General features: G+C 40.3%; 3 protein-coding genes across 7 annotated transcripts; all 3 read right to left on the bottom strand.

The window, feature by feature from the left end:
• Nucleotides 1-30,417: 30,417 nt before the first annotated feature.
• LOC147459150 (uncharacterized) lies at nucleotides 30,418-32,259 on the bottom strand (the record flags this gene model as incomplete). Its single annotated transcript, XM_086511556.1, has 2 exons — nucleotides 30,418-31,922; nucleotides 32,013-32,259. Coding segments are annotated over 2 exons (1,140 nt in total), but the record flags the coding sequence as incomplete, so codon positions are not given.
• Nucleotides 32,246-34,081, bottom strand: LOC147459149 (uncharacterized). Its single transcript, XM_086510481.1, has 3 exons — nucleotides 33,877-34,081; nucleotides 32,703-33,770; nucleotides 32,246-32,596 (listed from the first exon to the last, which is right to left on the bottom strand). The coding sequence occupies exons 2-3, from the start codon at nucleotides 33,377-33,379 to the stop codon at nucleotides 32,494-32,496; spliced, it is 780 nt and encodes a 259-aa protein (XP_086366607.1). The 5' UTR covers nucleotides 33,380-33,770; nucleotides 33,877-34,081; the 3' UTR covers nucleotides 32,246-32,493.
• A 30,433-nt stretch (nucleotides 34,082-64,514) lies between these two features.
• On the bottom strand, nucleotides 64,515-68,302 carry LOC147459148 (uncharacterized). 5 transcript variants are annotated; one of them, XR_015187838.1, is made up of 3 exons: nucleotides 66,933-67,070; nucleotides 65,083-65,158; nucleotides 64,515-64,858 (listed from the first exon to the last, which is right to left on the bottom strand). XR_015187838.1 is itself a non-coding variant. In XM_086510482.1 (3 exons), exons 1-3 carry the CDS (start codon nucleotides 67,972-67,974, stop codon nucleotides 64,822-64,824), a joined length of 909 nt encoding a protein of 302 aa, XP_086366608.1. In that variant the 5' UTR covers nucleotides 67,975-68,302; the 3' UTR covers nucleotides 64,515-64,821. The 5 variants fall into 5 exon arrangements, 1 of the variants encoding a protein (XP_086366608.1); XM_086510482.1 differs by lacking the exon at nucleotides 65,083-65,158 and adding an exon at nucleotides 67,216-68,302 and having other exon boundaries at nucleotides 66,933-67,045; XR_015187837.1 differs by lacking the exons at nucleotides 64,515-64,858; nucleotides 65,083-65,158 and adding an exon at nucleotides 65,503-65,934.
• Nucleotides 68,303-72,089: the final 3,787 nt, after the last annotated feature.

Below are 72,089 nucleotides of genomic sequence, written 5' to 3'. Positions count from 1 at the left end.
ATTGGTGGTGTCAAAAGCCTCAAAATCTATCACCATTTTACATTTTGTGACTTTTCAAGTTCTAGTGATGACGTAAGCTGCATTGAATGCGCCGCACCTGCCTCCTGAAAAAGACGCTCACATTAAATAAAAAAGTGACCGTTTTCAAGGACGATTGGGAATATAAATCTACTTTTTAAAGTGTCTGGTTGTCCTTTTGGACGTACTCACAAGGTGCAAGTGCATTTTAAAAAACGTTTCTAGATAGAGAAATACAATTTCTTACAAGGCCCTCCAAATGACCTCCGAAATTTTCTAATGTGGTGGTCGGTTCGTAGGATAAACGGAGTCCCCAATAGGTAGTGCTTCCATGTATCTAGGGCATGTAGAACAGCTAAAAGCTCTTTCTCATAAATGCCCAAGACTCGTTCATCACTATTGAGCCTTCGGCTCTCATATGCTATGGCATGCCCTTCTTGAAGCAAAACCGCTCCAAGGCAATCACCACAAGCATCACATTGGACCTCAAATGGTTTTGAGAGATCCGGAAGCGCAAGGACTGGTTGGGAAGTAAGCTTCTCTTTGAGTTTTTCAAAAGCATTTTGCTCCTTAGCAGTCCATACAAACTTAACGTTCTTCTTTGTTAAGTCGTGTAGTGGTCTTGCTACTTGAGAGAATTTTGCTATGAAGCGTCTATAGTATGCACACATACCAATAAAGCTTCTTAGCTCATGTAGATTCCTTGGGTTAGGCCATGATTTTATTACCTCTAACTTTGATGGATCCATACGAATACCATCGTGAGAGATAATATGACCTAGATATTGAATCTCTTGAAGGAAGAATTCACTTTTCTTTTGGTTGAGAAAAAGTTTGTTTTCCCTCAAGGCTTGAAAAATCACTTGGAGATGTTGCTTATGTTCCTCTAAAGATTTGGAGTAGATGATGATATCATCAAAGAACACTCCAGTGAATTTACGATATGGTCTAAAAAATTTCTCCATGAGAGATTGAAAGTAGCTGGTGCATTAGTCAAGCCAAAAGGCATGACTAGATATTCATAAAGACCAAATGTTGTGCAAAACGTGGTCTTTAGGATATCTTCATCCACTATCCTTATTTGATGATAGCCACTCTTAAGGTCAATCCTATTGAAGTAGGTAGAGCCTTGTAGTTTATCAAACAAATCTTCTACCCGAGGCATGGGAAATCTGTTTTTGATAGTGATATGGTTTAGTGCTCGATAGTCCACACACATACGGTATGTACCATCTTTCTTTTGCACTAAAAGGACTGGAGAACAAAAGGGAGAGGAACTAGGCCTCACCATCCCTTTGTCTACCAATTCCTGTACTTGCCTCATAATCTCCTCTTGTTGAGCTTGTGAGACTCGATAAGGAGGTTTGTTAGGCGGTGAGCTTCCTGGAAGGAGCTCAATACGATGGTCATCATCCCCTCGTTTTGGAGGTAGGTCCATAGGGATATCATCGATGAACACATCTTGGAATCCTTTTAGAAAAGTAGACAGGTCTAACTCTTCTTGTTTCCTATCATTTTCATTTGATGAAACATTATTAGCTTTTAGAGACTCTTTGACATAAATCATGTACGCAGAAACTGAGCTCTTCATTGATTTATCAAAAGAAAGAGGATTTACAAGTGGAATAGTGCAACCACGCTCACTAGCATCTATATACATGTTCTTTCCCCTGTAGGTGAAGTAAATTCTCCTTTCGGGGAACTTCATGTTGGCAGCCATGCGATCAAACCATGGTGCCCCTAGGATAACATCCTGATGTTGGAGAGGAGAGATGAAGAAGTCTTCTTTGTCGACATAGCTTTGGACATGAAGCCTCAACTTCCCAATCAAGGGAGTAATGGAGGCTTGTTGTCCCTTGAAAGCTGCATCAGCTGTTACTATATCTCCCATCTCAAAAGCTTGAATGCCCAACTTGGTGGCCAACTCTATTGATATGAAGTTGAGAGTAGAGCTAGGGTCAAACAAGATGAAGGCATCATGCTCTCTTACCTTTCCCCAACCATAGGAGAGTGATGATCCTTTGCAATGAGCATCCTCTTTTGGAGCTTCGATGGTGGAAGCCCTAGGAGTCTCATTGCGAGTATTCTTCTTGGGGCAAGAACGATAGCCATGTCCTTGCTCCACACACTTGAAACATTTATGGTCCTTGCGAAAAGCTTCAAGCTCTTCAGGAGAGAGTTTGTTTTTATCTTTGTAAACTCCCTTCTCCTTGGACCGATTGTTGTTGTTATTGTTGTTGTTGGAAGTGCCTTGGGAATTATTTTGTGCATTGGATTTCCCCTTTGCATCATTTTTATCTTTGTTTTCCATGGGCTTGACATTACGTCTAGCCCCTTGATGGAAATTGATGCGTGAAGCAACCATGGTGTGATGGATTACTTCGGTAATAGTACCAGGCCGTTGAGAGTTGATGTATTCGGCCATATCTTCAGGTAATCCCGCACATAATTGCTATCTTTGCTCGGCAAAGTCTATCTTTTGAAAGACAGTAGCTTTGAGATGTAAATCCCAAAACTTGTCTACATACTTGTTGATAGACTCATGAGAGAGAAGCTTCAAGCCGCGCCATTCAGTAAGAACTTTATCTTTAGTATCGCTTGGAAGAAATTGCTTCATGATGGAAACTCGTAGAGTTTTCCATGTCTTTGGGGCTTCTCCATTGCCACGAAGGCTAGCCCACCATTGACGAGCTGATTTTTGGAAGTGCATAGCTACATGGCGTAGCTTGGAGGACTCTGTGAAGCCCTCGTCCCCAAAGGCCGCATCAAATTGCTGGATGAAGGCCAACACTTTGTCGGTAGCACCAAAGGTGCCATCGTAGGTGAGAAAAGAGATACTCTTTCCTCCCTCCTTGAACTTCTTTAGCTTTTGTGACCTTTGCCATGCAGGAAATGATTTGCGATGTCCTCCCCTCTTGTATTCTCTAGGAGAATAGCCATAACTTTCATCGGAAGAGGAGGATGGTGAAGAAGAAGGAGAAGAGGGTGACCTCTTCCTAGCCCTTTTCTTCCTTTGTTTCCTCTCTTGCCTTTCAGAGTGATGAGGAGAAGGACTATAGGTTTCTCTTTTCCTCTTGGGAGGAGTAGGCGATCGTCTAGACCGCCGTCTTCATGGAGCCACCTCTTCAAAAGAACTTAGACTTGCATTGCTTTCTTTCTCTTTGGATTCATCCTCTCGAATGGGAGAGGGTCTTCTTTTGGGGGTCTCTTCAAGAGGCCTCCTAAGCTCTCTCTCCTCTGGGAGAGGAAGGGAAATTCCATAAGCACGAAGTTGTTGAGTAACTTCGGCTTGCAAAGCAGGGTTGCCCATAGCTTGCTCCAACCTAGCGACGAGATAATTCACAAACATGGGAGCATCATCATTAGCACCTTCATGTGCAAAATCAAAGCTATCAATGTTCATTCTACTCTCTTGATTATTGTCAGCCATGTTAACAAAATTTATGTTTATACTTAGTGTATGCTTTGGCAGTTCAAAACCTTAGTTGCCACTCCTCTTAGCCTTTGAAAATCGGCTCTTAAGTATCTACACCCACGGCTCAAAGTAGTTAATTATAGAGAGTAGAGGAGTAGGTCTAACATAGCAGAGTTGCCAGGGGCTAGCTCCTTTCGGACTTCTTATGGCTCAATGATGGTAAAGTCGTAGGCAAGTCTAAAAAGACTCCATTATTAAGTCCAAAGCTCCCGAGGTGTGCACCATCCCCCACATAGTGGGCTTAACAAAACCGATATTAGATCCCAGTTCCACTTACTCTATTATAATTAACAACATCAACCATTTATAGGCTACTTAAGGACCTCTCTTCTTAAGCAAGAAAAGAGAAACCAAATGCTCTGATACCAATGTAATGGAATTTGCCTATTCAATTTGAGAGTAGCGGAATTTAATGAGAGTACTTTCAAGAAATGATTTTGTGAGCATAGCGGGTAGACATAATTGAAGATAGCAACATAATTATTGCAATTAGTTAACTTGTCATGGACAATACTTTTTCAAGAGAGAGAATTTAGACAACATGACAACAGTTGAGGACCGGATTTATGTGGAGCCGGTCCCCCCTCCAATAGGCATTTGTATTATAATTTCTCCCATAAAGAGAGACTTGTTACAATACATTCTTTGTGTTCCTTGTGACCTAGGTGAAGCAATGAAGATGGAAAGCTTCATGCATCACCATCATAGCATAACCTAAACTTGAAGAAAGCTTTAACTATACCAAGCCTCAGTCCCAAGACCTCAAACACCTTCGAAGGTGGAGAGAGCTAGCAAGGAATGAGGGTAGGGAAGAGGAAGAAGAAACATTTCATACGAGAAAGAGCTAGTTCCTCACTTATCATAACTCTTGTGCTAGCATACATAATAGCATAGTAATGAAGAAGAAATAGATGGAAAGCTCAAGCATTGAAGCATGGCTCTTGGATGGATTTGCACTCCATAGCCAAGAGTGTTGGTGTAGGCTCTCAACCTCTACTTAATTGGAGAAGGAGAGGGGGATCTTGCACTTTGCATAGTACACAATGAGAGTGTTTGTGAGTGTGTGTGGGTGAGTATACCCCCTAAGCACCCCCCTAGCTTGCTTGGGTCGACCCCCCCTTGTAGCTCATGCTTGAAGCTCATTGGACCCCTCCAGGCCTAGCCAATCACAAGCAGGAGCCATTACAAGCAACATGGGTAGCCTTGGGACAAGTGTCCCCCTTTCCCCTTTTAGAGAGAGGACTTGATAAATGAAAAATCAATTAATTAAATATCCTAAATTATCATTGGACCCCTTGGGTGGCCAACCAATAGGCTTCAGGCACACCATGAGGGCAACATGTGGAGGAACTTGACAAGTGTCCTTGTTGCCTCTTCAAGTTGAGGCTTCCCTTGTGTGTGTGTGTGTGTGTGTGTGTGTGTGTGTGTGTGTGTGTGTGTGTGTGTGTGTGTGTGTGTGTGTGTGTGTGTGTGTGTGTGTGTGTGTGTGTGTTCTCTCTCATCCCCCCCCCCCTTGTAGGCTCGCCCCCCTCCTTGTAGGGATATTTTTGACTTTGGATGAGCAAGCCCCTTAGTCATCAAGCATGACTAAGCACTTGAAGTAGGGGGTGTTCCCACAAGCATCTCAGGCAAGCTTCTCAAGGCACCTCAAGCGCCTTAATCATGCACCAAGTCAAGAACCTCAAGCATCTTAATCAAGCACCTCAAGCACGACAAGCACCTCGAGCTTGGGCCGGGTTCCCACCTCAAGCTCAGCCCTAGCTTACCTAAGGTCAAAGGACTTTTACACACATTATTGGAGGTCTTCAATGAAGCTAACCCTAAGGTCTTATGCTCCATTGGTTAGCCTTGCTCTTGATAGACCATCTCCCATTTGGGCCCCTTTACTATTGGCCCCGTGTTGAGATAGATCTATAAGCACATATCTATATCTTAACACTTGTTCCCATTTATTCTCCCACATTAAGTGATCAATTTAATATGAGAAAATCATTTGGGTTGGTTAGATATTAGATTTTATGACAAGAGTAAAAACATGTGTGTTCTTCGGCTATTCCCTTGAGTAAAAAGGGTACAAATGCTACAATCATGTCATAGGTAAAGTGAGGGTGAGAAAAGATGTTGTTTTTAATGAAATGGCAAGTTGGTATATGTGAGGGAAATGCCACGGACCACTGGCTGTACCATCTCCAAAAGGATACACAGAGATCATTGACATCTCTCCCACTTGAGGCTGACACCAAGACAAGACTCCTCCTGCTCTTCGAAGCCAACTGAAGGGGATGATAACTTTCACTTTTCTCGTACGAATTGCTTAACCCTGAAGCAGCTTTGCTTATTGGTCCAACTTTTCCACATCAAAGTCATCAAACTATATTGAACTCAACCTTCCAGGGTTAACTGGTGGGATTTCTCTAATTCACCCTTCGTTCAAGGCCACTGACGCTTTTTCCCTCGGTTATGAGCGAGCACAATCGTCAGTGCATTCCTCTAAGATGAGTGTATTTATTAATTACACAAATCTCTTGTCCCCAAGTTTGACCCGCACTCCATAGATCAAAATCCATTTTTGCATCCTTGGTTTAACTTACTTCGCATCATAAAATTGGCTTCAATTTTTCGGCCAACAAATTAACCCTCCAAAATCCACCCTTCCACCAAACCGTTTGGTAAATGCACCCTTTCAAGGTAGTACTATGATACTAGAAAACAAGATTTCAAACATGTCAAACAAAGAATACATTTCAAGCATTTGAAAACAGCATGCAAACGGCTACATACCCTTGCAAGTGTGCATTTATCAGGTCTTTACCACCTTTTTCCTTTATAGAATATTTTACTTCCTTTTTTCTTAAGTATTACTAAAGTTATCTAGTTATCTTTCAAGCAATCACATATACTTCTCTAAGCATATCTCTATCTTTGCCCTAGGACTTGGGTATCCTGTCTCCTCTGCCACGTGTGGAGGCGACACCTTTACACAATTTCCAATTCTTATTTTTCTTTATCTTGTTTGGGAAAGGCTTACAATTAATCTACCTTAAGTTCATTTTAGATAAATATTTCAAGAAGCAGAGCAAAGGTCCCCGGCTGATAAGGACAATTGCAAAAAAGCCCATTTAGGTTCCTAGCCTTTCCAAGGTTCCTTTCAGCAAACAATTAGAAGAGTTTCTTAATTAAATCACATCCACCTCCTTTATCTGATCCTTTCATGGATCCATTTTCCTTTCTTCTTTTCCCATTGGCATCAATCCTACCAGGACTATGCCAATTTCCAGACACATTCGCGTGTCTCATGACCCGGCTGGGACACACTCCCATCCAATCCCACTTCTAGGGCCTTGAATGAGCCTGAGCTCAAAATATAGACCAACGGTTATCAATCCTAGCCAAAAAGGGCCATTCTCTGTTGCATCCCACAGGTAAACACCTCTGCTGGCCTTTTTCCAAATATGCAAGATAAAGTTCATACTTAAATCTCGTATGTTATGCTAGGGCTATCCACGTCAAATCTTCTTGGTAAAGTTTTTAGTTCTAGTTAAAATTTAGAGTGAATTCCTTGAGTTATAATCACTTAGTTCCTATTTTCTTTTAATGTCTACTCAAACAAGATCCTAAGAAAACAACGAATCTCTTGGGAATTAAGGTTTTGTCTCGACGTAAGTTTCAAGTTAATCCCGTCTTGGACAATTTCCACTTGTTTCCTTTGTATCACTTGTCATCCATGGGACATCTCCATGGAAGCGATGGGAGTTTTATGTTCAAGAAACACGGTCATGACATCTGTGAATCTATCCCCTTACTCCCCCCCATATCGTAATTGCAAAACAAATTTGAAAGAATACAAACTTGAAAAGAACAATGCATATTCTCTTTATGATGATCTTTGCTTTAGTGTGGGCTGTGAATTGCAAACATAGACCTTTAGAGTGCACCAACTTGCAATCATTAACTTCTTTTGAGTGATTATGCAATACTCAACACTTGATTGTGTAAAAGTGGAACCATTCAATGAATGATAAAGTAGAAGTAAAATGCAAAGTTCCTAAGAGTGGGTATGCTAGTCTACTGAAAATGCTCAATGCAATTGAATCGGAATGGTTAACAAATCCTTCTTTGAGATTGGATTTACGCATACCTCGCTAATGTGAAGAGGATTAATTTCGTAGCTAGGAGTGGCTTAAAGATTTGGGATTTTCCAATTGATAAGAGGGGAGGGATGATAACCCTACTACTTGGAAGGGAAATTCTCTTTCAAAGAGAACTCCTTTAGCTATGATAAAATTTTCCTTCAAAAACTCAACTCTCTCTTGAGAGAATTAGATATTAACTTATGTCACTATAACTTTTACACACCTAATTTATGAAAAATCAAGAGCATTTATTTTGAAAAATAAGGTTAATTCCAAAAACAATTGCATTACATAGTTGCCTTTGATTTATGGCATTACCTTTATAAGAGTAATTTATGTAAGAGAATAAAAGTTAGCTTCAAAAATAAATAAAAAGGTTTATGTGAGAGATGAAGGGATAATTTAGGATATTAGTCACTATTCAATCATGCATACTATTTAGGTAATATGGTCTCCAATCACCTATTGTTAAAGAGAGTGCTTTCTACTTTGTCTATGCCATATTAGTCTGGTAATCTAAGAAACTTGAAATAATAGAAGTTGAAAATTACATCGTGGTTAGTTGTTAGAAACGTGGTTACTTATAATTAGTAATGAACCATAATTATCAGGAAACAACAAAACTTAAGAAGTCAACTTAAGAAGTTATGTCTTCTTCCTAAGGAAAAATGCTTGCTTTTGGAAATGTGAGAGCTTAAGCATGAATTTAAGTAAGCATAAAAGTAAATCACTTTCAACAAAGTGCAATAGCATAAAGAGAATAAGAAAACATTTTCTTAGTGTGTATATGGTAGAATTTTTTCCTGGATTTGGGAAAGTATTAAAGAGGTGTGTTGATGTAGTCCACTCTTTCCCTCTTTACTTCACTTGAAGACCACCAATTTGGCTACTTGGAATGAGAGAATGGCAAGAGGAAAAGATAATTCAAGCTATGGAAAGATTGAGAATTAGGAGAGAGGATAGGGAGAGGGTAATGTGAAGAAGAAGATCAAATTTTGACAAGCTTGATTAGGGTTTTGTCCATGGCTTCTCTTGGAGAGGATGTGTGTGTAGGAGGTGTGTGTGAAAGAGGCTTAGCTATGGCTTTCTCAAGCTTACTCTCAAGTTTGTATTTTGAAAAAAAGGAAGGAGAGTAGTGTAAAATGAGAAGAGAAGCCCTCTTTTTATGCACATTTTAGATAAGTGTCTTCTCTTATCTTGATAGCTTATCTTCCTTACAAATAAGTTCTTTTTACTTATCTTGATAACTTATCTTGCTTTTCAATACTTCTTCAACAAGCCCTTTCATCACCTCATCCTTATCCTTATCTTCTCTTTCTTTTTGTTTTTGTTTTTTCTTATACTAATTTTCTCAAAATGAAGAGCTAATTTTCCATGCATTGGTTATGTCCATGTTCCCATGGTGTAGACAAAAAGAGTCTTGAGACTAAAATAGGGTGCTTGGATTTAGCCCAAATATATTAGAACAGTTTTTTTCTTAAAAGTCAATGTCTTAGATGCGTCTGTCAAGAGTAAGGGCTAGGAGGAGGCCTTACAAACTTCCCAACAAAAATAAAGAGCTATCCTCAGCTCAAAACAAATAAGGAAGGTGGTAAATATTCATCGACAAGATACACCTATAACTTCTAGGTAACATTTATTTAGTCTTTACTAGATGGCTCATCTATATAAGATGCAATCTATCCTCATCTCTTACAGTATTCTTACCTCTATATTTCTCTCTTCTTACCATCTTCTTGCCAAGAGCTTATTTGGATTATCTCTTTTAACCCTTTCTGCTATCTCTTTACTCATTACCTTACTATATGGATCGGTGACAAGAGATGGTTTTATATGTGGCCATTCTTTACTTGTAGCAAGTAAGTGACTTTGTGAGGAGAGATTTTGTGAAGTGGTATGAGCACCTGCTCTTCCCTCACTTAGGAACTTCAGTACCTCCAACTAAATGGTAGACATTCCGAGGCATAACAAGGGTGATACTTTCGGGTCGGGATCACTTTTGCAACAATGTTTGTTTGGCTATGGTTATTGTAGCTATGGATTTGGGTGCTCGATATTACTGTGTGATAAGGTCAATCAATCAAGGATTTTTTGAACGAGTCTTTTTGCTTACACAATTCCTTCATCATCGAAAGATATATCTTTACCCTCACTTTGGTTTATCTCTTAGAAGGCCCTTTAACTTCTCACCTCATACTCGAGAGATCACTGCAGCAATTTCACAGCGAATTCTTCATATGGATGAAGGCCTAACATGTGCCCTGCTTGTGATAGTTGCTTTTGTGATCATGTGATGGAGGGTCTTATTGACTTGTAAAAAATCTATCTTCATCGCATCTTTTAACAAGTTCATCGTATATTAAGATCTTGGTTCTTGTCTTAAGCCCTTCTTTCTCTGGTTTTTCTTGATAGATACAATTAAATTCGTTCTTAGCTTTCTATGCCTGATATTTTGTAGAAGTCCTTGAGAGAAATACAAATTTAGTTAATTTTATTTATATATTTATCTTATAATTTTATACAATAATCTCGTTATACATTTTACAATAGTTAATTTTATTTCATACAGTTAATTTTATTTATATATTTATTTTATACTAATCTCATTATAATGTAGCAAAAACAGTCAAGTTCATTTCTTGGGTGACACAAAAAGGTAACAAAACGGAGCTTGTATTCATCAATTAATCAGCTAGGGAGGATTAATATGATCCCAAAGGAAAAAGCTCATTACAAAAGGTGAGGAAACTGAGAAACAAGATGTTCCTAGTCCTTGAGAAAGTACCTTCAGGGGGATAGTCCTCCTACTAGATCAAAACTTCCTACACCATTCTCTATGTAGTAGCTTTGGCTCCTTCATGTCAAAAAATTTCTCTAGCACCATCCTCATACTCGTCCTTCGTCTCGAGGATGGAGAATTGCCGATTCCAGTCACTAGCATTCAAGGCAGCATAAACGTTGATTTTTTCATCTATCTCATCCTTTATTGAGACAAAGTGTACTATTACTGATCTAGGTGGATTGACGATTGGCCCTTGACCATGAAAATGAGTGGTAGGGGGAGTTCTTGCTTGGGTTGCATTTCTTCCTCTTGCTCCAAGGTTTTTGAATTGTCCCCCTCAACTGGGCGGATTTTGAAGATTAACATGGGGGCTCAAATTACTAGGGTCATTTTCTTTAGGGCATTGGGCCTTCTTATGACCAAACTCCAGGCACTCATAGCATTAAATTTGCCTTCCACTGTGAGTGACTCGAAGAGAATTCACATGAACAAAACACGGTGGTGATTGGGGTTGGGCAGCCGGATTTGGTATAAATGGAACTTTGGTTGTTTGATAGGGTTGATTGGGATAGAAAGGAAGTTATCACTTCCTATTGGTTGTAGTGCCTTACTTAATAAGGATCTCATGCTTTGACTTGGTCCGGATTAGAGCGTCTGCAAGTGAGGCGGATCAAAGGGACTCTACGTTGGGAGCCAAATCTCCTCCATCCCAAGGATGAAGTGACTTAGCTTTTGTTCCTCTGTCATGAGAGGAGCATATCGTGAAAGTCGGTGGACAAACTCCTCATACTAAGCTTCAACAGACCTAATCCCCATCTTGCAAGAAATAAATTTGTTCATCTTAGTGGTGGATTAGTCTAGGGGAAGATATTGCTCCTTGAGATGATGCTTTAACTCATCCCAATTGTGGGTCACCTCAGCTACTTGGCAAGATTGGTAGTTGAGCTTCCACCATGTTTTTGTTGGTCCTTGTAACTTAGGTCTCCCCATTATTCCCTGAGCAAGTGCATTGTAGCCGACAAGAGCAAAGTAGTCATCCATTTGAATTATCCATTATTCTAGTTGGGTGGGCACATCAGCACCCATGCCTAAAAATGGAGTTGGTTGCACTAATTTGAGCAAGGTCTTAAGATTCTCGTCATGCTTAAAATCCTCTACGAGTGTTACAGCAAGCAAAATTTGATTTGGTACATTGGCAACTTGAGGTGCTGGTGGTTCTCATGTATCAAGAAGCACAGAATCCGAAGAGTTAGCTATGGGCGAGTCCCAAGCAGCTCTATCTCTTGGGAGTTTACGTGACATATTTTATGGTTGTGGCAAACAAAACTACTTCCTCTTAGTGATAGATTCGCAAATACTCAGCAAGGGTAGATTTAAAATTATTTAAAAGTCAAACAATTCAAAAGACGGATTCTCTTTATCTCATCCAAAATTTGGATTTGGAAAATAATGAACGGTAAAGGGAAGCACTTCTTCAACATTTTGTAAATTTTAAGTTCTCCCATTTCATGCTTTTGAGAGGATCTCCATTAAATCGCTAGGGTTCATAGTAATGCAAAGTATGATATTATAGACTTGGATAAAAATGACTTTCAAGCCCAAATACAATGCCAATTTATTTCTACAAGGGTCCAACAATAGTACTTGGGATTTACTTCTAATTTTTCTATCACATTTCTAGGCAGAGATTATCCAAACCATAGTAATGGCCCCAAGAAATTATTCTAGTTATATTGTACTGGGTCTCCCACATTTAAAGATTTTAAATTCTTCCTTTGGTAGGAAAGATGAGGTAGACAAAGTTCTTTATCATGTCCTCTTTCTTTTCTATAGTGGCTATCTCCATTTATTCTTGCACAAACTGAGGAACTTCCTCTTCTTAATATTCCCATGCCATTTTTGTCAATACCTCACTCTCTTCCTACAAAAGTTCATACGAAAAATCTTTATTTGTCCAAGGATAGAGACTACGCTCTGATATCACTTGTGAGGGCTATGCCACGGACCACCGGCTGTACCATCTCCAAATGGATACACCAAGATCCTTGACATCCCTCCAACTTGAGGCCGACACTAAGACATGACTCCTCCTGCTCTTCAATGCCAACTCAAGGGGGTTATAACATTCACTTTTCTTGTACTAATTCCTTAATTCCGAAGCACCTTCACTTACCAATCCAACTTTCCACATCAAAGTCATCAGAATAAATTTGAACTCAACCTTCCAGGGTCAACTAGTGGGAGTTCTCTAATTCACCCTTGGTTCGAAGTCACTTACGCTTTTTTTTTCTTGGTTATGATCGAGCACAACAGTCAGTATGTTCCCCTAAGATGAGTGTGTTTAGTAACTACACGAATCTCTTCTTCCCAAGTTAGACCCCCACTCCATAGATCAAAATCCCTTTTTGCATCCTTGGTTTAACTTACTTCACAACATCAAATTGGGTTCAACTTCTCGGCCAACAAACTAACCCTTCAAAACCCACCCTCCCACCGAACCGTTTGGTAAACATCCTTTCAAGGTAGTACTATGATATTAGAAAACAACATTCCAAATATATCAAACTAAGAATACATTTCAAACATTTGAAAGCAACATGCAAACTATTGCATACCCTTGCAAGTGTGCATTTATCAGGTTGTTTTCACCTTTTTCTTTTATATAATATTTTACTTATTTTTTCTTTAGTATTATTAAAGGTATCTAGTTATCTTACAAGAAATCACATATACTTCTCTAGGCATATCCCGTCCCAAGACTTGTATATCCCTGTCTCATCCACAACGTGTGGAGGCAGCACCTTTATAAAATTTCCAATTCTTATTTTTCTTTATCTTGTTTTGGAAAGGCTTACACTTAATCTATCTTAAGTTCCTTTAAGATAAATATTTCAAGAAGCGAAGCAAAGGTCCGACTGATGAGGACAATTGCAAAATACCCCATTTAGGTTCCTATCCTTTCCAAGGCTCCTTTCTACTAAACAATTAGAAGAGTTTCTTAATTAAATCGTATCCTCCATTCTTATCCGATCCCTTCGTGGATCCATTTTCATTCCTTCTTTTTCCATCGGCATCAGGCCTACCCAGACTAGGCCGATTTTCGGACGCATCCGCGGATCACACTACCCGGACGGGACACACTTCCATCCAATCCCAATTCTAGGGCCTTGAATGAACCCAAGCTCAAAATATAGACCAACGATTGTTAATTTTGGCTAGAAAGGACCATCCCCTGTTGTATCCCACAGATAAACACTTGCACCGACCTTTCTCCAAACATGTAAAACAAAGTTTACACTTAAACTTTCTATGTTATGCTAGGGCTATCCACGTCAAATCTTCTCAAGTTTTTTTTTGTAGTTGAACTTTAGAGTGAGTTCCTTGAGTCATCATCCACTTTTCCTTTTAATGTATACTCAAACAAGACCTGAAGAAAACAATGAATTTCTTGGGAGTTAAGGTTTTGTTTTGACGTAAATTTCAAGTTAACTCCATCTTGGACAATTCCGATTTATTTTCTTTGCATCACTTGCCATCCATGGGACATCTCCATGGAAGTAATGGGAGTTTTATGTTCAAGCAACACATTCACGACATCCGTGAAGCTATCTCCTTATTCCCCCCATATTGCAATTGCAAAAAACATTTGAAAGAATACAAACTTGAAAAGAACAATGCATATGCTCTTTATGGTGATCTTTGTTTTATTGCTGACCCTGAATTGCAAACATCGACCTGTAGAGTGCACCAACTTGCAATTGTAGACTTCTTTTGAGTGATTATGCAAGAGTCAATGCTCAATTGTGTAAGAGTGGAACCATTCAATGAATGATAGTGTAAAGTAAAATGCAGAGTTCCTAAGAGTGGGTATGCTAGTGTAGTGAAAATGCTCAATGCAATTAAGTATGAATAGTTAACGAATCTTTCTTCGAGATGGGATCTAGGCATACCTGGCTACCATGGAGAGGATTAATTTTGTATCTAGGAGTGGTTTAAGGATTTGGGGTTTTCCAATTGACAAGAGATAAGGGAGGATATCCCTACTTGGAAGGAAAATCCTCTTTCAAAGAGAACTCCTTTAGCTATGATAAAATTTCCCTTTAAAAACTCAACTTTCTCTTGAGAGAATTAGATATTAACTTAAGTATGTCACTTGACCTTTTACACACCTAATTTATGTAAAATCAAGAGCATTTTTTTTGGAGAATAAGGCTAGTTCCAAAAACAATTCCATTAAGAAAATATCACTCAGAGCCGTCCTACTAAAGAGATAGTCAAGTATCAAGAGAGACACACAAAGTTCAATACTTGGTGATGGTTGTTGGAAAACCATCATATCTCTCACAAACACATTAGGAGATTTCAGAGGTCTTTTGGAGGGCCTTTTGGAAGAGAGGAAAATAAGCTCCTCCAATGAGAGAAGAGCCTACGTTACGTAGAAAAATAGATTGATATTAACAAAAATATAAAAGGTGTCCCTCTCCTCATTTAATAATCTAGTGGTCCTTGAAGACGATCACTGTCTTTCAATTAATGCGAGCACCTTTTTCAGAAGGTAGATGCGGTGCATTTGATACGGCTTACGTCATCACTAGAACTCAAAAAGTCACAAAAGTATCAAGTGGTGGAAGATTTTGAAACTTTTGATACTGTCAATGCGTCCGGAACGCCTAGATATCCTAGAAATGAATATCCAATTGCCTCACTCCGACATCCAAAGAGGCAAAAAATATCAAAAACCCCTAAAAGAACATTTTACTAACAGCGCGCGAGGGGGCATTCCAAAATTTTGGAATGCCTCCTCGCGCGTCGTTAGTAAAAAGCCCCTTTTTTTTTCTTTTAAGGGAGCGTTTTGAGAGGAAAATGTCAAAAAACCTCTAAAAAGGGGATTTCTTGAAAGATAAGTGTCCAAAAACCACTAAAAGGAGCTTTATACTAACGGAGCGCAGGGGGGCATTCTAGAATTTTAGAATGCCTCCTCGCGCGCCTTAAGTAAAAAGCCCATTTTTTGGGGGGGGGGTTGACATTTTTTGCCTCTCCGGATGTCGGAATGAGACAAGTAGACATTCGTTTTTTGGGTATTTTGGCATTCCGGACGCATTGGTGGTGTCAAAAACCTCAAAATCTATCACCATTTTACTGTTTGTGACTTTTCAAGTTCTAGTGATAACGTAAGCTGCATTGAATGCGTCGCACCTGCCTCTTGAAAAAGACGCTCGCATTAAATAAAAAAGTGACCGTTTTCAAGGACGATTGGGAATATAAATCTACTTTTTAGAGTGTCTGGTTGTCCTTTTGGACGTACTCACAAGGTGCAAGTGCATTTTTCAAAAAGTTTCTGGAGAGAGAAATACAATTTCTTACAAGGCCCTCCAAATGACCTCCGAAATTTTCTAATGATTTGACTTAGCAATCAAAATGCTACAAGCGGTAAGTGTAGACGATGAATCTTATATTAAAATTTAATTTAGGTTATTGATTTATCTAATTTGTTTTTTATTACTGTAGAGTCAAAGTGATCCAACGTATGCAACTTGAGATGAGGATGAGAATGAGGAGGACAAAAAAGAGATTATGATAGATATATATTTTTATGTACTTCTCTTCTACACGTGCAGGTGTGGTACAAAAAACCTCATATTTTGTATATAATACTCAATTGAAAATTTAGCTTTATTATTTATTTAAAGTATAGTTCTTTTTCACCTCAATTCATAAAGGTGAGGTATGAGTTGTAATTTCAAAGTTTTTTTTTTTTTAAATGAAATTCATATATGTTTTATGTAGGTCAAATATAAAGATGCTTGTTTGTGGGTGGCCCAAGTGAGAAATTTATTTTTAAAAGGCTGTATAGCAGTAATAAACACGGTAATGTGTGCAATAATATTCACGGATATATTGTTATACATATTACCGTGTATATTATCAATAAACCATTGCCGTGTACATTCCTGTCTCTATTGTCGCACACGTAAAAATTTCTCTTTCTAATTACATTTGTTAAACCACGCCAATGCTAGCGGTTCTAAAGTTTTTCCCTTATAGATTTTCTTTGATTAATGTAGGACGTCATATGCTTTATGATTAAGTGAAAAATGACTCTCAACTATTGAAGAGTGGGTCTATGAGAGTGGCAGTCAGGAGTCCCCAAAGTACCTAGGTGCGAAAGGTAGAGAGAGAGAGAGATCACTATAAAAATTCCATGCAACTAAAGGGGGAAATTTGGGCTATAGTAGTAGAAAGAAGGTGTCGCAAAGCCTGATACATATAGACATTGCTTGTGTTTTTCAATTATCATAGGCACACAAGGGTCAATGGTATAGAGGATTAATCAATTGGTAGCATAAAGGGTTATCCAATATTAATAGTAAAAATAACTCCATGCAAGTAAAGGGGGAAATTTGGGCTATAGTAGTAGAAAGAAGGTATCGCAAGGCCTGATACATATAGACATTGCTTTTGTTTTTCAATTATCATAGGCACACAAGGATCAATGGCATAGAGGATTAATCAATTGGTGGCATAAAGGGTTATCAAGTATGAATAGAGAATATGCCTCTCTCTCTCTCTCTCTCTCTCTCTCTCTCTCTCTCTCTCTATATATATAGTCTTAAAAGTTATCCTACTCTCCTTTGCACATCTTAGCTCTTTTCAAGGATGTTACTTATGAATTTAGAAAGAGTGATAGCTCAACGCGTACTCTATGTTGGTGCGCCCCCATTACTAGCGCTATAATACACTAATGTTATACTCACAAGTTCACTTTGCACATGGCATATCTAACTGTAACATATAAATGTTGCTCAAGGTCGAGCTTAAAATATGTAGCTGTAGCACATGAACTCAACAAGAGGGTTTTTTAATTTCAAGAAAGTTGCAAGTTTTCATCGACAAAGGGGTCTAAGAATCTACATGGGTCATTTTATTCATAAAAATTTGTATGTGAAGAAGGGTAATTTGAATGTTGCTTGAGCACATATGATGTAGAGGGTTTTCTAATAGTTGTGGCCCAAGGAATGATTGACATGTGTTTTATCTAACGAAGAAAAGGGTTTGCAGTTGCCCTATGGTTGACCGCTTTGTGCCATTGTATTGTTTCTTCTGGATGCCTCTCCATCAAAAATAACCTCGTAGACATCTTGAGTCCATATGTTCCCTTATTGACATTGAAATGTCTAGGTTTTATTTTGGTTATGTACGTGTGTGTGTGTGTGTGTGTGTGTGTGTGTGTGTGTGTGTGTGTGTGTGTGTGTAGGACGGGGATGATGTGTATACTATCGCTGTATATTTTGAGTATCTCCTAGTTGAAATAGTACGACTAATCATATCACTATCTAAGTATATTCCAAATGTGCTTTTTGGTAATAAAGTAGTGCATGCTCTCTTACTTTGGTGTTGTAGATAATATAAAAAAATCATTATTTGGTGCTTAGTTGCTCTCTCTCTCTCTCTCTCTCTCTCTCTCTCTCTCTCTCTCTCTCTCTCTCTCTCTCTCTCTCTAGCATCTCACTATTTGTCGATCTTCTTGTAGAGTTATCTGTGTGTGTGTGTGTAGTTTTTATTAAATAATAAGACATAATTGAACTTTGACATTCAAAAGACAACTTACTTTAGAGAAAAATCAATGATAAGTACAAAAACATCTTAGTCTTAGAATTATCTTTGTAAAGATCTTATGAGAATGAAGCCTCATTCTAATATATATTGATAAAATAAGTACTTCCCCAGTAGTAGGTGTAGGTGTAATGACGTATAGACATTTGCTTTGAGCAAAAAAAAAATCCAAGAAAAGATAGAGTCTTCACATGCATCCATTCAAATAAGACAACAGATATGTTGCCTTGGATGTGTTTTACAGGTGTCAATGGAATACATCAGTTGTTATCCATGTCCAACTTACAACTTTATTAACTAAAAACAGATGTCCAAAAAGAGCTCATGCAATCTAAAATTTTAAAGTTTTTTTAAAATTTTTTAGGAGATAGTTATACATCTGGTTTCTAAATAGCCCCAATTTTTTTTAAGGACCTTAATAGATATTTAGTATACATATCATTTTGATCATAAGGCCACCACCCCTTTTGATCCAAGTGTCTTAATACCCACATTGGCATAAAAGATCCGAACCTTCAATATCCTTTGTAGAGAGTGTCCAATCCAACCTTTTATGATTGAAGATCAGTAAAACATCAAGGTAGAGTTTAGTTTGCCCAAGAGCAAAGATAGCCGAAGCTATGCCATCAAGATATAGCATCCAAGGTACCATTTGTGTCCAGAAAAATAGTCCTTCCAATTTTTTAGGGCTAAGAGGGAGGAAGTAATGCTAAACCCTCCAAAAAATAACCAGTTTTAAGTTTGATAGTTAGATTAGTACTACCTTTCTTAATGCTACAACATTCTTTTGTAGTTTTTATGATTCTTAGACCTCAACATATCATCAATACTTAGTCGGAACAAATGAACTATAAAAAATACATAACCCATGTAGAAGAATCCAACAAGGATGATAGCCCTAATGAGATTGTTTAGGGAAAAAACAAACAAACCCTTTTTGTTGTTAAATACGAAAAAAACCAGAGTTTTTGTAACATTTTATAAGTCTCTACCTATTTCAAAGAGGTAAACATAAAAAATTATGGATAGTACGCATTTGCGGCAGGTCACCTCACCAATTTATGATGCTCCTAAGTTATGCTTGACAAGCCAGGCGGTATCCTCCTTTGTGAGGATTGTTGTAAAGAAAACCAATCAACCAATTTCCCATACTCCCAATACCTAAGGTGCCCCATTTTTTATGTAGTAAATTGTTTAACCAAAGCTCACAGAAGAGAAAACATAAAAAGAAACAATAAGGGATCCTTAAACCATAATCATCCACACCAAGTTTTTTTTCGAATGCCAAACGCAGTCTAACTTAGCCACCCACACAGTGGGCCTTAACAAGCTAAGTCACATGGTTCACATGCCAGTAAGCAGAGATGTTTTACATCACCTTTATTCCTATATATACAAAGGAGAGATAAACATAATACCAAGAACAAATATACAGTAACTGACCTGTGTAGGTTGCGCAACCTCCATAACAACACAACAGAGAATGAATATACACATTCCTCTCTTTCAGGTTATGCAAATAAACCACACACAAGGCTAAGTGAGAGGCGTCACCTCTTTAAATAGAAGAAGGTTGATCCCGAGTACTCATTGCATGTAGCGAGCAGCATCCATCATCATTCCAGGCACTGAGTAGGCCAGGTGCTATTTCTACTAGGGAAACAAAACCAGCCACCTCTGATGAGGCTTGGTTTTGTAGAATAGAGTAATCTACGCATCATTATGTGTGTGGCACAGTTGTAGAGTGCGATTTAAGCCTTGTTTATTGTAGCCAACTTAACTGCCCACGTTTATGGTTTTGTTCTTATAACCCTTTAGGGGTATCATCCCACGGTGGATTCTATTCCAATGTAGCCTAGAAAATGGGCATTTTTTAAAACTATAGCTTAAGTGGAATTATATAGAAAAAAGAGAGCAGTACGGGGGTGTTTTCATTAGAGCAAGGCAATATGTGTAAAAATAACCCAAGTGTGATTTAGAACATAGTAGTTTTAGGTAATGTAAGAGACAGAAGTACTACTTTGTGTGTGTATGTGTGTGTGTGTGTGTGTGTGTGTGCGCGCGTGCGCGTGCGCGTGCGCGTGCGTGTGCGTGTGTGTGTGTGTGTGTGTGTGTGTGTGTGTGTGTGTGTGTGTGTGTGCCTGCCTTGTCCCCCAGGCACCAAACACAATGGGTCGATAGTAGGCCCATTGTGAATGGGCCTACTACCTTATTAAACAGATGAGATTATCGTGGTTAAAGTGTAAACCATGCCAGTCATTTTGAGAGAGAGTGTGTGTGTAATTTTATTAATTATGTCATCTCTTTTGAATCTGTTAAGATAAAATTTGTTTTTAAGTACCTTGATATCTTCCCAAGCAAGGAGGTAGTTGGAGGAGAAGTATACTATTAAGTAAAGCAGACTGATAGAAGTGCTAAGAGCAGCTTTGTGGGGTCTATTATTGTTCTTCTTTATGAATTCAATAGATGGGAGGTTCAGAAGGTCTCTTTTCCAAGAAAATATTTGGTCATACTCTCCTAGACAAGGTACATGAAGCGAAATAGAAAAATTGAGGAATTGTACCAAAGTGCAAAAAAAGCCATTGGATGTAGTAAACCCTTGTCTGTAAGTTGGTTCAATTTTAAGCAGTCAAGATATATATGATTGATCCCCTCTGAGAAAGACCTACTGTTGAGGCTTAGTATATCATCCATATACCTATATGTATGTTTGAATAGTGAAAGTTTATTATTTTTGTCACCCATGGTTTTGAGAAACCATTTGTATTCGAAGAAGGCTAAGTATATATTAAACATAAAAGGGGAGCAGGAGACGCCAGTGTCCTCCAAAGAGAATGGTGCAGTTATCAAGTACCCATGATATGTTTAAACATAGCTTCTCTTCATTGAAGTGTAAGGGGTGGAATGAGTGTGTGTTTTTAATCCATCTAGGTTTTTTGGAAAGAGACATGCAGACGAAACCCTTTTTCCTAGCATTAATAAAATCTAGTTTAATTACTTGAGACAGAACATCCTTAAGTCATAGGTACCCTTCTAAGGGAATATTCTCATAGCATTGAGTAATATCTACTGGAAAAAGATGAAAAATCTTTAGGGAGGTTAAGAGTAGCCTCTGTGGAGTTTTTTACTAACCAAAAAGGGTTGGTTATAGTAGATTTTTTGCTTGGAAACGTAGACCTATTCAAACTCTGCTAGTATAAGGTCAAGACACAGGGTAATATCTTTGGTAACATCGGTAAAGATGCTATTCGAAGCATCAAAAATCCATTTGAATTTATGTTTATGATTTTTATAGGTGGGAAAAAGTACTGGAAGTTTGGTATCTTGAAGAGAATAACCCAAATTTTCTAAGTGCCTTGAAATATTATTGGCAACCTCATAAAGGGATGTGTTAAGTATTGTGAATTCCCTCGCAGATACCCGAGAATGAGCTGCTCTCCAAGCCAAGTTTTGCAAATAAGAGTTGGACAATTAGGGCTTTTATCCAGTTCTACTACAAACCAATGTTTTGCAAGTTTTTGAAATTCAAGAGCCAGTTGTGGTGTAATCCAAGAGCTTTCTGTAGAAAGCCATTTACTAGGTATGTGTGAGATTTTTTGGAAAATACATTTTCCCACGAGTTTTCCTAAGTCCAGTGTAGGACTTTCTTCTCCAGTCAAAGAGAACTGACAAGGTCAGTTGAGCAGCTAAGTAAAGCTAATAAAGTGAGATATGGGTTTTTGGGAAAGTTAGGTATGTGATTAAGCCCTTTAGCCATGATTTTTTGACCTGTAGTATTTTCAATTATGCTAAGATCACAAGTGCAGACATGCATACCAAACGTATCAAAGTCTTTGCAAAATGTGATAAATTTGTTACAAACACATTCAGGAATGGAGTTGTGTAAAAAAAAATCATCACAGTAGACCAAATATTTAATAGGTTGTTGATACTATCCAATAAGTACACTCACAAAAAAGTGTCTTAGGGTGTTTCCAATCGAGAAGCTCATTCTAAAAAAGACAGTGTTTGTAAATATAATCTTTGCGAGGAGTTTTTTTGTTGAGATACCTCCTTCCACATGGGCTCACAGCAACCTGCATATTCATCAGTGAATATAAGTCAAGAAAGTGCCTGATTGGGGTGTTTTTGCCTCTTCCTCTAGTGTAACTACGAGATTTCCCTCGATTAAAATTAGAGGAAGAGCTAGGTGTCAGAAATGAAGTAAATGAGTTGGGAGTAGTAAGAGAATTAGGTCTTTTTAGTGAGGAGGAGTCATCGTCTTCAATACAAGGCTTGAGTAGGCGAGTGATAATCTTCACTCCTTTATAGTTAGCATAAGTGGTTAGATAAATCCCAGGTTCCTCAGACTTTAGTTCCTTCAGGATATCCAGCATTAGCCCACAAAAGAAGTTGAAAGCAATTTGAGCAATCACTATTTGTTTAGCTTAGCCTCCTAACCAAGAACAAATAAGGGAGAGATGAAAGTCCACCGGTTTTTCGGGAAAGAGTAGGTCCATATGGCTGAGGATAAACAAAATAGCATGATCAAACCACATGATGTTGGATTGACAAGAAGCTTTAGGGTCAAGAAATAAGCACACTTAACATAGGGTCGAAAAACATTCCAAATGGATCCTGTGTAGAAATCTGGATTACTTTTGGCAAACTCCATGTTCCCCTTTGTACGAATGTAGAGGCTTGTACTGAAAGGGCATTGATGAGTTCCCCTTTGTCTAAGAAATGTCCTCATAGTAGAGGCAGGAAGATTAGCTAGGTACACCCAAGTTTCACTAAAAATTCGTGCTAAAAATGCTTTGTTAGGTAGGACCCAGAGCTGATGGTCCACCCCAAAAGATTCAATTTCAATTTGTCTAACAAGTAAGAAAGGGAAAACCTTGGATATTTTTTGTACCATTTCTAAAAGGTTAGAGTCACTAAGGGAGCAAAGATTACTCTAAAATTCCTGACAGCTTCAAGAGCTGCACTATCTCTATAAAAGATACCACCTGTCTAAGGGATAGTTGGAGCAGCCAGTGTGATGTTAAAAGAAGGATTGAGGCCGCATAATCTTTTCAAAAATTTAGATGATTCAGCCCCAGAGGAGGAGAAAAGGGCAAGCTCTTGTTGATATTATATAGAGAGTATAGGTAGCTGGGCTATGTCGTTGTCCAAGGTAGCTAGAATCCTAACCCAATCCTTAAAAGATAATATGTGCAAAATAGACAGATTTTTGATTGTAGTAAGAGCCAAATCATATATTAGTTGAGACACATCCATGCTGGCAATACATCTGAGGACAAGAGATGTTGCCACAGAGAGGGGTTCAGAAAATAGTTCTAGGCCTTGTGAAAGAGCAAGGGTCTGCAATATACGAAAATGTTAGTAAGGCTATGATTACTTATGGCAGTGGGCCACACAAAATTTGGCCTTTCTTGCCAAAAAAGATCGAGTTCTAACTGCTAAGGCATTTTTTGGAGTATGGTCTTTTAGGTAAAACTTAATCTACTCTAAAATCCTTGTATGATTCTCTGGGTCGTAGTTTACTCTCATGTGAGCTATCATTCTAAAGTGTTTGTGATCCTAAAATGAAATATATAGATATAATTTTTCTTGTGAATTGGGCCTGCAAACCTTAAATCGGTAAAGTCAGAGACTATAATAACCGTTGGTGCAGCCAAAGTTGGTCTGTGCAGGGAAGTGCTCTATGCCAAGCTATGGGTGCTAACACGTGCAGAACAAATGGCTAAGGCCAGTGAGGAGGCCTTGGGTAGGAAAATGATAGTGGAAGTGTATGTCTAATACGATTTTTTTGGTAAAAAAGGCTTTAAAATGGTCGAGTGGGGTTGACAGGCAAAGGTGCTTGAGATGTTGAGTTGGTGCTCTAGAATATGGTCTTCTAGATGTTGTGCAAGTTGGTCCAGAACGGCTCGTTAAACGAAGCCCCGTGGTGAAAGATATTGAAGTTCAAAGTTAAAATGCTTTGCAAATCCCAGATGAATAGGGCAGGTGGGGACAGGTGGCTTGCGGTGATATGGATGGATAAGCATGAAGTGCTTGAGCTGGGAAAAATGTCGGTCTTTTAAGATTGCCATTCGGAGCTCAGACGAGCAAGTTATGGCCTGTGGAATATTTGTCGGGGGTCGGGTATGTGCTCACCGAGTTGCATTGATAGGCATACTGACAAGGATATTTTTGAGTTTGCCAAGGTTTTGAAAGTTGCATGCAACATGGGGAGTCAGTCAAAATTTGCGGCTCGCCGAGCGAAGTCATGGACACCTAAATACATCCAATCCTAGTTGGCAGGCGGTTACGACAAGAAGGGATCGGATGTTTTCTTTTGTTTCTTGAACGGATTGTCCAAAGCCATGATGCGGAATTGTGGAGAAGTGCAAGGATTTATAGGGCCGGTAGAGGTGGAGCTCTTATGTGGTTATGTGGTGTGATCGAAAAAATTTATGCGACAGGTACAATCGTATCCGAATATTGATCGTGTGGAGGGCCCATAGATCAAAAAGGAAAAGGTGGGCTGGAGGGATTGAGGATAAAAACGTTAAGTTCAATAGGCCAAGGAGGGAAGAAAGAGGGAAAAAGAAAAGATTTGAATTGAGGAGGCAATAGTTCCCGACACTATGGCTCAAAAACAAAGTCTTTGTTTTCCTTGCTGAAGGAGGAGGTGAACTGAAAGAAAGAAGAGCAGCGGTTTTTCAAAAAAAAAAAGGAGAAGGGAGGTTTTTTCTTCTTGCTTGGAGGAGGGAATTGAGAAGGAGGAAAGAGAGAATCTTCGTGCGTTCCGTGGTCAAATTCGACATGCATGGTCCGTGAAATGGCTCGGAAGTGCAAGCGCCTTGCAGAAGCAAGAGCCACCGAGGGATGCTAAGAGGAAAAGCTGATGCCGAAGTGAAGCCAATGGTGAATTTCATGTCAAGGTGTGGGCTGACAAATTTGAGTGGCAAGGGAGGTGTGTGCCCCTCTGTATGAAGCGGCGATGGCCATGGTGCATCCTAGAGCACAGTTTATGGAGTTTGTACATGGTGTTTTCCTTTGAAGGAGAAGCTTTCATTACTAGTTTTGGCATTGTCTTTCCCCCCTTTCTAGTTTGCTCGTCTCCAAGGTGTGTGGTACCGGTGTGTTCGAGCGTGTACGACCCCGGGCCCCCTCTATGTGTGATAGAGAAAGAGAGAGAGGTGTTGGGTTGTGGAAGCGCGAGAAGTAGGCAAGATCAGTGTGATCGCTGTTTAGAGATTGTGCAGAGCGTGTGTGTGCGTTGGGTAAAGTACAGGCGAGGCCCTGGTAGTGTAAATTGTTTTTTATGAAGGTGTTTTCAAGAGGACAGGGTTGCTGTGACTACCCTGAGTTATATAGGGGCCATTGCATGTGTGTCGGGTGTGTTCCCATTCCCCCACTCCATCTTTTGATGCCCCCACGGAGGAGCACACTGATGCTCCTTTTTGAAGACAAAACAATGGATTTTTTAATGCCAAAGGTGTGGCCTTTGAAGAGCAGGTACTGCTAGATATGGAGTGGACAGAATTTCCAATTTTTATAGGTGCTGAAGATGCAGAAACCTGGCTCCAGGACTACGGTTTGTTTCTGTTGGAGAGCAGTGTATCGAGGGAAGAGGGCGTAGTGCAAGTGTTCCCGCTCCTGGTTCGTGGAAAAGCGAGGAGGTGGTACGATGGTCTGTGCGAAGAGGTGAAGACCGATCATGAAGCATTGGAAGCAGCTTTCTAAAGCAAGTTCGTAGTCGATGTGCAACTGGACGAGGTGAAGCGAAAGCTGGACATGTTAAAACAGGGCTTGGAAGGGGATTTTCAAGAATTTTTATGGGAATTGGAGGACCTTTGGGGAAAGCTAATAACGGAACTGCTGCTAAGACTGTTGGGTTTTTAAAATTGAGCAAGTTTTTGGATTGCCTGCATGAAGAAGTAAGAGACAAGGTGAAGATTGATGGCCCGGTGTCATAATAATGAAGAGGTGGTGGCTCTCAAAAAAGGGCATACTAGGAAGATTCTCAAGAAGTGCCAAGCTACGAAGGGGTTGTCAGGTGTTGTGATGCCAAAGCAGGTTGATGTGGTGGTAGCCAAGACAATATTAGTGCAATGGGAGGTTTATGTGCAAGAGGAACAAGGGTTCCGTGGCTACAGAGAGGCAGGGTGGTTCTTCCGTCGAGAATGCCAGTTAGGGTGGCTCCAATTGTGGAGGATGCACATGTGATTCCAAATTGGGCAAAGGATGTGCTGCCAAGTCAAGGTGTGGATGGTGAAGCTCCATTAAAGTGTGGTAGAGGTCAAAGAGTGCAGTTTGCACATGAAATTGAAACGATGAAGCTAGGAGAGTTTCCTGAGCTTCAGACAGAGGACGAGGTTGACCCATGTGAAAGTAGCTCTATGGATGTTGACACAAGTTGGGAGACCAAGTTGTCTCAGTCAAGGTATGATGAGTTTGATCTCTTGCAAGTGGGTGGAGATACAGTGAAGGAGAAAGGAGCAATGCAAACCGCTATGTTCAGTTGAGACCAAGTGGAGGATCCCAAGCCTACAGGTGATGATATGCAAGTCAAGGTGATGTGCGTACAATAGGTGCAAAGCTTTTCAAGAAGGGATGGAGAAACCTTGCCTATAGACAAAGACGAGGATAATGCGGTAGAGAACGAGATTCTCTCTTCCTTGATGGAGCAGGATGCAGCAGTAGAAGAGATGCTTGAAGGGAATGTAATTGAAGCCGACAGGCAAGTGGTGTTGATAGACCTTGAAGGGCCGATTGATAAGGGAGATCTTGATGATGCTGGAATTGAGTGCTTTGCAAGTGAGAGGGCAAACATGGAGCCAAAGATAGAAGTGCTTCCAATGCTACAGGTACGCTCTATGGCAAAGGATGTGGATTTCCAGGTTGTGTCCAGGCTTCTTACGAAAGTTTGTGTGTGGTGGTTGAAGGGGATGCTGGTAAGTGCGGTTGTACAGTGGGCTGTCGAGCAAGTACTCTGATGGAAGTGGTGATGCATTCGGTGGTGTTTTTTTTGGAAATGGACAGTATGCCAATGAATGCTGGGAGCAGTGGAAGTATCCCAAGGAAACATTATGTGGATGATTGGTTGTGCACTTGTATGTAGCATTATGAGTGGTTGTTGCAAGTGGATGGGTGAGACCAAAGCCAAGTGTTCGACCCAGGTGGTAACCATGTTGTAATGCAGGGGGTTGGGCAACCCACTTGAGCAAGTGTGGTGGGTAAGAGAAGATATCTTTTGTACATATGGTTGTGGTTTTGGAGTGCTTTCGGTTGTCCGTTTGGAGTTGCAATTTTTTAGTTCAATAAGCCTATGTGTGGTTGAACGTACGTGTTCAACTAGGGGGTGGGCAATGATAGTGCATCCAAAGTTAGTATGTGCAGGGAAGTGCTATATGCCAAGCTATGGGTGCTAGCATGTGCAGGACAAAGGGCTAAGGCCAATGAGGAGGACTTGGGTAGGCAAATGATAGTGGAAGTGTATGTCTAATGTGGTTTTTTTTTGTCAAAAGGGCTCCAAAATGGTCCGGTTAGGGTGACAGGTAAAGGTGCCCGAGATGTTGATTTGTGCTCTAGAATATGGTCTTCTAGATGTTGTGCAAGTTGGTCCGGACGGCTCGTCAAACGGAGCCCCGTGGTGAAAGATATTAAAGTTCAAAGTTAGAATGCTTTGCAAATCCCAGACGAACAGGGCAGGTGGCGACAGGTGGCCTAAGGTGATATGAATGGATAGGCATGAAGTGCTTGAGCTGGTAAGCATGCCGGTCTTTTCGGATTTCCATTCAAAGATCAGACGGGCAATTTATGGCCTGTGGAATATTTGTCGGGGTCGGGTATGTGTTCACCGAGCCGCGTTGATAGGCGTGCTGACAAGGATATTTTTGAGCTCGCTAAGGTTTTGGAATGTTGCATGCAATGTGGAGAGTGAGCCAAAATTTGAGGCTTGCGGATCGAAGTCATGGACACCTAGATACATCCAATCCCAATTGGCAAGTGGTTACGGTGAGAAAGGATCAGATTTTTTTTTTCCTTTTCTTGAACGGGATGTCCGAAGCCATGGTGCAAAGTTGTGGAGAAGCGCGGGGATTTCAGGGCCGATCGGTGGAGCTCTTATGTGGTGTGATCGGAAAACATTATGTGATAGGTACAACCGTGTTCGAACAGCGACGGTGTGGAGGGCCCATGTTTAAGAGTCTCTTGGTTATAAATCCAAAAGGAAAAGGTGGGTTTGGAGGGGTTGAGGATAAAAACGTTAAGTTCAATAGGCCAAGGAGGGAAGAAAGAGGGGAAAAGAAAATACTTGAATTGAGGAGGCAATAGCTCCCCGCGCTATGGCTCAAAAAATAAGTTTTTTTTTTCCCCTTGTTGCACGAGGAGGTGAAGTGAAAGAAAGAAGAGCAGTGGTTTTTTGAGAAAAAACGAGAAGGCAGGTTTTTTTTTCTTGCTTGGAGGAGAGAATTGAGAAGGAGGAAAGAGAGAATCTTCGTACGTTCGGCGGTCAAAGTTGACACTCATGGTCTATGAAATGGCTCAAAATGGCGAGGGCCTTGCAGAAGAAGGAGCCATCGAGGGCTACCAAGAGGAAAAGCTGCTGCCAAAGTGAAGCCAATGGTGAATTTCACGTCGAGGTGTGGGCCAACGGATTTGAGTGGCGAGGGAGGTGTGTGTCCCGCTGTATGAAGCGGCGATGGCCATGGTGCAGCATAGAGCACGGTTTATAGAGTTTGTACGTGGTGTTTTCCTTTGAAGGAGAAGATTTCATTACTGATTTTAGCGTCGCATTTTCCCCCTTTCTTCTTTGCTTGTCTCCAGGGTGTGTGGTGCCGGTGTGTATGAGCGTGTGCGCCTCCTTGGTCCCCCTCTGTGTGTGAGAGAGAAAGAGAGAGAGGTGTTGGGTTGTGGAAGTGCGAGACATGGGAAAGATCCATGTGATCACTGTCTAGAGATTGTGCAGAGCCTGTGTGCGTTGGATGAAATGCAGGCGAGGCCCTGCTAATGTAAATTGTTTTTTTGAAGGTGTTTTTGACAGGCCAGGGGTGCTGTGAATACCCTGAGTTATATAAGTGTCATAAAATATAATATCTAAGTTTACCAAATGATTTTCTCATATTAAATTGTTTAATTAATATGGAAATATAAAAGGGGAACAAGAGTTAGGATATAGATACGTGCTTCTAAACCTATCTCAATAGGGGACCAAAAGAAGAAATGGTTGCATCTCAATAGGGGTACAAAAGGAGACGATCTACCAAAGAGCAATGTGTAGTAAGTGCTTCTAGATCTACCTCAGCAACAACGGACCAAGAGGAGGACCAAGAGGAGAGATGGTTACATCTCAATAGGGGTCCAAAAGGAGGTAGTCTATCAAAGGGCAACATGCATCTAATGGATCTTAAAAGACCTTAGGGTAAGCTTCAATAAAGACCTCCAAAAGTTAGTGTTAAAAAGTCATTTGACCTTAGGCAAGCTAGGGCTGACCTTGAGGTGGGAATCATACCCAAGCATGAGGTGCTTGTCGGCTTGCTAGCTCAAGTGCTTAAAGTGTTTGTGGGAACCTTGCCTAAGCTTGAGGTGATTCTCATGCTTAAATAACTAAGGTTCTTGAAGTGTTCAATTCAAAGATAAACTCACTTCAATTCAAAGATAAACTGTCAAAAGGCATATAGTATTTCCATGCTTGATTGACTAAGGCTTGAAGTGTTCGATTCAAACTAAATGACTTAAGAAGCATAAAAGACACATGTCAAAATCCTCCACATGTGGCTCTCATGATGTGCTTGAATCCTATTGCATAGGCTTTAAAGGGGTCCAATGAGAATTTAGATGCATAAAAATAAATAATTACGTTCTTTCTCTCAAAGAGGAAAAAGAGGAAACGTGTCCAAATGATATAGTTAAATAATATGAGAGAGAGAGAGAGAGAGAGAGAGAGGGGGGGGGGGGGGGGGGGTGGACTAAGCTTGAGAGGGGGTATACTCTCCCACACACACACACATTCTCTCATTGTGTGGAGTGCAAAGTGCAAGAGCTCCATCTCCTTCTCCAAGCTTGTTGAGAAGTGGAGAACCTACACCAACACTCTTGGCTATGAAATGCAAATCCAACCAAGAGCCATGCTACAATGCAAATCCAACCAAGAGTCGTTCAAATTTTTAAAGAAACACATGTAACAAATTTGAACGACCTTTAGCATGCCAAAAGAAATTATCTTTATTCACTACTTATTTGTTCTCTCTCTCTCTCTCTCTCTCAAATTCTGGCATCTCACTATTTTGTTGATCTTTTGGTAGAGTTCTCTATCCAGATGTGTGTCCGCACGCGTGCACGTGCATGCACACATTGGGGGGTATCTCTCGATGTCCACAATCTTGTCGAAGCTAATGGTGGGGAGCAAACCGACTGGTAGGCCAGTGAGGAACCACTAGTTTTAATAAGATTCCACCATTCAATCACAAACCATATCCCATATCAAATGATTTTATATTTTTAAATAAACATATAGCTTTCCTATTGAATTCGAGAAAGAGAAGGGAAGACCGAATTTGAGGGAGATGATAGATATCATGTGTGTGAAGATGCCATTGCGGTAGCTTCCATTGTTTCAAGCTACAAAACTTTCCCCTTGCACGAGTTCTCTCGTGCACACCCTTTCAGAGAGCATCATCTCTAACAAGTGTTCATGAATAACTTCTAACAAAATACATCAATGTATATTATTACGGAATAAGGCTTCGGACATAGAAGCTCTTCAAGAGAGTGCACCGACACATCTGTCAATGAAGTACACCCACTCAACTAAAGTTTTGCAAGTTTGTCAATGAAGTGCACCACCAATAAAATTTACATGTCAAGTTTGCAAGGGTAGCCACAACCGACACATCTGTAACTGAAGTGCACCCACTCTAATAAAGTATTTCCAAGTTTATAAGGGTAGCCAATCATGGATGGTTTTTCTGGCTACTTTCAATATTCGATAGGGATTGACGATCGATTGAAGACTACCTTCAGAGCCGACACATTTGTTAAGGAAGTTCACCATGCAAACGAAGTGTTTCCAAGTTTGTAAGGGTAGCCAGAGCCGACACATCTGTCAATGAAGTGCACTCGATCAAATCAAGGTAGCTCAAGTTTGTAAGGATAGCCAGAGCCGACACATCTTTCAATGAAGTGCACCTACTCAAATCAAGTATTTTCAAGTTTGTAAGGGTAGCCAGAGCCGACACATCTGTGAATGAAGTGCACCTACTCAAATCAAGTCTTTCCAAATTTGTAAGGGTAGCCAGAGTTGACACATCTGTCAATGAAGTGCACTTGATCAAATCAAGGTAGCTCAAGTTTGTAAGGGTAGCCAAAGCCGACACATCTGTCAATGAAGTGCACTCGATCAAATCAAGGTTGCTCAAGTTTGTAAGGGTAGCCAGAGCCGACACATCTGTCAATGAAGTGCACTCGATCAAACTAAGGTAGCTCAAGTTTGTAAGGGTAGCCAGAGCCGACACATCTGTCAATGAAGTGCACTCGATCAAATCAAGGTAGCTCAAGTTTGTATGGATAGCCAGAGCCGACACATCTGTCAATGAAGTGCACCTACTCAAATGAAGTATTTTCAAGTTTGTAAGGGTAGCCAGAGCCGACACATCTGTGAATGAAGTGCACCTACTCAAATCAAGTCTTTCCAAGTTTGTAAGGGTAGCCAGAGCCGACACATCTGTCAACGAAGTGCACTTTATCAAATGAAGGTTGCTCAAGTTTATAAGGGTAGCCAAAGCCGACACATCTGTCAATGAAGTGCACTTTATCAAATGAAGGTTGCTCAAGTTTGTAAGGGTAGCCAGAGCCGACACATCTGTCAATGAAGTGCACCTACTCAAATGAAGTCTTTCCAAGTTTGTAAGGGTAGCCAGAGCCGACACATCTGTCAATGAAGTGCACTCGCTCAAATCAAGTATTTTCAAGTTTGTAAGGATAGCCAGAGCCGACACATCTGTCAATGAAGTGCACCTACTCAAATGAAGTCTTCGCAAGTTTGTAAGGGTAGCCAGAGCTGACGCATCTGTCAATGAAGTGCACCTACTCAAATCAAGTCTTCGCAAGTTTGTAAGGGTAGCCAGAGCCGACACATTTGTCAATGAAGTGCACTTGGTCAAATCAAGGTTGAACAAGTTTGTAAGGGTAGCTAGAGCCGAAAGATCTGTGAATGAAGTGCAGTCAGTCAAATAAAGGAAACGGCACTTGCCTTTTACCTGCACAGTAGAATATTATTAATTAACAACACTAGTCTCGTTTATAAACATGATCAGATAGATGATGACAATGCATGATGAGTCATCATGCACAATAAATTGATAATTAGTTGAGCACTTTCCTATCTCGATTTCGTTGGGCGGACTGATCTCTTCCAAGGAAGAAAACCTTCCACACGCAAGTTGCGCAGGGTACTCGAGAGGGTCAGCTTTCGCACCCCCGCCAAACCTCTCAAGTCCAGCTTATAAAGAAGCGGCAGACTGCTTAGATCCAAGCACTGATTGACATTTCCAGACTTGCAGGCGGCCAAGTCTGAGGTCTCGCAGATGCACAAAAGGAGAATCCCTGCATGAATTAATCGCGACGTAATTGGAATAGTACAGTGGTCGAGGGATATATTCATGCTTATCAAGCTTGCTGACAACAATATTAGCAACTCATGAACACTTACTCAAGATTGTGTCTGTTACGTCGTCCCAAGAAGGGCAGGACGAAGCCAGACGACTCCTCCATCGCTTCAAGCTGCTGCGTGCTCGCACTAATTTGCTGCTCTGCTGATCTGCTCAAATATGTCAAGGAAGAGCATCCACCAGTATCAATGCTCTCTAGATTGCCACAATAACTCAAGCCCAGCGCCTTTCTTAAAGCTGTGAGACAGGAAAAGCTTCCCTCCACAGTCCTCAGCCCGTTGCATTGACAAAGATCAAGAGTGAGTAACCTGCTTAGTGAATTAAGGTCTGGGATGTGCTTTAGCTTCGAGCATGACTGTAGTTGTAACTTTCTCAGGGCAGGACAAGCGTCAGGCAATGGTCCCACCTCCTCCAAATGCAGATTTCCATAGATTGAGAGTTCCTGAAGCTCATGTGGCAAGGGATGGCCGGCTTCGACAAGGCACGTCGACCGGCCCTTATAACGTCCCGCTACACTCTGCACTTCCAGATTATTACAATGAAGGAGATGCAACTTCTCCAGCCTCTTTAAGCAGCCCAACACACATGAAGGCCCCAGACTTCTCAAACCTTTCAAGGATTCGAAGATCAGCCACACGAGGTTCGGAGTCCCTTCCCAACCCGTTATCTCCTCAATAGCTTCCAGGTGATTCAGTTCCAAGACACGGAGAGCCTTCATGTTTATCCCCAGCTGTAGGCCCCTCTGCTCCCATTAAACTCATAGAGCCACGCGGGGATAGTCTTTTTATTCCAAGCTTCAAATATCGTACCTGATCAGCCGACCCGCTTCTTTTAGTTCATGCTGAGAGTATAATTTCCATGTGACGTGCTTCTTCTTCCGGGAGCTGCGCCACGACATGCTTCTTCTTCCATAGTTCATCTGTCGTGAAATGTGGCAAGCCCATACCAATTGAGGAATGTATTCTAATAGCAGAGTTCACAAGAGCATCCACATGATTGGTAACTCTAGATTTGGCAACACGCTTGAGCAAGTCATGAATCACTAGCCGGGGCTGCAAACCATCATGATGAACCACCTCCAAAAGACCATGATATTCCAGCAGACGCACCTGCACGTTAAGAACTGCATTAAAAGCTGGACGCCATAACTGCAGAGTACACTGAAGGTACCATGGTGCTTACTAAAGAGGCTAGAGAGCACAATACTTATATTACCTCTTCATGCATCCTATCCGCTGTGTAGTCATCATAGTGAAGCCGCACGAAGGTCCACGCTGGATAAGCAAACCAATCACCATCATCGTAAGCACTTTCAATTAATGTGGTCAGGTCAATAAAGAGGTTTATAAGGGGAGAGGGCACTGCATCTAAGCTTTTCTCCACAGATTTCAAAACGGCCCCCTCACTATACTTATTACTCCTCTACGGGTCAGTGATCCATTGCTGAGAATTGAATTTATCTGGACCCTGACGTATAACTTGCCGAAGCGCCGCTCCCTGGAGCTTGAGACACAGAGGATGACATTGCTCTTCAAAAAACCAGAAATTAAGGGCGATCTTCCGCAAGTCCTCGTCGGCGATGAAGAAAGACGCGTCGCAACAGTAAGATCTGAGCGCCTGTATAGCTTCCTCGTCGGTCAGACTAGGAACAGGAACTACACTAATAGTACTGGAAGTTCCTTCAATACTTCCTCCCACCGTCATTGACAGTACTCTACTCTCAAGCAGTGTTCTCACAACGTCCTTACTCCTGCTGGTCACCATTATTTTGGTTCCTGGCATGCATTTCATGTCCATTATCTGCTTAGCGTAATCAAAGCTTGGAAACTGATCGGATTCAGACAAGCTATTGTCCCACACATTGTCAATGGCAAGGAACGCTTTGTCTCCCCAGCCCTTTCTTTAAATCATTCATTGCCTGCACAATCAATCAATCAATCTCTCTCTCTCTCTCTCTCTCTCTCTCTCTTCTCTCTCTCTCTCTCTCTTATGGTGCGCACATGCCACGTTCACGAGGGACGTCCGGTGAAAAAGCGCAGTCCAACACAGCAAGGCCCACCACGCCCCTGTGCGTATAGAAACGGCTAGCCACCGTTGTGGCCGCAATGGAGGCCCCCCCCCCCCCCATCCCGTCAGCAGACGTCAGCCGGTAACGATTGCTGGCCGAAGCAGCTCATGTGCGCAATGTCCTGACCGGTAAGATACGTTCATGAAGCCAACGGACGCACAACTGAACGTCCCATGTGCGCTCTCTCTCTCTCTCACACATTTTTAAACCAAATGAAATTATGCCGAGGCCCACCTTTAATGGACCTCTCTGTTTGGCCTGCCAACGGGTCCGTAGATGTTCTCGGACTTGAAATTTTAGGAATTGTAAAGTGTGCCCTCGTAAAAAATAAAAGTGAGTCTTTTATTTTTTGGGCAATACTCACACATGTGAGTGGAAGACATAAAAAGGAAAGTGAGTCTTTTAAGAGATGGGTCTCACCATGGGCTAGCAAAGGCAATAATTTCTCTCGCCCAATGGCTGCTATCCACAAAGGATCCACGCCCCTGTACCTTCCCCTACCTCTGCTTCATCTAAACCCAGCCTAACATGCTACCTACTCGCTCTTCTTTTTAAAAAAAGTCAATAATTTGAAGATTCCTCCTAATGTCACTCCTTGAGAACTATCGCCTACAATACTTTGCTCTTGATCCTCTTGGTGTTGCCGCTCTCGTGCCCTAGATTTACTCCCCATAGAACTCCTAGGCCTCAACACACCCAAGGTTCAACAAACCCGACACACCCAAGCTGCCTAGCTTGATGTCCACGTCGACAAATTAAGCAAAGCACTACCAAGAATGAAACATTTCTCCCACAAGCCCTCAACAACCCACCCCCACAGGAATCTGACCACAGCAATGCTTGGCACGACACCTTTCTCCCACAACCACCTTCCCTACGCATATCGTAAAAGCAGTAATTCGACTTGCGCAAAGAAATAGGCCACATTCCCTTCACAAATGCGAGAGAACTGTGTGTGCCTAACTCTCTACCACATGTGACCTTCACCATGCATAGATCTAAGGTCTTCGATAAATTTGACTTAAGCGAAATGGATCTTCCCAAATTCGTAAGATTTTGTATTTTCGTGAGCAAAAGACTTCTCATTGGTCTTTGTTGATAAAGTTAAAAGAAGCGTCAAGTACTAAGCTTTTCCAGAACCTATCCACCTTGCATTCAACTCTTTTTGACCAAGAGCCACATAAACTTCGAGTTTGTAAACTTTTTTTTTTTTTTTTTTTTGAGAAAAGCTATTTACACACAAGTATAAATGTAGATAAGCATCTAATAACACTAATCACATAGCCATGTTGGGATTTAGATTCTTCCTAATCTTAGCATTGGGATGTTATTTGGCTAAGATCACTACTTTGTGGTGAAATCCTAAGCATTATTCATAATTACTAACACTACTCTACAATCTTCGTCTCCTCCGCGCAATGTGCAACATGCAAAGAAGAGAGCTCGCATGGGTAAGGCCTTAAATTTGTTAATGAGAGTAATTATACTTAATTTCTATGTGTGCAATGTGCTAATTTTTTATTTACTTGAATTTTTTGCGTCGTGTGTGAGATGATGAACCCATAATTAATACATAAGGAAATTGTAAGCAACAATATCTGGAAATGGTGAAAGCCCATGGTCAAATATTGAAGCATTTGCAACAGGGATCAACTTCAAAGAAGGTGAAGGAGCTTGAGCTTTCCATTCTAATTGGGATTGGGAATCGCGACATTGACATCAATTTGATGCCAGTGTTAGAAAAATTTGTTGAAGTAAAATTCATTAGGGATCTTTTTGCACTTGAGAAGGAGGGTATGTTAAACCGTATGCATTTTCGTCGTAGTACTATCTATTAAGAAAACTTAATTAAGGCTTATTTAAGATGGGATGTTGAGAAGCCTCAAGGTACAATCGTCATGTGTAGGTCGTTATACGACAACAAACTTGCATACCTTCACTAAGATGTTAGGGAATTGTATCTATCCAGAGAGCCTAAAGTGCCCACAACTTGAGCACACAACTTGGAGAACTTATGTTGAGTCTAGCTTGAACTCCTTGGCCATGGCTCACATGGAAGGCGGTGGTGTACCATGATACATATATAATGTCAAATTCAAATATTCACCTCATTTTTTATGCTATTTGGTATGTGGGAGCAACCACAACAATGTATATAGTGTCATATGTGTGAAACTGGTTTCCGCGGTTGCAATCCTGTACGTACCTTTCTAAACTGCCATAATCCTTGGCCATTTGAATTCTATTAACTCCAAGGTGTACCTCAAGATGTCAATCCAGAAAGGTGACATCTTTGAGACCATAAAAGATAAATGTCATATAATGGGTATCTTTGGTATCCAAATAACATGTACTTCTAGAGCTTAAAGAGCTACCATATATACTAGTAGCAATAAGTTGCAACATAGTGTGTGGCTCCATTATATGAAGAAACTTTAGTATAATGAGCTTGGGCTCGATCTTGGGGGTGATATCCATGAGAATAGAGTGTAGAACAATGTGGGCCTATGTTTTGCGTAATGAGGGTGGTTGTATGTGGGGTATTATCTAGTTGTTGTTTCTTGGGGTGGCAATATTTTGCTAGATGCCCAAAATATTTTCGCAATTGCTACATTCAACCTCGCATCAAACTTGTTTGTTTGGTTTGTGATTGGGAGCTAATCTTAGGTAACGTTTGTTATGGCTATGGTTGCTGCCATATCTGGTTTGATGATTGCCACATTCTTGCCATGATGATGAAATGAAACTAGCTTTGCAATTGTAACTAATGCCATAGATTTGGTTTTCTCTCTCGTAGTGTCTCCTCTTGTTGGACCTTGGACATTGGGCTTTGGAATTGTAGATTCCCCACAGTGGCCTGGATAGTGATAAATCCTCTCTAAGGTTATGATAGAGCCACTAATAGGAGCATTGCTTGTAGTATCTCAGGGATTGACACTCCTCGACTCATCTAGAAGGGCTTGCCAGATCAAGGGAGACTTGCTACATCAGATTGATGTGCTCATAGCTCTTTGCAAAGAACTTCCAAATGTTGTGAGCAATGATCATGGCCATAGCCAACTCAATTTAACAATTTGTACAATGGATGGTGATTCAGTTTGTTGTTTTATCTCTTTGACATTCTAGGCTTTGACAGTCTCTTCATAAGAACCACATGTCTCCTTTCCTTGCATGTTTAGAATGGCATGGGCACATTGCATGAGACCACCTTCCATAGTTTAAGCTACTTGAGGTAGGGTTCCATTCTCAACTTCCAACCTTGATAGTTCGTTCCATTGAGCTTGACTATACTACTATATCTACTAGTCTTGAATATAACAAAAACACTTGGTGATGAGGCTCCTTTAGCTATCCCTCAAGATGTTGACACTAAAGTATTTTGTAAAGCTTAGCTTATGGCTCACTCAGATTGTACTTAGTCGGATTCTGCTTGATCAAGTTATGCTAAGTTGACTATTGCTTAGTAGGATACTGAGTCGGATATGTCTCATGCCAAGAATCGGGTAGTTGTAACCACCTTCAAGTCGAGTAGTTTAAAGTCGTATCTATGCACCTCTTGGAGTAGCTGAAGTCTGTGTTTTTTGGGATGTAGTCATGAGGAGGAAGTCATGTAAGCTCTTTGATGAATTCAAAACTCTGCTTTATCATGTTCGGTTCTCTACTTCTCCATTGTCTCTGACATACTTTTTGTTATTGCTTGCTCTGTTTGAAGTTAATGACTCAAGTGTTTATTGTATTTGATCTTTTATCTCATGAGTTTTATTGTGTGTTCTTGAACCCCAATACATTTGGAAATCCTACTATGTCTATTGTGCTTCATGGAGAGATGATGCATGTCAAATAGGGCAAGGAGAGTTTCTAGGGTATATTACACTAGGGCTCAAGCCCAGGCAAGCAATACAAATCCGGTCAATCATGAACAAGGCAGAGATAATGTTGAACTTGGACTAATCCATGAAGAACAATGGCTAGACAAAAGAGCAGTGAGTGTTGGAGCAGTGAAGGGAAGCCAATGAGACAACTTTTGGGAGCTTTTCTCTTGACAAGAGGAACTACAAGAAGTCAAAGAAGACTCCAATTTGACCCACTACATTTATCTACCAGGCAAAGACCGAGGAGAGTACCTCAACCTAATCCAATGACACAACAACCTCCTAACCCAAATATCAAAGCAACAAATTTCAGAGGAAGGTCCAAAGAAAATGCTTACTGTCATGTGCCTCAGTTTGAGACCAAATGACAAGCAAGTGGATACCAAACATTGTATCCTGGTCCTATCAAATTACAATAGTTTGCAGTAACAATGGAAGGCAAATCTATGAGTTGGTTTAGCTAATATGGTATTGCTCATTTTCCTACATATGTTGCACTCATAGTTGCATTTTTACAAAGGTTTCGAAAAGAAAAGACTCCTACAAATGTTTTGAAGAAAATTAGAGACATGTCAACATGCTAGTTGAAGATTATGCTAAAAAATTCACAAGTTTGGTGGACACGTTACAAGGCAATGAAAGACCCACATTTGAGATGTTAGTAGCTTATTTCTTAAAAGGTTTAAGGAGAGGTTTAAAGAATGCTATGGAAAGTATTGATATAGTTGGTGGATTTGATAATTTAGTTGATGTTGCAGGGAAGGCTAAAAAAAAGTCTTGGAATGACCAAGACTAGAAACAAGAGTAGAGAAAGCTCTGATTCAGAAGAAGAATAAAAAACAACCTCTGACTTTGAGCAAGAAACTCATTCACAAGAATTGTCAAATAGTGATGATGAAGGCAATAAAGGTAAGAATAAGAAAAAAAAAGATTGTCAAGAAGAAGAAGAAGGACAAGAATCCTAACAAAGATGAATGGTCACTCAATTAAAGAATATTGGGTATTCTATGGTAGCACCAAAAGGGAAGCAGTTTTGTCAGATATGTGAAAGGGATCTCCGTACTATTGCTCAGTGCTTGTATAATCCTAATAGTAGGAGTAGAGCAAATCCTAATGTTGATAAGGAAAGGCCTAACACAGATGCCAATCAAGTAGCTCCATCCCAAGGAAGACCACCATTTCAGAGATCACCTAGACCACCAAGACCAGTTAACTTAGAGGTGAGAGAGTGCGTGGTGCACAGAGAATGCGTTGTCATAGTGCAGTGCAAGAGAGGAGAAGCATCTCGGGGGGTCACTATATGTAAAACCTTTATATCATGTGCATTCAAGGACTATTTATAAAGCCCCTTACCTATGAATTTTTACCAATAAAAGGAACACTTTTCCTATTCAATCTGTAAATTTTTTTCAAGATCATTTTTTCAATACCCTTCTATATGTAAATATTTGAGAAAGTAAAGAGTAAAATAATCCCTACTGTTGAACCCACATGATAGGCATTTTTTTATTATAGTGAACCCCCCTGAGAGAAGCAGGTTGTGTGGGTGGAGCAAGCCTCCAAGATGTGAGGAGCTATGTATTATTTTGGTATATGAAGAATAAGGTTAGTGTGGTCAGTGGGTAGCTTGACATCAAACGTCCGACGCCGAGCAAAGGCACATCGCATTTACCCCGAGATGGCTCTGATACCAATGGTGAGTGCACAAATGCGGTACATGTATGGAGAGCGAGAGGGGGAGAGAGAGAGAGAGAGAGAGAGAGAGAGAGAGAGAGAGAGAGAGAGAGAGAGAGAGAGAGAGAGAGAGAGAGAGAGAGAGAGTGTGTGAGTGGTTGTGGACGAAGCAGCTCACCATAATGTGTGAGTGAGAGAGCCCCTTATTATTCTATCTAGTAAAGAATAAGGTGTGTATAAGTGATGGGTGGCAGCTGGAGTGTCCAATAGGAATAAGAGACACACCAACTTTACCCCAACAGTCTCCCACTTAAAATGAATGTGTCAATAAGTGGTACTTCTATAGTTACTAGCAGTATGTACAAGAGGTATAGGGAGGAATCTCGTCTCAATCTATGTCCACTGGCTCTCTCAAAGCCAATGCATGCCACCTATAGGCTCTAGCGGTGTGCAGAAACGTATATGCCCACTAGACTTAGCATGCATACCTAGGATGTATCCTGTAATGACCTACATTCCTCCATGATGCATCATGCTAGTGTCAAACATCGCTCGACTAACAATCCCAACTGCAAACGCTCCCACTGTAGCTGCTATATTGGGTCTCAACACTAAAAGGTCGTACATGAGAGTCCTGAAAGCTAACAAAAAAACACATAATCTCTTCCAGTATATCTATATCAATGTTATCAATGCCATGTACAACGACCTCTATCAATCTTTCCGTTGTAGGTATCTCAACCCTCACTACGTCACCACTAGAACTAGTCACACATAGACGTGTCAATCTTGACTCCACGGTATTTGTCACTCCCTCATCATCCAAAGGGACTGTATCCGCACATCCTGGGATCACCATATCAACCTCTACCATGAGTATGTCAAAAAAATCCATATCGCTCATCTCCGTGGTAGAAGACATCTCTGTCTTAAGAGGATCAATCCGCTATGTGTCACTACAAGATGGCCACTCTAAATCTGCATCTACAGATATATCCTGCACATCACTCTGGAGCTCATTTTCAATATATCATATATGTGTCTAGTCTCTCACAAACATGATTGTAATGTAATCGAGACTATACCGTTTCGCACCTCGATATATGCATAGGGTAAACCAATCCAATCCTGGATCCTCTCGCAATGACTAGCGAATCACAATGCATTTGGAAAGAGTATTCTTTGAGCACTACTTGAAATCCATTCTCTCTCAACTATCTCTCACCTATCTCACCAAGATCAAACTATGTCTCAGTTGAGGAACATATCACACATGACAAAGTGTGTTTGATGTGTTATTGGGAAATAACAAGCATACATCTCCTGCACCCTCTATACCACGTGTTGAACCATCAGCAAGTCGCACACGACCAAGTTTCTCACTAGAAAAACTACTAAATCACTCATGGCATAGTGTCATGTGGAAAGCAACATCGTTATCTAGTAACCACTCTAGAGAAAGTGTCCTATCCATAGACATATATGCAAGAGGTACACTCGAGGCAAGCGTACATCATCGTGAAAAAGTGACCACAATGCCAACATCTGAAGTGTCGACGTAAACGAGACTGATGTCTCACATGAGCCATCGATGTGGGCTCAACACTGTCACACATATTAACTGCCATAAGTGAACATCAAAATGGGATAAGCAAGAGATATGGCTCTACAGCATGTACAAGGAAAATATGCATAAATCAATGCTAAAGAGAAGTGCACAAAACCTAAAATGAAAGAAGCTCTTTATAAGGAGAAAATACTCTCAAAAGAGCTCACCAACACTCGTAGTGCTCAAGCACATCAACACATAAAATCTCCCGTAGTAGTGTAACAACATTGTGCCCTACAATTGTCACACTGATGCAAGTCTCAATTACCAAGAGTACATGGAACTTGGAACCAGCAACTACCTGTAAAATATATGCAGCAGACTCATGATTGAAATATTCATTGATCAAAAACCGTCCATACCATAAGTCTACATGTAACCACTGCGAGCATACACAAATCTCACTCTTACGAGAGTGGATACAAGAACACCAATTTGCGTCCAAAGACAAATATATGCCCGTCAATGTGAGAGCAAAGTAGACCACAAAAAAAGACAATCATTGTCTCAATTCAATGATTGCAAATGCATCAGAAGAGTTTATGGCAATCAAGCCAAAACTATGGCGAGAAATCTAGGGAAAAATCAGACAGAGTCTCCATCTCCAAAATAAGAAAAATGTCAATGCAAACTCTCAAACAATAAACCATATCAAAGGTGCCAAAGTGGAAGAAGCTCTCAACTACTAAACTAACCAAAATCTGTCAACAAAAGATATGGCAAAGTGGGAGTAATGCTCGACCACTATAGTCTCAAAAAGAGGAGTCAAAACCATAAACCATAACACTACTCAATGCCAACAAGTAGAAATGTCAAAATAGCTCCACAATGTGCATACAATGGAAATACACAATCAACGTACATCCATGGAGTGTCCACGAATAAACAAACACTAAAATAAGTGCAAACCAAAAAACTGTTCAATGTGGAGACAATCCTCTCAAGAGAGCTCAATGGCACTCAAAAGTGCTTGCCAAAATGCATGTATTGTGGGCATCAACCATGTGCCATAACCATATGCAAAGCCACCCATAGATCATAAACCAAAGCACAAAATCACTGCAAAAGTATGATATGAAAGCCTATGAAAGAAAGCTCCATCTGTGTACTAGGAAAAACATGTCTCTAAAGAGAGTGCTTCAATGGTGTGAATGCCTCTGAAATTCTTTACCCAAATCTACCAACAATAAATCTTAAACCTCAAGAGTTGGACAAGCTAAAATTGCATCCTCACAATTTAAGCACCTATCCTGCTTTTAAAAGTGCATCATACTTGCACATTGTGCAAAATAGAAAATCTCAGTTTTTTTGCATAATAGTCAGTTTGAGTTGAATATCAGCAAAATGGTGAAGAATTTGTAAAAAGTTTCTTCTACAAAGTTGTAGACCACATTGAATGAAGAGGCCCTCGGAATAGAATTTTCAGATCTACATTCTACAAGAAGGAAAACGCAATGCGATGTAAGAGAGGTGTGCTATGTGGGTGGATCAAGCCTCCAAGATATAAGGAGCTCCTTATTCTTTTGGTATATGAAGAATAATGTTAGTGTGGTCAGTAGGTGGCCGGACATCGGACCTTTGACCTTGGGCAAAAGCACAGTGCCTTTACCCCAACATGAGGAATCAAGACAACAACCAGAGAAGACTACCGGATGTGATGCTATGTGTGTATTGTGGAGCACCAAATTATTGGGTAGGTCTGAATTGTGCATTATGGATGAAGCATTGAGAGGAAAGAGGAATGCCACTAGTACAATATAATCAGGATAATCAACAAGTTATGCCACAACAACGGTAACAAAATCAGCCACAATCTCAGACAAATATCATATTAATTGACATCACTGACCAACACAGATAGGTATTTGAGAAGGAACTAAATGTGCCACAATATACTCAAGAACGTGTGGATTAATCGGTTTGTGAGTGTTCCCAATGTTGTACTTCTCAAAATATTGAGGTCGTGGCTGTTACTAAGTCCAAATCCAAGGGACCAATTGATTGAAAAGAGCAAAAAGGAATGAGGGACCAAGCTCAAAAGCAGGTCTAGAAAGAACAGAAGAAGCACACACTGGATGACATAACTTAAGATATGTAGTTTGATAATCAAAACGAGCACTCTAAAAATCAAGAGGAGATGACAAGGATTGGTTTAAGGTATTGATTAATTCTCTATTAAATTGTCATTAGATGTGTATTATATCAGCTTTCAAGAACAAATTGTTAAATAGACTACTAGGTAAAGATTATGAAATTCAAACCAGCCAAACGAACCAATAGAGCATAATATTGATTCAGTAGATATTAATTTTGTAGTTCCTATCATAAAGGTAAATTTCTAAGGCAGGTTGGTTTGAAAATGTGTTGCTTGATGGAGGATCTAAAGTGAACATACTTCCTGAGTCTATTTATTAAAAGATAAATCTAGGGAAGCTAGACCCACTACCTTTTAGGTTAAGATGGAAGATCAAAGAAGGGTCCAACCAGTAGGAATTCTGAGATAGCACTCAATTTAGATCTTTGGGATGCATTTTCACATGAATTTTGTTGTTCTTAAAATAAAAGATGGTGATACTTCTTATGAAATGTTGTTGAGAAGACCTTGGTTCAGACTGGCTAAGGTAAAATAGGATTGGGGAGAAAATCAGATTGTCCTTACCAAAGGAATACAGTAGTCACTATACCTATGCTTGGTAGGAAGAACATTCTTTGCAAAGATAGTCTATTGTATGTACAAATCATGAACCTAGGAGAGGAGGTTGAAGATGATGAGGAGGAAGCATTCTTAAAGGCTAACCCAACCATTGTGCCTATATTTGAAGTTGATATAGCATGGATCTTGCATAAGGAGGATGAACTAGTTGAACTCAGTTTTAGTCTAGTACCAGGGATCAGAGCTACTATAGCTAGTGGATCAAAATAAAGCTTCCACCTCAAAGGAAGCTTTACAGCACGAAGAAAATGCAGGGTTAAGCAGGATGAGTTGAAGGATCTCAGTTTGGGAACTGAGGAGGATCCAAAGATGGTGAAAATAAGTATTCATGTGGAAGGACAATTCTTGAATGATTTGTTCCATCGATTGATGGAGTACAAAGATGTTTTTTCATGGGGCTATTCTCAGGTGAAAGGTATTGATCGTAATCTACATCAACATCATATCAATCTTAAGGATGATGCACTTCTGATTGAGCTGCAAAGGTAATGAATGAATCTAAATTTTGCACAACAGGTCAAAGGGAAAATTGGCAAGTTGTTGGTTGTTGGCTTTATCCAACCAATCCATGAAGTAACATGGTTAACACGTATCATTGTGGTACCCAAGAAGAATGGCAAGATCATAGTATGTGTTGATTACAGGAAGTTGAATGCAGCTTCTATCACTAATCCATTTCCAATGCAATTTTGTGATGCAATATTAGATAGTGTAGTAGAAAAAGAGATGTACAACTTTTTGGATGGTTTTTCATGCTACAATTAGATCAAGGTGGCTAAAGAGGATCAGCAAAACAACTTATATTACTTATTGTACAAGCTTTTACTTGTACAATTATGAGTTTTGGACTCAAAAAATGAACCACCATCATTTAACTTTGTAACCTATAAAACATTTAAACCTTACTTACAGGATTTTATGAGGGTCTTTGTGGATGATTTTTCATTTTTTGGTAAGAAGGAGTTACACCTGCATCATCTAAAGTTATGTTTTGAGAGATGTAGGATGTTTAGAATGTCACTTAACCCATATAAGAGTATGATGGCTATAAGGAGTGGAGTTCTATTGGGAATGTTGTATCCAATGAAGGGATATCTATTGGTGAAAAGAAAGTTGAGGTTATTCAAGCAGCTAAAATTCCAATAAATGTCAAGGAGTTGACCAGGTTTGTGAGACATGTAAAATGGCATGCTAGGTACGTTGGATATTTGGAAAATGTTTGTATACCTCTTACTCATTTACAAAGAAGAATGTCCCCTTTGTCTAGTCTAAATCTCAAGAGAAGTCATTTCACATGTTAAAAAAGAAGTTAATAGTAGCTCGAACATTAAAACCTCCGGGTTGGACATTACCATTTTATGTTTTTGTTGATGCGTCGGATATAGCTATAGAAGTTGTTCTCATGCAAGAAAAGATTAGAGGATGGTTTAGACCTATGTATTATACCAATAGAGTGCTAACATCAGTTGAAAGGAAATATGTTATAACTGAGTGAGAGAGAGAGAGAGAGAGAGAGAGAGAGAGAGAGAGAGAGAGAGAGAGGCTTTTAAGATGGTATATACTTTGAATAAAAATCAAACATTATTTGCTAAGAAACATGGTGGTGGTTAATGTTGACCATCATGCATTGATGTATCTAATTAAGATACCATTGTTAACAGAAAGGTTAGTCAAATGGATATTGTTGTTGTAGGAGTTTGATTTTATGATTGTTTACACGCCTGGTAAAGAACATGCTATAGCTAATTATTTGAGTAGATTAGAGATAGTTGAAAATATAACAGATATTAATGATGATTTGTCAGATGTAGAGTTGTTTGAAGTACAAAGTTCAATTTGTGAGTCATGGTATGATCACATGTTGATATTCTTGACATATGGAACTATGCCAATAGGTTTTTCTATTGATCAAAGAAGGAAGTTTTCTCTTAAAAGTAGACCTTTTTTAGTGATTGCAGGAGCATTATACAAAAAAGGTATTGATCAGGTAATCAAGAGATGTGTCCTTGACTTTGAACAAAATGTTGTGCTTTAGGTTGCTCATTCAAGAGAAACAGATGGATATTTTCAGGTGATATTACAGGTAAGAAGATATTACAGGTTGGATGATGGTGGCCAACAATTTTGAAGAATGTATATGACCATGCCAAAAGCTATGTGATTTGTCAAAAACTTGGATAGCCTCATTTCAGAGATAGAATGTTTGATCATCCTATTTTTCCATTAGAGCCTTTTTAGAAGTGGGGATTGAGTTTTGTAGGACCTGTGAAGCCAACTACAAGCATGGGATACAAGTATATTTTGGTTGCCATAGACTATTGTACCAAATGTGTGGAAGATGTATCCCTTAAGGACAATAAAGCTCACGGTGTGGCTAGGTTTCTCTATCATAAAGTTATGACTAGGTTTGGTTGTCTTGTTGAATTGGTGAGTGGTAGGGGAACTAATTTTTTGAATGAAGTAATTTTTGAGTTGAAAAATACTCACATGATTATGCATAAGAAGCCCACATTTTATCATCCCCAAGCTAATGGATAAGCTGAGAGTACCAATAAGACTTTGGTTAGGATTTTGAAGAAGATTGTTCAAGAGAATCTGAAGGATTGGGATGAGAAATTGGACTCAACATTATAGTCTTTCAAAATAGCATTCAAGGTAACAATAGGTATGCCACCATTCAAACTAGTGTATGGACTTGAAGCTATTGTTCCTATCGAATTTGTTCTACCAAGTCTTAGAGTGCTGAGAAAATGACTCCTAAATTATCAATTAAGCACAAGAGCAAATATTTGATGCAGTTGAAGGAGGACAAGTTGATCAATTCTTATATCACGAAGGTAATCCAGAGGAGGAGGCAAAGAATGATTGTTAAGTTTAAACCTTTCCGGGCTGGATATTGGGTAATGTTATACAATTCCAGTTTAGGTCCTCATCTAGGTAAGTTCACATTAAGTTATGAAGGTCCCAGCGTCACCATGAAATGCGCTTCGGAGGTAAGGACGAGTGGAACGTTTCGGGCCTTGAACGTTTCACTCACCAGGTGAAACACAAGCTGTTTCACTAACAAGAAGTTTAAACACACGTTTCGGTCTCACGTTTCACTGTGCTTTCATTTTGGACTGAAAAGTTTTGTGGTGAAACGCTGCGTTTCAGGGTGAAACGTTTTGGCCTTGAAATGTTTCGTGGTTATGTTGAAAGGTCCTTATCAGATTGTTAAGATTTGGGTCAAGGTACCTTTGTTGTAGTTGATGTGTTTGGAATTTGAGTGGAGAAACATGTAAATGGATTGAGATTAAAGAAGTTTTAGGGGAGGCCACCACATCTGGATTGGCCAATTGCAGGACTGCTTGAAGCAAAACAGTCTAAGGATAAGTATTACCCTGAGTTTTCTTGTCAACGTGGAGGTTCAGATTCTAGAATAGCAGCTCAGCACATTGTTCCAAATGGTCCAAAACAAGGTGTTAGAAAAATCCATGAGGTGTTGCAGGATGATTTTCTGTATCCGAGACAAAAGCTTTTAGACTGTTTAGGAAACTCAATCGTCGGAGTTAGCAATATCGGAGTTTATCATATCAGATTTTGCTAGGTCGAAATGTTTAAAGGCAAGTTTTCTAAAAACTTAGCTTTGATGGGAGTGCTGGAAACCCACTAAGCATAATTATTGAAGTGTAGCTCATATAAGAGATTTCCAAATATTTTGCAGTGCACTTGTGGAAGTCAAAGGTGTGAGGCATCTAATCGATGACACTGTCATGTTCTCACCGAAGCACTTCAAGTACTTAGCCGCATTGCAAAAATAAGAGGATAGGGCCAAAGCTAAGCAAACCATCTCACCATGTAGCCAAGTGTAGAGAGGAGGACATACTACAAAAAATCAAACCTTGATGAAAATGGGTTGTCCTCAGTGTAGATGTGAGTAGCCCATAGTACAAGGAGAAAGATTCGGGTGACGAAGATGTAGTGACTCACATACCGAAGACCAAGTCAAAGCTTCAATAATCCTTGATACATCCGTAAATGGATTTCAAGATTGAAATCGATTGGAAAGAAGAAGCTAATGCAGTATGGTTGTAGAAGGTTGGTATGTATGCTTCTACCTCTTTACATAGGCTGAATGGAAAAGTAATTATTATGCTAAGTCTCAGATGGTGATGTTAAGGAAGACCAAAGGAATGTTTTCTGAACATATTTCTCTCAGCCTTGAAGTGGTTTCAAAAGTCTTTAAACTACCTCTGACTCTTATGACTATTAATCCTAAGAGTTCCGAGTTCTTGCTTAAGAAAGATTTTGGTGCTAGAGAAGGTGAAAAGCAATATTACATGTTGAAGAATGTGGGGTATGCCAGGTGGGAATGACTTAAATGGTACCTAGAAAGGTTGTGTATTCTAGTGAAGTTTGATTACATATCCAAGGATAGTTTTTCTCCTCTCTGTTTTGCTGAAAAAGGTGGTTCTGTGAATTGGGATAATTGGATGTATGATAGGATATATGCTATGGTTTACATGTCAGACAGGAGGAAAGCCCAAAGTAATACTAGGTTATGTGCTTATATGGCTTCTTTGTTTTGTTATGCTCAAAAGGTGGTAGCTTGGGAAAGTGATGCAGAGGAACAAGGCAGGACTAGTTTTACCAAGTTGCTAAGTGATAAAGAATTTGAACTGTCAAGTATAAAACCTAATGTTCCTACATGATTCAAAGGATATCCGGCTAAACTAGATGCATACAGGTGTTTGGTGCAAGTTGGATATACACAAGAAGAAGCCCTTAGGTATGTAGGGATTCCAATGTTGATGGATTCTTTGAAAGAGCTGGATATTACAGTTCCTAAGCCTACACAGGTAACTCAGACTCCAACTAAACTGGGTAAGGTATTCACTCTATCTAAGAAAACAAAGATAGATAGCAGTGTGTTGCATCTGGCCAAGCAATTGGATTTGGAAAGGACATAAGAACAAAATGTTACTGCAAAAGATAATAGAATGGTTGTGAAGATGCTAAGGAATACATCAACAAGCAACCAACCTTGTTAGAGACTCAAATGAAATAGGTTGTAGAATCTAGTGTATCGCTGCAAGAACCCACTCAATTAGTGACCAGTCTCAAGTTGAAGATGGCATCTACGGAGGAGAAGCATTATATTGAGTTTCATGGAACTCAAGCACATCATAAAAATAAAGTGGCCAAGTTAAAATGTCACTTGGTTTGTTTAAGGACTAGACATAGGATTTGGATATCAAGATTAATTTTAAACTGGAGTAGTTGGCAAACAAAAGTACTAATTTGCAAGTACATAATGGAATTCTCGCTCGGAGACTACAGCCTTTGTTGGAATTAGAGAAGTAGGCATGAGGACAAGAGGATGCTAATATAAGTGGAGTGCTAATGTCTGAAGAAGATCTTACAGTAGTCAAGCAGCAGATGGTGGACATGAATTTAGAGCAAAGGATATGCTGAAGAAATTGAACCCAAGAGCAACAAATTCTAGAAAAGGTGGAGCATATAAATCAACTAGTCATTGAAGCATAGCAACATGAAGCTACAAAGGAGCAAGGTGCAAGTGTAGTAGAGAATGTGACTACAACAACAGTTGTTGATTCAAAACTTTTGTAGGACAAGCAGGCAGATTCCGTGCATGATCCAATCGCTCTGGACTGATCACATACTTTACAGTTAGTTAGTGAAGCAGATACTTTTGTTAACCTATGTTTTGGGATCAAGGGAGTCCGAGTTGGATTTCTTGGAAATCCGCCACCCCGCCGTGCCATGTGTTGATACTGTAGTATTTTGTAAAGCTTAACTTATGCTCGGTCTGATTGTACTTAGTCAGATTCTGCTTGATAAGTTATGCTAAGTCGAATGTTGCTTAGTCGAATCATACTAAGTCGGATATGTTTGAGGTAGTTATAACCACCTTCATGTCGAGTAGTTTAAAAGTGGTATTTGTGCACCTTTTGGATCAGCTGAAGTATGTGTTTTTTGGGATGTAGCCATGAGGAGGAAGTCATGTAAGCTCTTTGATTAATTCAAAACTCTTTTTTGTCATGTTCAATTATCTATGTCTCCATTGTCTCTAATATACTTTGTGTTTTCTTGCTCTATCAGAAGTTCATGACTCACATCTTCATTGTATTTGATCTTTTATCTCGTGAATTTTGTTATGTGTTGTTGAACCCCAACACAAGACTCTAGATTCCTTGGGAGAGTGAAGAGAGAGTAAATATTTGATATTTTATCTCGTGAATTTCATTATGTGTTGTTGAACCCCAACACAAGACTCTAGATTCCTTGGGAGAGTGAAGAGAGTGTAAATACAGCTAAGAGTGCAAGATATTGAGTGTGGTTAATAAGTATGCTAATTAACCTCTAGTCTTTGATATTATGAGAGATGACCACACTTAAGTGAAATAATATAGACTAAGCATAATTGACCACTTGAATTGTAGAACAATCACACCACAACATATAGTAACTAATAAAATGTGTGATACAAATGAGAAGAACTATAAACTTACATGAGTTGAGATACAAACTAACTAGTAGTTCTTCTTTATATAGGGCATTTATACACCTAATTAGGGAATGTAGGTAGATTCACTAAATTACGTGGTTTGGTATAGTGATTTAAGATAAGTTGTATATATCCATTCACCCTTATATATTAAAAGCTTACATACACACAGACGCACACGATGTCATGTTGTAGCACGTTTACAATGTGTATTTAAATGTTCACCGCTCTCTATATGTTTCTTGATATGAGAGAGCAAATGCGACAATGTACATAATGTCATATATGTGAAAACGATTGCCATACAATCATGTACATATCTTACTAGTGTAGCAAGATCCTATACGTGGCACTAGTTTTAGAAATGTACAGTGTTTTTGAATTGGCACGCTCGTTTTGCTTAGAAAGTTCAATGCAGGCGATCTCGACCAAAAATAGCAAGTTTTATACACATGCATAAAAGATGTATCCTAAGTGTTTGCCAAGTGGAAAAATGAGGTTCAACATGAAATTTGAGCCTATCGGGGTTTTTCACAAATTTAGAGATTTTTCCCAAGGCGTTTGGGCTTTCTCTAGGCAAAAAAATGTATTTTTGGGCTAAAATGGCCAAAAATCATCCAACACAAGGCAAAAATGGCTCAAAATGCCACACCACTCATGGTACCATGACTATAAGGAGTTGAGGAACACTTTAGAAGAACAATATCAGCTCATTTAGCCTCTTTGTGAAGGGATACATAGCCTGCTTCTATGGTATACTAGTGCAATCTTGCGTTGTTTCCACTGTGTGTTTGAGGCTATGAGGCCACCAATTAGGGTTTCCCCTATTCAAATGATCACTTGGGCTTATCTAATGAAGTTCTAAAGCTTCCATGAAATGGCTACAATGAATAATTGAAGCGTTAATTTAGGGGTTTTATTAGAGTGAAAAGAGCACTGCATCTGTGCAATTGGAAGCAAAGCTACACCAAATATTCACACATGATTTTGTTGCAAACTCTCACAATCAAATAACCGGTGCTTTCCTAGCTGCATTGGGCACTTCTTAATAGAAATTTGGTGAACCCGATGCAAAGTAGGCTAGATTGAGGATTCACAAGCTTCATTGAAGAACTCAATCCCCTATTCAAATAATCACTTGGGCTTATTTAATGAAGTTCTAAAGCTTCCATGAAATGGCTACAATGAAGAATTGAAGCGTTAATTTAGGGGTTTTCGTAGGGTGAAAGAGTGTTGCATCCCTACAATTGGGAGCGAAGCTACACTAAATATTCACGCATGATTTTGTTGCACATTCTCACAGTCAAATAACTTGTGCTTTTCTAGCCGAATTGGGCACTTCTTAAGAACCCTATGCAAAGTAGGCTAGGTTAAGGATTCACAAGCTTCATTGAAGGTCTCAATAGACATCTTTAAAGTTATGGAGCAACAAGGGTTGCAATTTGATTCCGCCACAAAGAAGATGTTTCAAGCCTTTGCTGTGTTTATGCAACAGTAAAAAACTATATATTGAAGGAAGGGAGCTTTCGTCTCAAGGGTGCCCCATTAAGAAACTATTCATATAATGTGTGTTCAAAGGGTATTAAAGACACCCCTTTACTTACATGCTTATGGTAATAAAATGACCCCTTTTTTTTCAAAAACTTGTGGGGTTTTCTCTAAAATCAATTAAAAAACCCCTTCTATTAATATAATCCTGTTAAAATTTTAAAATTTTGGCAATTATAAAACCCATTCATTTGAGCTCACGTGGTAACTTACATGTCTAAGACGTGAACCCCTCGAGGCCCTCGTCGGCCAAAGTGCTTCAATCAATGGTGAAGAAAATGGAACAATTTAATGGTAAAGATGTAACGAAGTATCTTTGTGGGTATATAAAGGAGATGGAGCTGCATCAAGTGCTCAAGGTAGAGATGGTACAAAGTTTTGAGCTAGCTGTGATTCCTGAGATCAGAGAGCATGTAAGAGGAATTAGAAACGAAATGAAACGAACATGAGGGAACGTAAGAAGCGTTCAAATTAGTCTTGAAGAAAAGTATTTCATGAAGGACTCTAAAAGGGTGACAAAGAGAACCTTTTTAGAGTGGGTAATTCGGGCAAAAGAGGAACTTTTGACTATCGGATTGCTAAGGGGATTCAAAGGGTGCTATGATGAACTCAAGTATTGAAAAGGCTATCCTAAACTCAAAGAAAAACATAACTCTTTCTACAAGCTACATGGAAAGAGATTCAAGTTAAGTTGGAGCTACTACTTGAGGACTAGGATACTGAACATGGCCTAAAGACCGCTTGGAATGAGGTTGAAGATGCAGTATCACTTCTAGCTAAGCGACAATGATGAAGAGATAAGACAATAGTCAAGTCCCAAGTGTTTTAGAGGGTTCCATAAAGCCTACTATTGTTGTTCCAAAGATTGAAAAATCCATCTTAGATGATATTGCCAAGGGAATACAAGAATTGAAGTTAAAGCTTGCAAGGCTGGAAGAAAAGGGGAACATGTCAAACCAATCTAAAGACCTCCAAAAAGAGAAGGCTTTGTAACTAGATGCATATGTTGTGATAGTAATGTCATGCAAGGAGGGTTTGCGAAAGTTTCAAAGATGCTTTGATGAAGGAGCTTGTTTTCTTTAGAGATGGCAAGATTCAATTAAGTAAAATAGGTAAGCTCTTGGGGACAAACTTTGGAAAAGGCGGGATGAAGAAGCCAATTGAGGACATGGCTACTAGCCATGCCATCTCAATGGTTGAGGCAACAGCTTATGGGTTGAAGGTAGAACCTATTAACAAGAAAGGTGTCAAGGTTAGAGAAGAAGTATCTAATGATATCACAGACTTGTGTCCATGCACAATAGAATCTTCTATGAAGGGTAAAATGACTAAAGAGGTTTTGCATAAAGCTAGAGATTGCACTTGGCTAGAAACACGTGGGAATGACCTCCTAGACTCTTGTTCGTAGACTCTTTTGTCGGTGCACGTGTACATTGCCAAACGTCAAGCCAATGAGGCTGTTGTTGAAGAGAAATGTAGGCACAAGAATGGGTATGAAGGGTCTTCAACAAGGGCCACAAGGAATGGAGACAAAAATGACAGTGTGCCTCCTCGATCAACTTCTCCACAAGGGATGCCTAAACCTGAAGTGCCTATGCAAGAAGCCTCTAGAGCAAAGAAGAAGGAAGCAACAAAACCTAAAGCAAGGGGTCCGCCTACAACTCCAATCCGATATAGAGGCAACAATAGATCTCAAAAATGTTTTGGAAGAGAGGATTTTGAATAGTAAGGTAAAATCTACCTTGGCAGTCAACTGGCATAGCGAAGCGAGAGTTCCATGAAGAAAAAATTGAAATTATCCAGAGAAAGTGGAAATCTTTTACTGAATTTATCCATGTACAGGGTAAATGAGAAACTTTAAATGCACATGGAGTACAGGTCTATGGCAAACAAGGTGATTAAACTCTTGTTGGATACTACAAGTCTATGGGAGGAGTAAAACAAGCTCCCTTCTTGGGGATGATAAAGATGAAGGCAAGACAACTCACAAGAGTTATGACTCCAAGAGTCATTAGGTGAGAGCAACTACCGAGACCTTGGTAAAAGTGGGAGACGTAGAAGAGCCATACATGCATTGATAGATCATGGGTCCCACATTAACCTCATGTCCGAGAGTCTATATCAAAAAGGAAAATGGCCAATCGATATAAATCATGGATGGATGATCGTGCGGCAAATAACTCTTCAGGAAAATTGTATGGAGCTTGTCTGAATTTAAGGGTGACTATACAGGATGTGAAAGATGATCAAAACTTCTTTGTCTAGAAGATGTCTATATATCCTCTTATCCTTGGGCAACCATACATCATTGCTACTCAAATGGAAACAAAGTTGATGGACAATGGATCAACTTATGCTAAGATAAGGAGTAGGGATGGGAAGCATGTGGTTCAATTTCTTAATGTTTATGTGGACCATGAAAGGAACCGTGAAAGGGTTAGAGAGCAACCCTTGCTAGAGACAAATAAAGAATATTAATCCAAGGACTACAGGGATATGAGGGGTTTTGGCTATGTACCATTGTAGAGCGGGATTGCATAGTACAAAAAAGAGAAAATTTCTTGCATGATGTATATGCAAAGGAGTGTTTTCTAGAAGATTTGTAGGATTAACTAACTATGGATCTATCACTTTTACAAAGTGTGAGGACTTGAAGCCGGGTGAAAGATAACTTGTAAATAGCATACAAAAAGATTTGAGAACCAATGGTTTCATAGAAAATGATGAATGCATTACGCCTACACCTTCTTTTGGAGTGCTTCCCAATCCTCCCCTTACCACTACCTTATCCTTTGGTGCCTTCTCCTCTAGCATTGCTACCACTCCTTCCCCTATTATTTCCACTACCTCTTCCCTCAAATCTACCCCCTCCACTCCCACCCTTTCCGCCATCACCAAGCCGCACAAGAATTTAACAAAATTGTGTTTTTTTCCTTATAAGAATTCAAAGCTATCAATAGAAAACTTTCTAAATCTAAATCTCACCTCCTCCATCTCCAAAATCTTTGTGCAAACCAAAAATCCCCAAATAGCCTTTGTATGAGACCACCACGTCTAGCTTTAGAGGATACCACTGCCCAAGCCCTTCTCAATGCCAAGTTTGTGATCCTTAACATTCAATACCAACTTGATTGCACCGATGCTTACATCCAAGCCCAACCTATTCTTATAGAGAACCTCCCAAAAATCTTTGACTCCTTTCACAATGTTGTGGATGAGCGGGTGAAGGATATTATTAAAAAGATTTTGCCCATATCCTTTCCTAGAGTACAACCGGCTACTTGCGCCAATCAACTTGTGTTGTGGAAGAGATCCTCTCTCTTACAATTTGACTCTTTTGTCCAAAACTCTATTCTTTAAACTCACTTGGCTACTTTCCTAGAATCGGCGGCTCCTTTTGCTAGAAAGAGATTCCAACAAACCCTCTTGACCGAAGCAATGGCGTTACCCAAAGTAAACACCGTCAGTGAACTTGTTCAACACGAGGTCACCACGCAAATGAGCAAACTCCTCTCCCAAAATGCACCTTTGGTTGCTCTTAAAACCCCTCCTAAAACACCTTCTACATCTAGCGAATCCCCTCTCTTATGCCCTACCTTTTCCCATGTAAAGCATAGAACCCCGTTTAGCAATTATCCTTGCCATCTCGCTAATCCTTCCCTTCCCAAATCTAGCCTTCTTAAAAAACCTAGATATTCAAAAACTTGCAATGGAGGCGGAAGTAGATTTTCAGCACCCTAGTTCTTGGGCCCATTTTCTTTGCTCCAAGCCACCACTCTTTATTCTTTCTTGGACCCCTCCTCCATTTTCCCCACCTTACTCTCCCACTTGCTACTACCGTTGTGGTGTTGCTAAATGTAGGTTTAAGTGGTTGCCTCTCACTAATCCCTCTCTTTTTAAACTTCTCCTTATGGGCAATCAAACATTATATGCTTGAGAAAACAAAGTTACAAACCTTGCTTGTCACAACCTCTCAAACCGTGCTCTCTCTCCTTGCGAAATAAAACTTTTGGGACTATGCCTTAAATACATTCTATCCCCTTCCCATCCTCCTCTCTACTCCCTCCTACACTCCTTCTCTAATTTAGAAAGAAGCTACCAACTCAAACTTTATTTTACAGAAGTCTCCCACTCCCCCTCTCCCTTCTCTCTCCCTAACTCCTCTTGGTACCCCTCGTCTCCCTTGCCTAACCTCAAAAACATTTTCTTCCCTCTCTCATCACACCTTCACGCTCTTTGGGATGCTTCTTTAACTTGTCCTTGATTCTCAAATCATCTTTTCCTAAAAAATGATCCCTCCATCATCATCAAGCGAACAGAAAAAAATCTAGGTCTCAGGATCTTATCTAAATCTTGGTATCTAGAAGAAGCTTCTAGACATCTTTTAGATTCCTATACCTACACCCCCATCTCCTCAACTTGACTCTCTTTTGTCTTTTCTCTTTTCTCTTCTATTGTTTCCAATTGCTCTATCCTTTTCTCTAGGGAATAAGAATTCATTCTTGCTCCATCCCCATCAAAGCCAAAGCCGTGCCCCTTTTTTCTCTTGCCTAAAATCCACAAACCTTCTCTTGTAGGACGTCCCATTTGCCCATATAAAGGTTACATTTTAGAGCATGCCTCTCAATGGCTACATTTTCAAATTCTTCCTATCCTTCTCACAAAAAAGAAGCACCTTAAAAGATTCTTTTTCTCTCATTAAAGATCTATCTTACTTATCCTTCCTTCTAATGTGCTTCTTTTCACCTTTGATGTTGACAAAATTACCCTAGCATTCCCATTCAACAAGGTTTGCTTGCTCTCTCCTCCTCTATCTAGCTTCATTTCCCTCCCCCAAAACTAATCCCATCCTCTCCCTAGACTCACTCTTAACCACCACTACATCTCCTTCGATGGTACATTTTTTCGCCAAATCAAAGGAACCACCATGGGTTCAAACTTTGCGGTGGTCTACGCGTGCCTCTTTCTTTGTTACCTAGAAGACAACATAAACCTTCCTTCCCTCTACTTCAAAAGGTTCATAGATGATGCCTTTGACATTGGAATGGATTCCTTCCTACTCTTGGAAAAATACTTAAGGTTTATGGTTTTTCACAGCGAGAACATATCAAAATTTCCCCCACCATCTCCACTATGAAAGCCTCCATCATTGATATGCATTTCTTCAAAGGACCCTCTTTTTCACATTGCTTTCAAAAAACACTCAACTCTTACAACTACATACCATGGCAATCATGGCACCTCGCCCACCAAAAAGTCTCTTTTATTATCTCAAAACTTAGCAGGTACATCATTAGAGAAAGCTCTCTATAGAGCTTTCTTAACGTTCGTGCCAAATTTTTCTAGAGACTCCAAGCAAAAGGTTACCTCCAAGCTCTCCTTTGAGCTTGCTTTATCTTCATCTCCTACAATGAAAGAGATTCCCTCCTAATCAATGAGTCCAAATCCAAACCCTTCCCCATGGTGGTCAAAATACTCTTCTCACCCTATACACGTAACCTCGATCTCTCTCTCGCCATCAATAAACCTCTCGCTCTTTACCTTAGCAACACACCATAATTCTCCCACCTCCCCAAGTCTCAAATTTTTTGGCTCAATGCACCCAATGTCGAAAACATTCTAGCCTCCAAATTTTGCACCCCTCCTTAACCTTGAAAACCCCCCACCACCACCATCACCACTTGTTTCCCTTTTATTTTTATCTCTTTGTTAAAAAGTATTTTGGCTTTCTCTAGCCAAACGTTGAATCACCATTAAGTTTTGTACGTGGGTCATTCTTTTTCTCCCCTCTTAAACGTTTCTCCCCCAAAAAAATTCATTCATTACCTTATGCCTTCTTCTTATCCTCTCTTATCTTGATGTTACACCTTTACATAATAAAATGGCTCTATTTATTTCATTGTAACTAAATACCTCTCTCCCTCCTTTTAGTCCTCGCATTGTACCCATTCTTTGTAACCCTCTACCCTCCATTTATAAAATCCACCACCTCTTGTGAAAGATGAACACTACTGATGCGCTTAATCTAGCGAAACATGTTTCGTGCTTTCAACTTTGTGTCTCTCCCCTCCCCTCCTCTCCCTTTTCTTTCTCCTTTTTTCTTATCATGAGGTAAGCATCGCTCGCTTAATTTTCTAATAAGAAGCTAGTTGAGGACATGGGTACTAGCCATGGCATCTCAAGGCACCAGCTTATGGGTTGAAGGTAGAACCTATTAGCAAGAAAGGTGTTAGGGTTAAAGAAGAAGGTGTTAAGGTTAGAGAAGAAGTATCTTATAATATCAAAGACTTGTGTCCGTGCGCAATAGAATCTACTATGAAGGGTAAAATGACTAAAGAGGTTTTGCATAAAGCTAGAGATTGCATTTGACTAAAAACACGTTGGAATGACCTCCTAGACTCTTTGTCAGTGCATGTGTACATTGCCAAACATCAAGACAATGAGGTTGTTTTTGGAGAGAAATGTAGGCATGAGAATGGGTATGAAGGGCCTTCAACAAGGGAAACAAGGAGTGGAGACAAAAATGACACAGTGCCTCCTAGATCAACTTCTCGACAGGGGATGCTTGCACCTGAAGTGACTATACAAGCAGCCTCTGGAGCAAAGAAGAAGGAAGCAACAAAACCTAAAGCAAAGGGTCCGGCCTACAAACTCCAATCCAATATAGAGGCAACAATAGATCTCAAAAAGGTTTTGGAAGATAAGATTTTGAATAGTAAGATAAAACCTACCTTGAGTGAGGTCCCTGGCATAGTGAAGCGAGAGATCCATGAAGAAATAATTGAAATTATCAAGAGAAAGCGGAAATATTTTATTGAAGCTATCCATGTAGAGGTTGAAGGAGAGACTTTAAATGCACATGGAGTACAGGTCTATGGCAAGCAAGGTGATGAAATTGTTTATTGGATACTACAAGTCTAAGGGAGGAGTAAAACAAGTTCGCTTTTTGGGGATGATGAAAATGAAGCCAAGACAACTCACAAGAGTTATTACTCCAAGAGTCATTAGGCGAGAGAAACTATCGAGACCATGGTAAAAGTTTAAGACTCATACATTGCATTGATAAATAATGGGTCACAAATTAACCTCATGTCTAAGACTCTATATCAAAAAGGAAAATGGCCAATCGATATTAATCATGGATGGATGATTCGCGCGGCAAATAACTCATTAGGAAAAGTTTATGGAGCTTGTCCGAATGTAAAAGGTGACTATAGGGGATGTGAAAGATGACCAAAACTTATTTGTCCAGGAGATGTCTACATATCCTCTTATCCTTGGGCAGCCATACATCATTGCTACTCACATGGAAACAAAGGTGATGGACGATGGATTAGCTTATGCTAGGATAAGAAGTGGGGATGGGAAGCATGCAGTTCAATTTCTTAGTGTTTGTGTGGACCATGAAAGGAACCATTAAAGGCTCAAGAGAGAAACCCTTGCCAAAGACAAATAAAGAATTCAGGACCACAAGGATACGAGGGGTTTTGTCCATGTACCATTGTAGAGCGGGATTGCATAGTACAAAAAGAGAAAAGTTCTCGCATGATGTATATGCAAAGGAGGTGTTTTCTAAAAGATTTGTAAGATTAATGGACTATGGATCTATCACTTTTACAAAGTGAAAGGAATTGAAGCAGGGTGAAAGACAACATGTAAATAGGGTACAGATAGAGACTAAAGAGATTAATTTGAAGAATCTTAAAAGATATCGGCTTAGTGCTGAAGAGAAAGAGTAAGTTTGGATACATTTTTTTCTCAGTGTAATTTTTTTCGACACATGTAAATATCAGTGTGTTCCTCTTTCCTCTCTTTTTGGCCTGCCCAAAGGGCAAAGGCTATAGAGATAACTTCTCTTTTTGCTAACTAAAATATTTTTTCTTTTTTTATGGTCATTTTGTGGTTTTTAATCAAGCACCTCTTTGTGGCATGATTAAAGTGGTAGAGAATGTGGCCACTAGGCGCATAAAATCGGTATCCGAAGTGGTTGGTAGAGGTAGGGATATGAGTTGGTGATGTGTACCATTTTTATTGGCTTGTGATGATTTTTGGAGGGGTGATAAGACACCCTGTTTAGGTTTTCAAGTAGGCCATCATTTGGATGCGTAGCCACTGCCACAGAGGGATGGCGAGGTCGAGAGAGTTGCTTGGGTGTGCCTTCAAGGCAGTGAGGCCCATAGAGTCTACGCTAGGACCGACCTAAACGTAAACGATGTATATGGAGTAAAGAGGCTAGCTTGTCTCTAGCTGCACTTGTCGACAACCATGTTGTTGCTGCTCAGCAAATTGCATCCATTTTCTTGAGTCTATATCCCGACACCTTTACGCTTAAGCAAGTCACAACCAAAATTTACAACATGTCCAAGTCATCTCAAAAACATCAAAGAATTTCTACAGTTTCATCTAGTAGAACTTCACAATATGCGAAGATCATCGAGGATACGCCTTCTTTTGATTGTGCTTCATGTGGTTCACTTATGTTTCGTCAAAGTTTGCATGGCATGTCAAAGGTGGAGTTATTGCTTCTCAAAAAAATAAAATCAATTGCGGTAGTTGACGATAAGGTGCTTCGAGTGTGTCACACGTGCAAGGTCGCATTGAAAAAACAAGAGGAACCACTGTTTTGCATGAGAAGAGAGATGACTTTTAGTGTCAAAATATCTAGTGTAGAAAGATTGAATTCAGTAGAGAGTCGTCTTGTATCCTTGGGCATATCATTCGCACAAATTCGAGAACTCAACTTCGAAGGTCAATTTGGTTTACGCGGCAGCATTGTGAATGTAATGGCAGATTTGTCGCGAGTACAAAGAGTGTTGCCACGCTTCTCTAGTGATCAAGCTTCAATTCTAGTTGAGATAAAGCGTAAGCTTGATTATGATCATGCCTACTTGAGTGGCATTGTGCGGCCAAATTGTGTACTTCAAGCTTTGGTTGACCTATTGAGCACTTCCTTGTACATTGAGCATGGTGTTTCTATCGATATGTCTTGGTCATCTAGTTTCACAATCCATCCAGATGTGTATCGCAGTCCACATCAAGAAGATCTTGAAGACGAGAATGATTCTACAGACACTTTGGTGCACGGTATCTACCCCGCTCAACAAGTTGTGGACCATAATTCACAAGTTACAAGTATAGCACCTTGTGAGGGATTCAGTCCTGTGAGCATTTTCGATGATGAATCTTGTGAGGAATTGTCATTCCCAACATTGTTTTTTGGTGAAAGAAGAAAGTATCATGTCTTGGCGAAGAAAAAATACCAAAAAGTAGCACAATGGGAGCTTAAAAATATGGATAGACGATTTGCAAGCAGCATTGAAAATTTGTTCTTCAAAATAATAAAAATTATTATTGCGAAAGTGCTTGGATCTATATGGGTGCGCTTACGCAAGGGAAAACTTTGTGGCAAACAATTACAAGCAAAAGATGTTCAAGCTAGCACTAACATAGAGCAGCTACTTTCATCCGAGCTAGGGTACCACGACTTCCGGTCTCTACGTACTTCAATCGATTACAAGGTGAAGCTTAAGCGAAACTTGTTTGCAATGATTCGTCAATTGGGCCAACCGACTTTCTTTGTAACATTTTCATGTACTGAGCTAAGATGGGACCCTTTGAAAAAATGTTTGTGTGCACTGAATCCTCAAATTAAAGAAACAGATTACCCAACCAAAGCCTCATTCATTCGTGCACTTGTACGTTCTGATCCTGTAACAACAGCACGATACTATGTCCATAGATTTCAAGCAATGAAAATGGAATTGAAACGCAACAATGCCATCCTTGGTGAGTTGACGCATTACTTTTTATGACCGAGTTTCAAAATAGAGGAAGTCAGCATGATCATGAATTACTTTGGGTGAAACATGCACCTCTCTTTGGTGTAGCGCCGGATAATGAAACAATACATTTTATCGACACACGTATTACTACCGACAAGAATTTGTTAGAAGAGTCTCTTCAAACCGTGCAATCCCACCACCATCGCAAAACATGCAAAAAACGTAAAAGCTTTTGCCGGTTTGGTTTCCCACGTCCACCATCTCGAGAAACTATGATTTTAAATCCAATCGCAGTGGCACAAACGGAGAAAAACGCATTGTTAGCCTACAAAAAATGCATTGACAAACAGATGCTTGCTCTTGGACATGATTCAAAAGTGTCATATGATGAATGGTTGACCTCTTTGGGAATGACTGAAGAAGTGTATATTAAGTCCCTTTCGGTGAACATCACAGAGCCAACACTACTCTTGAAAAGACATCCAAAAGACATTTACACAAACAATTTCAACAAAGAGTTGTGTAGTCTATGGGATGCAAACATTGACATTCAATTTATATTCAATGGCCATGGCGCTGCTGCATATTGCACATCATACATGACTAAAAACGATTCAACCACAAGCAAAACAATCAAGCACATATTGCAAGATTGCAAGAAGACATGTATGCCAACGTTGGATCGGTTGAAAAAAATTGGCGGTGCTTTGATCAATACACAAGAGATGACATCACAACAAGCCACATATATTTCTCTTTCATTGCCTTTACATAGTGCAAGTAGACAATTTGTGTTCGCAATGCAGATTTCGAAAGACAACGCACATTGTTGTTGAAAAGAAGAGCTGCATTGAATACTTTGAATCCTGACGATTCTAACATTTTCTTTGACGATATTGTCACCAAGTACACCCATCGTCCAGACAACCTTGCACACATATGTTTGGCTGATTATGTAAGCAACTACCGATGCGTGTGTGGCTCTACCCGCAAGTCTAGGCACCCTCGAGTCATACGGTATGCTAACTTCATTCTAGAGAAGGACGCAGAGAGGCATTTTCATGAGCTTTGCTTATTGTTCCTTCCATTTATCGGCGATGAGAAAACCTTTGAGACAAGTGTTGATTGTTGGAAAGAAAAATTTACCTCAAACTATGCAATTATAGATGACAATCGTCAAAAATATTGTAGGCTAGAACTTTATGCAGCAACCTCAAACACACTTTCATTGCCCTCATCCTTAAGATCTAAGCCTCTGGCGAGTCATACAAATATGAGTTGGCACTTGATATTCAACCAAACAAGCCCACTACAAGATCCTTACCAACATTTCGAAAATTGGCATTGTGCAACGAGGAGTATCACTCACTTGTGTCCAAATTGAACATCGAGCAACGTTGCCTTTTTTATGACATTATGATTAGAAAGCGCTTGCAACCAACTCAGCCAATCCATCTCTTCTTAACAGGTGGTGCAAGAACGGGAAAAACTTTCACTTTGCAAATAATCGTGCAAGGCTTGATTCGTTACTACAATGCCTCCCTTGAATTAGATGTACATCTTCCCTCAACATTGCTAATGGCATATACAGGAAAAACAGCTTTCAACCTTGGAGGGACAACGATTCACTCAGCATTGCGTTTGCCCCTTGTCTTCCAACCAAATGTTTCTCTTTCTTCTGAGAGCCTTGCCGAGCTCTCGCAACTGTATAGAAATCTCAAGCTTGTTGTGTTTGATGAGGCATCTTTGATTGGGAATAGACTCTTGCGTATCATAGACACAAGGCTGCGATCAATTAAGCACAATCACATAGAGCCATTCGGTGGTCTAGATGTCATCTTTTGCGGTGACCTGTGTCAAGCAAGCCCGGTTCGAGATCGTTGGATATTTAGCAAGCCACAAGATTCTCTACAACTGCTCTCGCTTTCATTCTGGCTCATCCATATAAAATGCCACGAGCTCACAAAAACAATGCGTCAATCAAATAATGACTTCATTGCCATTCTCAATAGAATACGCAAAGCAAAACACACAACCGAGGATTTGTTGCTCTTGAATACCAACCATATCAACAAGGTCTTTAACAAATTGACAACACCCCATTTATACTTCACCAACAACTTGAAAGCCTCACATAATCGACTTGTTTTTGAGGAATTGCCTACTAACGCATACATAATCCATGCAAGAGACAACCACCATAAAACTTGCTCAAAAAACCTAGTTGTTCCAAACAACCCACAAAACACAGCAGGCTTGTCCTCAACCTTGGAGCTCAAAGCAGGAATGATTGTCGAACTTTGTGGTGGCAATATTGATATTTCTGACGGTCTTGTGAATGGCGCAGATGAAATTCTGAAGCTTGTGGACAGTAGAGCTAACTGTCCTATTGCATGGATAGAGTTTTCCGATTCCTCAACGGGCTGCAAACAACGACATGTGAACCAACACCTTAATACGATTCCCATTGGCCCTCAGTGGACACCAATTTTTCAAACAACAAAGGAATTTCAAGTTGGTAAAAATGCATTGAACACTGTCTCTCGAACTCAGTTTCCAATACAAGCAGCGAATGCACGTACTATCCATAGGTCACAAGGCTTGACAATGAGCATAGTAGTCTTTGATCCAACATCAATAAACTCACATGGATTAATTTACACAACTCTTTCCCGCATCAAAGATCCATCAAACCTCCACATTTTCAATCCGATTCATCCAACCTAAATCAAAGTCGACAAAATTGTGCTTGATGAGCTTGACCGCCTCAACAATGATACCAAATGGGAGTATTTGACAAAATTTCCATTCGCATACAAAGACACACATCATATCATTCAATCATTGAACATCGTTTCTAATCACAAATATCTTGAACATATCAAAGACGATTTGAATTTTACAAGTTCTGACATTCTATGCCTCCAAGAAACAAAGCAAAAAAATCCTTCCAATGATTTTGCACCAAAGTTTCATCATGTCCATCACCACAGCAAAATAAGTGTTTCAATCTACTACAAGCCTACCATCAAGCTCCACTCTGCAAAAACATTTCTAGCTCCAGGAATAGAAATCATTCAAGTTATATTAACCATTCATGAACACCTTGATTGGGAAATCATATGCGTCTACAAATCACCAAACACATCTTCAACCGCATTGGTCACACAACTCTATACCCTGCTGCAACAATCCCATTCTATACGGATGAGTGTCATCATGGGAGACTTTAATGTAGACAATGAGCACACAAACAATCAATATCGTTACTTAGAGGAGAAGCTCCAAGCACATAGCTACACACAACAAATTCATGATGTGACCACTGTGTACAACTCAAAGCTCGATCATGTTTGGATTAAAAATCCCCCTGCATCGTTCATCATAGGCACACGCTTTTGCTTCTGGTTCGATCATTCATCCACATATCTAATCATCCCTAAATGATTCCTATACATCCCTCCCTCCCTTTTTCCCGTCATCTCTCCCTTCCCTCATCCTGTCCACAAAAACAAACCATGTTTCCATATTCTATACCTACCTTTATCCTGGAAAGACGCAATTTTGCTACTCTTCAACCCTTCATTGGGACCGACATTCTGTAATGTAATCTGCTAATCACTTTCTCAATCAATGTGACTTCCGTCCTTGCACATTTGTGTTTCCCTCCCATGTTCTTAATTTGTTTCATCTATTGGCAGGCCTTGTGATTTTATCACTTTTTGTCTTTGTGGTTTTGTTTGATGTGCACACATATTCCCCTTTCCTCTCATGAGGAGGTGGTTTTCCTCAGAGCATGACGAGTTGAGGTGCCATGTTGCTTGAGTAGATGTGTGTGTGCGCGCGCGCGTGCGTGCGTGCATGCACTTTCCGCACGAAGGGGATCAAGGTAGGGTCAAAGACAATGGATAGGGAGGTAGAGAGGTGTTGACGAAAGAGCAAGGAGATATAGAGATGTCAATGGGCATGGAGATAGAGATGTGTCAATCGGCAAGAATCACCAAATGGGAAACTACTAAGAAGGTATCCGCCTCACACGACACCTTGTGGTTGGGATTAGAGTGTGCAAGACCGAATGACAAGGTGGAAAGAAGTGTGCATGGGAATGGCGGATGCCATATTGGGAAGGGGAGGGAGGGAGCAATTGGTGCTGCTCCCAACAGCTCGTGGCGTGGAGTGTTAATGGGACATTATTCGGGAATGAAATGTAGCGAACGTGGGAATAGGGAATGAGAGATGTCCTTTTTTTGGGAAGAGGTGACGTAGATTCAGGTAACTCTTCCCTCCCCCCCCCCCCCCCCCCCCCCAATTACGCGTTTGTGTTACCCCCCTCCCCGAGTTAAAGATGGGTGTTACTTCCTGCCAAGGCCTGTGGGGCCTCCCTTAGTGGATACATTTGTATAAGCTAATCAATAACGAGCACGTTGTATTGCATATCCTAAGCTTTACTTAGCTATGCATAACAAAATTATAGTGCGGATTCAATTTTCTCCTTACTTGATCGATGTTGGACGCTTCCGGAGCACCACACGTAGCAGACGTGAATTTCGGAAGAATGGCTTTGATGTTTTGCAAAAGCGTGTCTGTGTCAATTTTGACTGCCTTGTCTCCTGGAGTACGAAGCTCCAGACAAAGAGATCTCTCCGGAAATTCATTGCCATAGAAGTTGGCCATCAATTTGCACAGAGAAGTTTTTCCGGAGCCTCCAATCCCATGCACTCCAATGGCGATCACCCCATCCTCTCCCTCGCTGCCTTCTTGTCCAAAAACTTTATGATACCTTGCACATGCGTTCATCCCCCTTTACGCATTTCCCCAGTAAATACACGGTGGGTGGAGGCAGCTGAGCACATATGTTCTTGACAATTGCATCAATGTACTCCTGCCGACTGTGGTAGGCGCTTCTCTCCGAACAGCTCAACATTTGAGCATCCACCTGCCCACTTCTATATTTAAGCTTTTCCCAATTAGCTGGCCAAGATTTTAGATCTAGGTTGATCTGGAGGCCACGCGAGCCGCTGCTGGAGGAAATGTCCTCCTGCAATCTGTTTACGCTTTCCTGCCAATAATGGGCGTTTTTGGCCCAGCATTTTTTCCAGCGCTTCAGATTTGCACGAGTGGTTAGATCTGAGGGTTTCAGCCCATAGAAAAGAGGGTAGATGGGGCGTTCGAGGGGACCGCGGAGGAGGTACTGCAGCTCTAGCATGGGCCAGAGGCTCCGCACGTAGTCCTCGCTCAGCACCACCACTGCCATTTTGCAGGCTCGGCAAGCTTGGAAGATGCGGGTCGGGTAGTTGTGGCCAATGGGCAGAGAATCGACGCAGTCAAGGTCGAAGAAGGGGATGTGTCCGGCACGGTGGAGGGCATAGTTGAGGGGCTCCACAAGCTCGGCCTTCTTGCGGCCAGAGTGGCTGAGGAAGATCCAGGGCAGATCATCACCCTTATCATCAGCGTGAGCTACGTCACCAGAAGATGAGGAGTGAGTTGTAATAGCTACGTCGTCGGGATGTCGGCCTTCAGCCCTCTTCTGCACGTCCATCTTTACGCCTTGTAGAGCTCTGTAGCTTAACAGTGCAGGAGAGGGATGCACTTCCGACGTAGCTGCAAGCAGGCTTGAACACGACGAGTCGGGCTTGACCAAGTTCACACACCTATCTTTGACCAAGTCGGCTTGATCAAGTTCACACCTATCTTCTTCTTGACCAAGTTCACACCTATCACTAAAAGTTTAGAGTTCACACTAAGTAACACTGACCCAGTGACCACAAGTTTCGAGTCCACACTGACCAAGAAGAGTTGTACAGTATGCCGTACGGGATCATGATCCATCGCCGGCTCGCCCAACGTGCTCTGTGCTACTGTGCAGCCTGCCAACTTGCTATGACAGTTCCGCTGGCACACGGCACTGCTGCTGATGCCAGCTCACGGATGCCACGCAGGACCACGATCCTGCGGGTCGTGTACGATCACGACCCTGTAGCTATCCAAGGTACGGCCTCTTGCGTGTCTTGGGCTGGACGGGCTCCATTTGTCCGGACTCCGGTCTTTGTGAAAGCCACTTATTGTTGAATCATTGAATGCGTGTTCCCACGCGTCTGGACCCCCTTGGAAATGGATTCGTACTTTCTTTATATTAGCAAAATAGCAATGACCACCCACCCTCAGCACTAAAGGGCATGGGAGATTTATTGAAGCTCAAGCGGTGGGATCCACAGCAGCGAAGTTCGAACACGAAGTTCAAGACGCGTGCAATCGTAGGATGTCGGGGTAAATTAGGACACCAAAAGATAAACTTGGACAAGCAGAGGGGGTTGTTCACGTTTATTTATCATTTGTCGGTTTGCCCATATGTCAACTTCTTCGTCGCAGGCATAGCGGTTAGCGCATTGGGCTCTCACGATGGTCGCGAGGGTTCGAGTCTCCATGCTCGCCCTGGACGCCCATTTTTTTCCACCCTCAATCTCCCTCGAGATTCCCCCTTTCGCCCTACGCCGTCGATCCCATCTCTTTCTACCGGTGCCCTTTAGTGCCGTGGACCGCCCACCCACTGACCTTTACGGTGAGAGATTTTACAGTGTGAACTAACTTCCAAATTTTTGTACGTCATTATGTAACAAGTTGGAAGGGAGCGTTCTTTCTTGGTGGCCTCCTTTCCTTCTCAGTGTGCAATGTGTACACTACATTGGACTCTTGAAGCAAGTTCGAAAGTTTATGGCATATGTCCTTAGGGCATGGTCACGCGAAGCTTAGTTATCAGTTATTGATAACTATGCCAACTATGCTCAGACAAAGCATTAAATGAATAACTAAGCCTCTTGCATGGTCACGCGAGGCTTAGTTATTCATTCATCCTCCCAACTACGCATTGAACTTCACAACTATGCCAAAATCGGCATAGTTACAAAGGGCAGGCTTAGTAACTCATTTAATGCTCCTTTTTGTGTGTGACCAAGAATGAGGCTTAGTTATTTGTTCAAATAATTGATAACTAAGCGTCGCGTGACCATAGCCTTAGAACATTGCATGTGTCACTTTACTAGCTCGATTTCAAATTTATTAAGGCGAATCTCCTTAGATTTGCTTTCCCTCCTTTTCCAAACCAAGGGCTATATAGATATACACCCTCTACATACACAAGTTGTGAGGAAGTTGTATTGACCACAAGTTGCAAGTTCACACCTATCTATATTAAATCACAACACTTTGGAGGTCACACCTATCTAAAAGCCAATTCACAGAGGGGACTGGTTCCCAACTTGTGCGCAATAAGTTGCGAACCCTGCAAATTCTCATGGGGAAAATCACTAGCAGAGTTGCCCACAAGCTGTGAACAAATTGCGCGTAGGCTCCTCCCCATAGGGATGGAGCAAGGATGCAACCACAGAAAATGACGAAGGCTATCGAAGAAAAAGTTCTGTTTGTTCATCCTGGAAAAACTAATGAAAACACGAAACAAACTTCACAAAATCTCTCTTCTCATGTGAATGAAAACACTTTCTGTTGCTAGTTGTGAACATTTTGGCAACCCTTTCATGCATGTGAATTCGTTCTGTATTGACCACAAGTTGCGAGTTCACGCCTATCTATATTAAATCACCAAAATACCCCTGTAAGTTGTGGGAATTTCCAAAATACCCCTCAAATTTCAAAATTTTCCAATATACTCTTGCATTATTTTGAGATGAATTTGGCCCAATTTTTGCATAGTCTAATGTTTATGACGATGGAGATCTATCTTTTAGCATCTTAGAAAAAATTATTCATCAATGCGCTCATAAATAGAAGCATCTGTATTAAAAAGTGATAAATGATTCATTTTCTATTAAAGAGAACCAATCTTCCTACAAAGAGTTGCAAAAAGAATTGTCTTTAGAGATGTTTGCAAGGTTAATTAGGGGTATATTGGGAAATTTGGCAAAATTGAAGGGCATTTTGGAAATTTTTGGCCAAATATGAGAGGTACAATGGGAATTTTTGAAATTTCATGGGTGTTTTAGCAATTTCCACAAATTATAAGGATATTTTGATAGTTTTTCCTAAAGTAGACTAATACATAACCTTATATGTTGCTTTTAAGCTCAGTTTGATCCATGACTATTTGTCTGGCCTTAGTGGGCAATTGTAATTTGCCCCTGGTGCTTTGACCACAATCATTTGGTTGGTGACGATGGTCATTGCCCCTGGAAGCATTATATCTCTCTCTCACGTAATCTGATCCCTATCTTCTCTTCCTCTCTTTCTTTCACCCTCAACTTGCTCTCCCAATGTTCTAGGTCTTAAGATGGATCACACATGCGTACCTACGATTCTCGCACTACAATCAAAATTTTTACTTCTTTTACAAATTAGATGCCTTTAGTAACCTTCACATATTCTACCTAGGTAAATGGATTTAGACTACATCCTCAATGGAAATGTTAGTGTTTGTAGTGAGGATTGAATGAAGAGTTGCCATGGCAAGTCTTGTCTATATACACAATGACAATTATCCATTCACCAACCCTTCAACCATTTTTCCTATCGCATGATCATCAAAGATAAGGGAAAGGTAATGTTGTTGAAGTTCCATGATGTTGACCACAATGAAACCCCCTAGTGCTCCATGATGTGCTCCAATCTGAAAATGGACCATTTTCCCCCTCTCTACATGATGTTTGTCTTTCTTAGAAGTAAAGTTTCTTCCCACTCTCCATGTTTCAACTTGAGAGAGAGAGAGAGAGAGAGAGAGAGAGAGAGGGAACTTAGATTTAAACAATAAAACACTCCATCCTTCCATTCACTACTTCTCAAGTGTGCCCCAAGTGGGCTAATAAGGGAATGACATAAATTTATAGTGCTTTTGTGAAAGTTTATATGGCCTAGTTTAAGGTGGTCAATCAACCTCACTAGTGCCCAAACCTTACATTGGGTTCGATCCCTATCGCAACCTTTTTATAAAGTGGGATTGCTCATTGGAATACTTGTTCAAGCTCAGGGTCCCAATTGTCATTGTTTTTCATTACATGCCGATCCGTTCCGTATCTTGGAACTAGCCTTGATGTCATCCTCTCATGTGTTTTGGTGATCTACATTGGTTTCCATTAGGGAACCTTGATCTCAATCCCCACCAACCCACCCCCAAGATTAACTTCCATGTTGCACAAATAATCTGTTTGCAAGCAAACCGTCCTATGAATCTAGGGTGTCTCACGAAGTACCGTATGAGGAAGAGAATGGGGTCTAGGAGGGCCTCTGGCAGTTTAAGGAAGTCAAAGCTTTAGTATAAAGAAAGTAATCAAAGGACAACTTTTGAGTTCAAACATACAAAACGGCTAGTTTATTTGAATTCAAAATTTCTCCCCAAAATGGAATTTAAAATCTACCAGGTAAAACCATATCATGTAGCATATCTATCGAAAGAGCTCGACGCGTAAGTTGCAGATCTATGACGTTCTCTCAAATCGAAGATCATATGTGGGAGTTATGGAAGGCCGAAAATCATAAAATTGTCCACCTCCTTTTTGGGGGAAAAGTGCATCCTTTGACCACTCTTACACATTTCTTACACACCCACCATTCTTGCACACATGGTGCGCACCTATTTGTCAAATTGTCCACCACCTCCATAAGCTCATGGCAAATAAAGAGGCCCTCCTACACCCCATCCTCTTCCTA

The sequence above is a fragment of the Adiantum capillus-veneris genome, chromosome 4, assembly GCF_014529385.1.
Source record: "Adiantum capillus-veneris isolate H3 chromosome 4, ASM1452938v2, whole genome shotgun sequence".
In the NCBI taxonomy this organism is placed as follows: Eukaryota; Viridiplantae; Streptophyta; class Polypodiopsida; order Polypodiales; family Pteridaceae; genus Adiantum; species Adiantum capillus-veneris.
This window is presented reverse-complemented; position numbering and strand designations above follow the sequence as displayed.

What these genes read in the sequence shown, in the direction of transcription:
- LOC147459149 (XM_086510481.1), bottom strand. Translation starts at nt 33,379, where the DNA reads ATGAAGGCTCTCCGTGTCTTGGAACTGAATCACCTGGAAGCTATTGAG. An exon ending in CGTAACAGACACAATCTTGA is followed by an intron (nt 32,597 to 32,702) that starts GTAAGTGTTCAT and finishes TAATTCATGCAG; the next exon opens with GGATTCTCCTTTTGTGCATC.
- LOC147459148 (XM_086510482.1), bottom strand. Translation starts at nt 67,974, where the DNA reads ATGGACGTGCAGAAGAGGGCTGAAGGCCGACATCCCGACGACGTAGCT. An exon ending in GGGATGAACGCATGTGCAAG is followed by an intron (nt 67,046 to 67,215) that starts GTATCATAAAGT and finishes TTCGTACTCCAG; the next exon opens with GAGACAAGGCAGTCAAAATT. An exon ending in AAGCGTCCAACATCGATCAA is followed by an intron (nt 64,859 to 66,932) that starts GTAAGGAGAAAA and finishes CGTTGTTTGCAG; the next exon opens with CCCGTTGAGGAATCGGAAAA.